This window comes from Lolium rigidum, chromosome 3, assembly GCF_022539505.1.
Source record: "Lolium rigidum isolate FL_2022 chromosome 3, APGP_CSIRO_Lrig_0.1, whole genome shotgun sequence".
Taxonomy (NCBI): domain Eukaryota; kingdom Viridiplantae; phylum Streptophyta; class Magnoliopsida; order Poales; family Poaceae; genus Lolium; species Lolium rigidum.
In genome coordinates, this window is record NC_061510.1 from 302,047,975 (window position 1) to 302,120,063 (window position 72,089).

The window sequence follows — 72,089 nt, forward strand, 5'->3', positions numbered from 1 at the left end:
TGCTGTATCTCCTTAAGTTTCGTCAGCTTTCTCATTGTCACAATAGCTTGTATTTTCTCGGGGTTTGTCCCAATTCCTCTGGCTGACACCAAGTATCCAAGGAACTCTCCCACAGGAACACCAAAGGAACACTTCGTCGGGTTTAGCTTGATACGAAACTTGTCTAGGTTGTCGAAGGTTTCCTTGAGATCATCGATCAAAGATAACCCCCGCTTTGTTGTAATGACGACATCGTCGATGTATACTTGAACATTCTTGCCAATCTGTGTGGCGAGGCACTTTTGCATCATCCTTTGATAAGTAGCTCCCACATTTTTCAACCCGAAGGGCATCGTTCTGTAGCAGAGAACACCATAAGGGGTTATAAAAGTTGTTTTGACCTCATCTTCTTCTTTTAGGCGGATCTGGTTGTAACCAGAATGTGCATCCAGGAAGGAAAGACGTTCGCATCCCGCTGTGGAGTCGAAAATTTGATCGATCCTCAGGAGGGAAAAGTGATCCTTTGGACAATATTTATTGAGACACGTGAAGTTGACGCACATGCGAAGGACGTCAGTGTTTTTCTTCGGGACCAGAACTGGGTTAGCGACCCATGTGGCCTCTGTGTGCAGCTCCTTGATGAAATTTGCTTCTCGAAGTCGATTAATTTCTGAAAGCATAGCTTTGCGGTTTGGTTCCGGAAAACGCCGCAAAGGTTGTCGAATTGGCCTAGCCCTTGGATCCAAATTAAGAGGTTGCTTGGAAAGTTCCCTGGGTACTCCTGGCATGTCAGCTGGACACCATGCGAAGATTTCCCAGTGCTCACGGAGGAACTCGACGAGCGTGCTTTCCTATGCGCTATCCATATTTGTTGCGATAGTTGTCATCTTCCTAGGATCTGTCGGGTGAATCTATACTTCCTTTGAATTCTTGGTGGTGTCAAAGGTTTGCTCCTTTAGCGGCCTCCCTCCGTCAGGCAACACATCATAATCAATTGTTAACCTTGACGCCATATATTCTGCCTGCAGCCCGAAAGTTTCGGACAACCGATGGTAATCCTTGTCGCACTTATCTGCCAGAGCAAAACTCCCCTTTACTGTGATTGGGCCCTTAGGTCCAGGAAGCCTCCACAACAAGTATGTGTAATGTGGTACCGCCATGAATCTGGCATAAGCAGTTCGTCCTAGTAGAGCATGATACTGCGACAGAAAATCCACGACTTCGAACTCCAGCTTCTCTCTCCTATAATTTTCTCGGGTTCCAAACTGAACGTCGAGATTGATCTTTCCCAATGGATAACTTGGCTTCTCGGGGGTGATACCGTGTAAGCGCGTGTCAGTTGGTGTTAGATTCGCCAAGGATATGTTCATCTTCCTCAATGTCTCTGCATATACATAAGGTTTAAGCTGCTCCCTCCATCTATGAACACACGTGAAACGTCGAATCCTGCAGTCACCGCTGGCAGGATCAGAGCGTGGAACTTGCTGCGGATGGTCCGCTATGGTGAAACCGATGTCCTGCCCCAACCAATTCAAGTACTCAATCGTTGGTGGAGGCATCTTCTCTGCCATGTAAACTTGTCGCGAAATCACCTTTTGAGTCCTATTCGAAGGTCTGCCCTTCTGAATCATTGAAACTGCTCCGTTGGTGTTGATATAAGGACCGTTGGTTGGAGCTGCCGCCAATTGCAACTGATGTCGATTTTCGTCTGTAATTGCGGGTGGAGGTGGAAGGTGAATCTCACTCCTTGGCCCCTAGGGGTTCCTGTTTGCTGCCTGTGCATTAGTATGTCCTGTGTATCTATGCAATACTAGGAAAGTTCGGCAGTCCTTCTGCAGGTGACACGACTGCCTCTTCCCATTATTATCGAGAAAGAAGTGCATTTGGCATGGTCCGTTCAAAAGATCCTCGGGTGATACATATGGCCTTTGGAACCTCTGCCCACTATTTTGCCTGCTGGAACGGGGAGCATCCCTATAGTCGCTGCGCTGCTCATTACTCCTTTGATAATCATCCCGATTATTACTTTCGCTATTTCCTCGGAAACCAGCCGCTATTTGGCCAGGGCCATCGTAGTCTGTGAACTGTCGAGAAAAGCGTCGCCTATTTTGATTGTTTCTATTGCGGTCATCGTCAGGTGACCTATGCCGTTTATTTTGAACAACATCTTCTACATCTGCCCAGCGATTCGCTATTTCCATGAGCACTGCTATTATTTTCGGGTTAGTTCTTCCCAAGTCCTCGATTAGGTCCTTTCTTCGGATCCCAGCAACAAACACATATATTTCTCTTTCGTCAGATATGTTTGCTACTGAATTTTTGATGATGTTCCACCTCTGGATGTATGTCCTCATTGGCTCATCAAACTTCTGCCTGCAGGCCCTTAACTGCTCTATTGATGCGGGTTTCTTGCACGTGGATAGAATTTTTTTCACAAACATGTCCTCGAAAGTTTCCCAGCTGTCGATGGATCCTGCTGGTAGCTTTTTTATCCATGATCTTGCGGCTCCGCTCAGGTGAACCTGGATGCTCTGCATGTCAGTTGCTTTAGTTCCACCTGTCAACTTCACTGTTTCCAGATAGTCGACTAACCAATCCTCAGGATATTGCAAACCATAGAACTTCTTGTAGTTGTCGGGTAATTTGAACCTAGATGGGATCCGAGTTTTACGAACTCGTCGAGTAAAGCAAGGGAGCCCACACATATCCTCCTCATCTACTTCTGGTGAATGCCGACGTTCTCTCCTTTCTTGTCGTGCTCTATCGACTCGCGCTTGCGTCGTTGTATCTCTCGCATCACCTGTCCTTGGAGGATCTTGGGTTACTACGGAGGGTCGAGGACTATTTCGCCTTGGGGAACCTTCGGGTTGTGCGCTTGTACTTGCGAACGCTGTTCCCATGGCTCCAACTCCTGCCATAGCCATGTTGTACAACGCCTCTCTTGGATCTCTAGGAGGTGGCCTGGATGCTAATATGTAAGCCTGAGTCGCCATGTATCTAGCTTCCGGTGTTTTGGGGATAATGTTTCCTCTTGTATCTATCGACATAAAAGATATGTCGAGGTTTTGGATCAGATGCTCCCTCTCGCCCTCAGGTATGTGCTGCAGCAGAGATCTTCCTCTATCACGAGCTGCTCTATGGTTATCTCCCGAAGTTCCTGATTGTCGACTCTGCTCACCTCTTCGCCTACTTGACGCGGAAGCTGCAGCTTTTCTCTGCTGGAGTATCACCCTCTCCTTCTCCAGCTCTCGGCCAGCACGCGCGAGTCTATATTGGTATGCTTACAACTCCTCCACCGTAGCAGTGTTGGTCATCGGATCTGTGTTGTTGATGGCTCTTGATGCTCTGTCCCAAGCTGCTTGTGAAAGCTGCAACCTCTGGCGAGGTGTAGGCCCAACATACTTGCTGCCCAAACCTCGTATGAGATCAGCGGGATCGACGTATGGATTTCCCAAATCACCGAAAGCCTCTGATGTTTCGTCCTCTTGGCGACTTGGCTCACCAATCACACAAACTTGATGGTATGTTGGCATTGTGTGTTGATCTTCGGGGTCAGTGACGCCGTCGTAGCGATCGGCGAAGACCTCCCGAATAGAGGTAGATTTGTCGACGAAGTTGAAGCTGTCGACGCTTTCCGAGTCGCTCTCTAGATCGGAGTCCGTGAACGACCCGAAAGGCATCCCGCCAAACAGATTTGCGAGATCTCCGCCGGTGGCGGGCTTGATGCATCTTGTCGACGAGATTTCCTCATCGCTTGACTTGGTTGACGATGATGATCCCGAGAAATCAAAACCAACCGCTAACGGTCCCGAACGGATCGGTGCCGCTAAACGATGTGATCCTTCTCTCCCGACGCAGAAGTGGAAGCCCCCGAACTTCATCTCCATTGGCTCTTCCAGATAGGCATATGCATCCAAACGGCCGGGAGGGTGAGGAACAAAATCAACAAGACCAGTTTTGATTTGTTTACCTCCGTCCATCGCGTTGCTTGCCACCGAAGATGTCGACGATATTGGATGTGCCATCGAGATTAGCTCCTTGTCGCCTCTAATTCCCACAGACGGCGTCAATTGAATAGGTATCGACTTTTCAATGCCTACAAGTTGTAGACTAGGGTTTCATGGAAAGTAGAGGGCAAGTAGATCTCGAAGGTTTCAGCCGAAAATGTACTCGACTGCTAGAAAACTAGGGTTGTGTTGACAATGAAATCGATGCTTTCTTTCTCCCTCGACTCCCCCTTATATAAGAGGCGGAGCTGAGGGCTTCGTGATGTACAAGATAAAAACATCGGGATACTCTTTGAGTTTGTCCCGTATAGTTACAAGTCTTTATTCCTAATATATCTCTATCTTCCATATCGACACCTTATTGGGCTTCCGAGCTTTACATTCTTCGAGTCTTGGGGCTTCAGTAAATCCAGGGTACCTTCTTTGGCAGGCCCATTGGGTATGTCTATGTCAGTTGGGGAGGGCGGTGGTGCCGGACTTGGCCACGGATGGCAGGCGCAACGGAAGTGGCGTCTCGCTCGCTCGAGGCGGCGTTTTCGAGTTGGACAGGGTCGCGGCGATGGGATGCAGGGCGGCGGGTACTGGGTGGCGTGGCGGAGTAATCGCGTCGGGTAGGGCGGCGATGTCATCGCATCAGGCATGAACGCATTGTAATCGCGTGCATGATTTTTGGGCTTGGGCCCATTTGGGTGCTAGCGATGGAGGACGAAACGCGACGAAACGACGACGTACCACAAAGAGTGGTTGACGTTCTCCTTTTTCAAGTATATATAGTAGATATAAGTAAGTAGAGAAAGATAATAAGACAGCAGCAGATACCGATTTGATTGCACGCAAATACTTCCATATAATAACATGGCAATAAGGGATATGATTTAATTGCATGCAAGTATTATTAGGAAAGAAAAAAATCTCTTACATGTTGGTAGTATTAACTCATTTTTATTTCCACAATGACAAGGCAACAAGGATACTGATTTGATTGCATGCAAGGAGACGAATTACTAAGAAAGCCATCGGACGGATACAGTCATGATTCTTCTGATCTTTGACATCAAATATTTTTGATGATGTACGGACTGCAATATAATACTAAAGATGGATTCCACGGACAACGGAACTTTTCAACGCGGCCGATGCAATTGATGCAACGGACATCACGGACGTGTCCGCCTACATCCTAATTATCTCGGTTAATGGTTCCTACAATCAAGCCCACATACATTAAAAGTATGGTGTAATGTATATAAATTGTATTTATACTAAACATTTGTAATTGTTTATAACATATTTCCATCAAACCATTATATTGGCCAGTATACTTTTTTGGTTACTTAATTAGTTAGGATTATTTAGCACATCAATGCTTCTAAATTTATTATAGAGATTTTGTTATACAATTATGACGTCCAGTGTTGACAAAAGACACTTGCATGGTGCTGAACTTAAACAATGTTCTTCTAAGAAAAAGTTTACTTTTTTATTTTCCGTACATTTCCACTTTAAAATATCTATACCCAAAGTTCACTAAGAATATGCTTTGAAAAAAGAGAATTAGATATCTTTGCGGACTATTGTGTAACACTTTCATGAATGTAGTTTCAAAATTGTTTGCGGGTTAGGGTACGTCTATTTTGATATATATTTATTTATTCTAAATACATAGGAGAGGTCTGTAGCGGCATAGTTTGATGGTGGTTTCTAGTGTATGGTTCGTAATAAGAAAATATAAATTATAGACTATATAAGGTGTTTATAAGGAACTTATCACTGTATTGTTGACATGCATCCTAGAGAGGACGTTGAAGTCTTAGAACACCCAAGTTGTATCACTAGGCTTAGTGTTGATGGTGCCATCGACGAGATGGTGGGCGCTAGACTTGCCGAGGAAGATGAGGAAGAAGGGTCTCAATGCTGAGTGGAGTAAGTTGACGAAGCCGGGGACCACTGAGATGTTTGTACAATTGTTATGTTGGAGGTGAAGCAACAGCAATATCGGAAGGGGTTGTGGCCATGGTAGCGTCGGAAGTGAGATTGGCTAGCTCTTTAGGTTGATATAACCGGAAATAGAGAGATTACGGTTCAAAAAGCGCCTTACAGAAACTTCATTCACAGAAATAGAATACCAACTACTATGTTGTTAGGCGAAATCCCTCCCTCACGATCGACCGCTCTGGCGGTTAGATTCTAACACGCGCTGCCGCTATCTTATTTTTGTCGTATTCTACCGTGGTTCTGCCCGTGCTGGTTTTGTCGTATTCTACCGTGGTGCAGGAGCTGGAAAAAATAATAGCGTCTCCCACGATTCGAACAAGAGACCTCTTACACACGCGCGGGTGAACTAACCACATGAGCTACTAACATTTCGTGACGAGAAGAGAGACAGATAAATTTTGTACTATAGACTGTACAAGTTATAAAGGTAAAAATATGAACTTTTTTTTTTGCAAATTTCCTTTAGTGCTATTTTCCATTTTTATCAGTTAGTTTTGATTGCATAATTTTATTAAAATTTCAACCTAGTTGTGCAAGTTTTTTTACAATTCTCTTTGTACAATTCCCTTTTTCAAATTCAGTTTCATTTTTTTCTCTAGGATCAAATTTTATAATTCCCTTGCTACTTAAATGTTATTTCGTACGGTAATTCATGTTATTTTGGATCAAATTTATAATTCCCTTTTTCGGGCCAATGGGTATTATGGGGGAAATAACGGGTGGACAAACCACTTGCAACTTAAATAAACTACCACTTGCAACTTAAATGAACTACTACTTTCCACTCAAATAAACTACTACTTTTGGGGTTGATAATTTTTGATATTTACCATTGATAAATAGCGGGTAGAGGGGTTCATAAATTTGAGAGCTAAAATAGCCAAAACAATTTCTAAATATAATTAGATTTTCGGGTTGATAAATTTTCATATTTACCGTTGATAAATAACTGACAAAGAGTTTGATAAATTGTGAGGTAAAAATATCCGAGAAGTATTTTAAATAAGATTAGATTTTTGGGTCGATAACTTTTCATATTTACCATTGATAAATGACGGGCGAGGGGTTGATAAATTGTGTGCTAAAATGTTTCTAAACTATTCTAAATGAAACTAACTTTTCGGGTTGATAACTCTTCACATTTACTATTGTTAAATAACGACAGAGGGGTTGATAAATTGTGAGCTAATAATGTTCCCAAAAATATTCTAAATTAAATTAGCATTTTGGGTCGATAATTTTTCATATTTATCGTTAATAAATAATAGGTAGAGGGGCTGATGAATTGTGAGCTAAAAATGTTCCCAAAATATTTGAGTTGACATTTAGCTTCTCGGGTCGATAACTTTTCACATTTACCGTTGATAAATAACGACAAGAGGGGTTGATAAATTAAAAAAGTTCGATAAATATCTAAATGAAATTAGCTTTTTGGGTCCATTACTTTTCACATTTACCGTTGATAAATAATAGGCAGAGGGTTGATAAAATGTGAGATAAAAATGTTTCCAAAATATTTAAATAAATTAGCTTTTTTGGGTCGATAACTTTTTGACATTTACTGTTGATAACTAACGGATATATGGATTGATAAGTTGTAAGCTAAAAAAGTTCATAAAACATTGTAAATAAAATTAGATTTTTGTGTCGATAATTTTTTACATTTACCATTGATAGATAATAGGTAGAGGGGTTGATAATTTTTTACCTTTACACTAGATTTCTCTTTTCAAATTTTCGCTGCACTAATTTTATCGACCAGACCAGTGACCATCGAGTGGCTTTAGGAGTTGTACGGTTCACTAATACGTTTGCTGGGTTTTTTTAGTGTATGAGAAGTTCCTTTTTTACTTTTAACAGGTAGATTGTATAGAACAAAACATATTCGTATCTCCGTTTGACATGATTCGATAGCAGCCGGCCTGGTCAGCTCGCTGGGGCTACCGAATTATTTTTTCCTGTTTGCGCGGTGCGGAAAGTGCCTGAAAGGGAATAGAGAGCCATGTACGGAAAGGGTAATTAATATGATCGGAAATCGACCGCTGAGTAGCTGCTGCGCGGTTGACCGCCAGCTAGGGGGCCCCGTTGTTAGGGTATATTACAATAGTAACCACAGTTAGGTATACAAGACATGCATGGTTAGCCGATGCTAATACCGCATTACCAATTTTACATGGTACTGCACTCTAATAATCGTTTCGTGCTTTGGACTTACTCCACATTGGGCATCTTTTTTAAGATATTATAGCAGACCATTACACTTGAAGATAAATGGGTTCAATTTTTTTTCTTACAAAGAGTCGCCTTTTTCTGGCAAATCCAGATGAAACACTACTATTCTTCTCTCTGCCATTTGAGCCAATTTCAGTTTTGACCATTTGGAATTAAAAGTTTCATCCTTATAAGTTCAGTGAAAACAATAAAATTTCTGTAGGCTGCGAAAAATACAAAATAAACTCCATAGAATTTGGAAATATTCATGGATCAATGATGTTGTATTTATAGAAAATAATTTAATTATTGTGATATTGTTGATTTCTTCTTAAGGATTAACCAAATTTTGTATCAGCAATTTTTGGATTTCATTTGGATTTTAGTAGGGAGATTTAAAATCCTACCCATGGACACCGTGCAATAGAGCTTACCCGTACAAGTGGAAGTTCTTTTTTAAAGGTGAAAGTAGATGTTCTTTTTAGGCAAACTAGAAATGCCACATATTGAAAAATTCACAAGAAATAGGTATTAACATTTACTCTAAATGTATCATCCAAATTCCAACCCAATATTAGAGGATAAAAATAATTTGTGTGCCAGGTTTTGATGATGATATGCTTTTTTTCCAAAATAATATACTAATATCGTTTGTTTTCTATCATTGCTAATGCTGCAGTGCAGTTTAAAAAGGTTAAGGAGCAATATACTACGAAGAAAAGATAGATTAAACATAACCTCACAATCTTCTATCACTCTGTTTGTCTTATAAGCTACATTTACTTAGTGATTTTGTGGTTTCTCACAAGCCAAGAACACAATAATGTTCAACTGTGAAACATAGCAGCAACCCGAGACAAAATCATGATGACCGATAATCTGGCCTTCAATTGTTGATAGGCAGCCCATTCTCCTTTCGAGTGCCATGGAAGCCCATAAAGAGCATGATGCTAGCCATGGTGCACGAGTTTGGATGATATTTCGAATTCATAAGGTGGTTTTGCTCTTTACAAAAATAGAGAGGTGGTTTGCTCCCAGCTGATGCATATTCGTTTGTGCTAGTGCTATGAGTCTGTACTTTAAAAAATTCAGCAAGCTAATGAAATTATTTCTAAACAATTTAATATCGTGCTATGCTGCCTTTGTGCCTGCCCAGACAACAAGACACCTAACCGAGCATAAGTAATTTGGCAGTAGGAAAACCAGTGCTGACGAGAGCGATAACCCACTTTCTCAACTCTCCAGCCTCCACACAACACGACTAGCCGACCACTACAAATACACACACCGGATTAAACCACGCAGCAAGAACTCGAGAGAGAGACCGACGACGGCACGAGTACGACAATGGTCATTTCGAAAGCCTTTCAAAATTTTGGGGGCGGCTTCCCCAGGAAGCTGGGGGGAGGGCATCTTCTCGGAGAAGTCGCCAAAAAAACTGAGCCGTGGATTTGACCATCTTTAGCATATGTTGGCTAAAAATTACATGTTATTCAAGACAGTTGAAGAAAAACAAGGTTGGACGGTCTAAGAAACAGTCACACATATATTTTATGTTATTGTGAAAGAAAAGTTGCGGAAAAGTATCACCCATGAAGGTTTTTTCTAGAACAAGTACATCTGTAGAAATTAGCTTGGATTTTATTCGATGATGACTGAACACCTAATGATCATATGTATACTTCTTTTTTTTGACATGATGATCAAATGTAGATACTTACCACATCTACGTGTGGGGCATCCTCAACACAAAAAGTACTCACTCCGATTCGGTTGGAAATTCTTCCTTTTTTTGCGGGCAGAAATAAACTCATCTTTTGCTCCGCTGCTTCTATCTCCGATTTTACCTTGGTGTCGGATTGCTTTACGACGCGCACGTCCGGGCAGTATAATCTATTGATTCCATAACGTAGTTGTTATATTTCCTGATTCCAGACCGTTTCGGATTGCTCTACGTGCAAGTTCAGCGTCCAGGGCTATATATAGTGCGTGGTGACCAGCGTCAGCAGCATCAAAAATTCGAACCCATCATCGGTTGACTAGCAGACCTAATACGCCGGAAGCTCTTCTTCCATGTCGTCGCGGAAACGTTTCTCGCTGCCGGTGCTGCTCGTATTCCTCCTCGCGTTATTGTTCCTCGCCGGCGCAACCGACACGCTTCATCGGAAGGACCATAATAGCCTGTCAGCAGCATCCGGCGCGATCTCGCGTAAACTGTTACGCGTAGTCCATGGAGCGAAACAAGCCAAGAAGCAGCCATCGGACGGCGAAGCTTTGCCGAGGGGCATCGTGCACGGCACGTCCAACCTCGAGATGGTATCCATGGTCGGCGACCCTGAGCAGAAGCACGGCGGCGGGAAGAGCCTCCTGGCGATCCCGGTGGGCATCAAGAACAAGGCCGCCGTCGACAAGCTCGTCTCCAAGTTCCCGGCCGACAGATTCACGCTGATGGTCTTCCACTACGACGGCGCCGGGGAGGAGCAGTGGGATGACCTCGAGTGGTCGCGCCGCGCGGTGCACGTGTCGGCGCGCGGCCAGACCAAGTGGTGGTTCGCCAAGCGGTTCCTGCACCCCGACATTGTTGCCGAGTACGACTACGTCTTCCTGTGGGACGAGGACGTCGAGGTGGACGCCTTCGACCCTGTCCGGTACCTCGACATCGTCAAGAGAGAAGGGCTTGAGGTATCTCAGCCGGCACTCGACCGCCGGTCCGAGATCCACCATGGCATCACGGCGCGTGCACTGCTGAGGCCCGGCGTCCAAGGAGGAGGCGACGTGCACCGGAGGTTCTATAAGGCGGCTTCGGCCTTGGGAAGAGGAGGGTGCGACGACAGCAGCACGGGGCCGCCGTGTGCCGGGTGGGTGGAGATGATGGTGCCGGTCTTCTCCCGGGCGGCGTGGCGCTGCAGCTGGGGCATGGTCCAGAACGACCTCGTGCACGCCTGGGGCCTCGACTACAAGCTCGGCTACTGCGCGCAGGGCGACAGGACGCTCAAGGTCGGCGTCGTCGACAGCGAGTACGTCCTACACAGGGGAGTCCCTATGCTCGGCGGGACCGAGGGCAAGGCCGCGGCTTTCCGGGCCGCGGTGAGGAGGCGATCGCATGCTGAGATGCAGATTTTCGACAGGAGATGGAAGGAAGCTGCAGCCAACGACGCGTCATGGACAGACCCTTACCAGTAGCCAACGACGACAGCTTGTAATCAGTTGCTTCGAACTAGATAGATGATAGGTGTAATGACTTAGTAGTAAGTATATATATTTTTACTGATCTGGATAGTCGTAGGGCCTGTATATGATGGCATGAGATCTTCACATGTTCATGTTCAACATCACAAATTTGTGCTATATGAGGTCTTTACATTCTCTTCGCCTTTTTCAACAAAAATGGTTCACATAATAATGCAAAGGATGTGTACTGAAATGATCTCAAGTACATTAAAACACAAGGAACTATCTGCAGGAAACAATGGACTAGAGACCTAGATTATGCTTGCTCAATCAATTCTCTAATGTCTCCAAGCAACGCGCCTCAGCTCTGCAGTTTGGCGAGGGATTACAGATCAAAATGTTTGTATAGCAAATTAACAATATAAGAAGCAAAAATTGACAAGATCAATTTTCTGAAATTTGCATTCCCATCGGCGGTTCTGCTCAGTAACCAACTTTGAGTTCTACCAAGTTACTTTATCGAAAAGGCCGCAATGTTGAATCACCGCCAGATAGTAGCAGGCAAGAGTTTGCGACCAAAGATGAGAACTGGTTTTTTTCTTTCTTTTGAATTTAGCAACTGTATATTTTTACTGATCCAGATAGGTGTAGTGCTTAATGTATATGATAGCATGAGATCTTCACATGGTCTTGTGCAGCATCACAAATTTATTTCATGTATAATCTCTTTGCATTCTCTTCGCTTTTGTCAACAAAATGGGAATGTGTACTGAAATGCTGTCAAGTACATTAAAATTTTAAAATAGAAGCGACTATCTGCAAGAAACTATGCACTAGAAACCTAGAATAGACTTGCTCAATCAACTCTGTAATGTTTGCAAGTAACGCGTCTCAGCTCTGCAGTTTGGCGGTGGATTACAGATCAAATTAAATGTTTGTATAACAATATTAATTGGCAAGATCGATTTTCTGAAATTTGCATCCCCATTGACGGTTCTGTGTCAAAAAGGCCGCAATGTTGCATCACCAGAGAGCACCGGAAAGAGTTTGCAAGACAACATGACAACTGGTTTTCTCGAATTTAGCAACTGTTTTCCACAACCAAGACAGCAAAAGTCATTTCACAGACTCAAAGATAAAGAGTGCTGAAATGCTGTCCCTTTGTGAGACAACAGTAGTCTGGTTGTCTTAGTGAAATGCTGTCAAGACTCAAGTGTACCGCTGAATAATGTTTCAGAGTTGCACTATCTAGGCACCTTAGCGCTGCATCCAAGGGGCTACAAATCCAAATTGATCAGGTCAATTTGCTGCTTTTGGTTATTCTTCTCAATAAGCTACTTCGAGACCAAGTTATTCTGTGGAAAAGGCCACATTCGTGCATCACTAAAGAGCATCAGGCGGGCCTGAATTGGTTATGGATTGAATAGTTTCTTTGGAGCAAGAAACTACTGAATACAGTCAGAGAGGAGAGGGTGGTAGAGAGGCTGTATCTTGGAAGTCTGGTAATCTGAAAGCTAAAGTTTATGAAGCCAATTTAGAGGAAGAATTACTGGATGATGAACCTAGAAATTGTACTCCTGAAGATGAGGTGTTTGATTCAGGCTATAGGAGAGAGGGTATGGAGGATGACAATGATAATTCTGTGGAGGATGATTCTCATGGGTGATCAATGGATTGTCTTTGAAAGGAAAGGGAGTAAGCGTAGCAAAACTGTTCTTACTCAGAATGCTAGGAAGCGTATGTAATATTTCTATCTTAAAATGAAGCCTATGTAATATTTCTATCACAAAACAAATTTGTTTTGTGGTTTGAGGGTTTCTTATTGGGGTCGTCGGTGTGTGCAACCATTTTCCAAATTAGGAGTATTAGAAATCTAATACCGGTACATATACGATATGGTGTAGTACACCAATTGTATACGTATCTCTCATGTATTGCCACGCCAAGGGCTCTTCCTGGCCTATATTAACACGTAGCCGGTGACTCGAAAGGGTTACACCGTTCCACCCAAACATCTACCGAAATTTATATGGTATCAGGCCTTCCTCTTCCACCTCTCTAGCCGCCGCCATTGGCTCTCCGCCAGGCTCCTCCCACGACCTCGACAAACAAAAACAACCAGGACCTTCTTCCCCACCCCTAGAAGAATTCCCTAGATTAGTTGATCCTAAAACCCTCCACAAAACACCCACCCCACAATCCCACATCGCATCTTCAGGACCTGTTTTTTTCTTTCGACGCTACAACGATCTTCTGATTGACAGGACCAGGAACCATCGCCTTTTTCGGTGTCCACGACTTTGATCTACAGGACCAATGGCTTCTTCCTCGACGACCTCGGCCCCGGCCACCATCGGCGTGCCGCCTGCCACAAACTAACGTGTGACAACTTTATGTACTAGTAGGCACAGGCGCTGCCCACACTTCGAGATGCATGGGTTACGGTCTCTTTGAGGGATCCGACCTTTGTCCGCATGAATTCCTTGATGTTGAAGATGAAAACAAGTAAAAGATCTCTGTTCCCAATCCGGCATATGATACATGGGTCACGCGGGATCAACAGGTTATCAGTTTTCTCGTCAACTCCCTTGCCGTGGATGTTCTCGCTCATGTCTTTGGGCTCACCACTGCTGCTGCTGGCGTGCTCCCAATGAGATGTACTCTTCTCAGTCCAAGTCAAGGGTGTCCACTATTCGTGGTGCTCTCACCAACACAAAGAAACTCGATATGACGGTGCAACAGTAAATCACAAAGATGAAAGAATTTTCTTTTGAACTTGTTGTTGCTGGAAACCGGTGGATGATGATGAACTCAAGGACTATATTATGAATGGCCACGACAGTTCGTTCAGTAATATGGTTGTTGCTATCAATGTTGTCCCCTCCACACCGCTCAATGACATGTGCTCCCAGCTTCTATCGTGCGAGACCCGTGATCACATGCTCCAGAACTTGGGATAGGCTACTGGCTTCTTCACTTCATTGGTCAATGTGGTTGTGCAGCATCAAAAACCGTATCCTGGGTTAGGATTTGCTCGCCCACCACCTCTTCCTTCGGCCTATGGATTCCAACAGCACCAGACGCCCTATGCAGAGCCTCCTCCGGCGTATGCTCCTCCACAACCGCCGCCATATGCTCTTCATGCATCACCACCTTTTACCCCGCTCTACATGCAGCAACAATACCCTCATGCTTATCCTCGGTACCAGCAGCCGGCGATGCCATACCATCCTCCAACATATGCTCAGCCACCGCCGACCGTTCTCCACGTTCCTTCCAGCAGCAGCCGCCTCAATAGCAGCAACGCCAGAAAGGAGGTAAAAAGGGAAGTGTTGCGTCACCGTGGCCGGAAGGCGTCTATTGTCATATTTGCAAGGAGGGACATTCTGCTGGTGGCGCTATGGTGATGATGAAGATCCACTAGAGGAGATCAAAGGTGCCTATGGTGTAGACACAAATTGGTACATTGACACAGGCGCCACACATCATATCACTGGACAACTCAACAAGCTCAATGTTCATTAAAATTATCAAGGATGGTGATCAAGTCCACAATGTTGGCGGACAAGGTATGCATATTGCTCATATTGGTCATTCTGTTTTGCACACCCGAGATAAATCCATACAACTTCGTAATATTTTATATGTTCCAGATATTTCTAAAAGTTTACTTTCTACTCACCAACTTACCCTAAACAATTATACTTTTATGGAAATTCACCCATTCTTTTCTTGATTAAGGATCAGGTAACGAAGCAAATCGTGTTTAAAGGTCCTTGTCATGGTGGCTTGTATCCTCTTGTTCCTGTTTTGGAATCCTCCAAGCACGCTCTTGCCACCATCAAGCCTTCATCCTCTACATGGCATCGTCGTCTAGGGCATCCATCATGTTTTATAGTGCAGCGGATTCTTATGAAAAATAATATTTCATATTCCCTAGAAATAAATCCTTACATATGTGATCCATGCCAACATGCCAAGAGTCATCAGTTACCCTATCTTGTTTCTAGTAGTGTTTCCACTGTTCCTTTGGAACAAGTTTTTTTTATGTATGAGGTCCTCTCTCTGTAGGCAGACATGCATATTATGTAAGATTTATTGATGTTTTAGCAAATTTACTTGGATATATTTGCTTAAGAAACGCACCAGGTGTTCGTCAATTTGGTAGAAAGATTCCTACTATGCAAACTAACTGGGATGGTGAATATGAAAAATTAAATACCTTTTTTCAAAGAGTTGGCATTGTTCATCATGTTTCATGCCCTCATGCTCATCAGCAAAATGGTTCAGCTGAACGCAAACATCGTCATATTGTTCAAGTTGGCCTTGCTTTACTTGCCAATGCTTCCATGCCACTCAAGTTTTGGGATGATGCTTTTATTACAGCCAATTTTCTTATCAGTTTGCTTCCTACCAAGGTTCTCAACCTTGAGACTCCCACTGAAAAACTCCTTCAAGTTAAACCCAATTATGTGTCTCTACGTGTTTTTGGTCGTGCTTGTTGGCACAACCTTCATCCTTACAACAAACATAAACTCTCTTTCGCTCTAAATAGGGTGTGTTTTTTGGATATAGCCCTCGTCATAAAGGAGTCAAATGTCTAGATGTTGATACTGGTCATGTCAATATCTCTCGTGATGTGGTATTTGATGAAAACATTTTTTCCTTTGCTTCCCTCAATCCTAACGTTGGTCGTCGTCTTCGTGAATAAATTCTTCTTCTTCCTTCAGATAGTCTCTCCTCGGATCATATGATAGGGGTGTGCACACTAATGATCATTATTTGCCAATTTTTCCTTTTGCTCACCCTCAACAGGTTACTGCCGAAGAGCATGTCATGGACTCGTTACAAAATTCTCGGCAAAATAGTGAAGGCATTGGTGAAAACAACACCTCAAATAATAGCATAAAGGCAGAAAATGGTACAGCCGCCGACCAACCCGATTCCGAGGCAGATCCCCTAACGAAATCTGCCTCGGATCCTGATCCTGACGCTCCTAATAGCGAATCTCCCGCGCGTTCTTCCCCGCGCCAACAGTCTCATGGCATGTCGCACAGTCGCGCCTTGTCCTCTGCTTCTGGGTCGCTGTCGCCCGCGCCGCGCCAGCCCGGAGCAGCCACGTCGCAATTGACCCCAGCGACCCCCACGCGTCTTTGGCGGTCTCCATCACATGACGCTAGTGCCTGGTCCCCCCGGTCGTTGTCGCCCACCTCCGCACCTGCGTCACCTGCGCGGTTCTAGGAGACATCGTCCACACCCGGCATCGGCAGTTGCTCCCCGACAGCCGACAACAGCCCCCCAACTGATTCTCTGCAGAGCTACCACCGCTGCATGTAGCAGCACCAGGAGCTTCTGTGCATCCCTAGGCTGCACCACTTCATGTTTTTGGTGTTCAAACACGTCTACAGAAAGGTATTCGAAATCCAAAAAATACACCGATAGATGTTAGATATGCTCTACTTACATGTACAGGAGAACCAAAGAATATTTCAGAGGCTCATTTAAATGCAAAATGGAAGCATGCTATGCAAGATGAGTATGATGCACTCCTTGCTAATAACACCTGGCATCTTGTTCCTCCAAGTTCAAAGAGGTATGCCATTGATTGCAAATTGGTATATCGTATCAAAAAATATGCTGATGGTACTATTGACAGGTATAAAGCATGGCTTGTTGCTAAAGATTTCAAACAACGGTATGATATAGATTATGAAGATACCTTCAGTCATGTTGTCAAAATTTCTACTATTAGGCTTGTTCTTTCTATGTTTGTCTCTCGAGGCTGGAGTTTACGACAACTATATAATAAGAACGTGTTCCTTCATGGTGCTCTGGAAGAGGAGGTTTACATGAAGCAACCAACTGAATTTTAGTCTTCCGGTACTCCTAACTAGGTATTTAAGCTTGATAAACTTTCTATGGTCTGAAACAGACTCCTCGAGCATGGTACTCTCGTCTCAACACCAAGCTCCACACTCTTAGGTTCATTACCCCCAAGGCCGACACCTCACTTTTTCTCTTTGATAAGTCAGGTATCACCATGTATATTCTCATTTATGTCGATGACATCATAGTGACAAGCTCTTCAGATCAGGCCATTACAGCTCTCCTTCAACACTTAATCTCCGAGTTTGCTCTTAAGGATCTTGGAGATCTTCACTATTTTTTTTAGGAATTGAAGTTCATAAACAGTCCAATGACTTGCTTTTAAATCAGAAAAAATATGCAACAGATTTATTAGACCGAGTTGGTATGAGCTCTTGCACCTCCTATCCGATGCCACTCTCCACTACAGACTCCTTGGAGTTGGCAGATGTCTCCCCTCTTGGCTTTCAGGACATCACTCATTACATGAGTATTGTAGGTGCTCTTCAGCATTTGACTATGACAAGACTTCATCTTTCCTTTTCAGTTAACAAGGTCTGTCAGTATCTTCATGCACGCAAAACAACACATTGAACACCTGTCAAACAAATTCTCATGTACATTCATGGTACACGCACAATCGGACTTACTTTTCAGAAGTCCTCCTCTACTCGTATTAGTCTTTTTTCAGATGCGAACTTGGCAGGTGATTTAGATGCTCCTTGGGGCGCGCTAGTAGTTGTGCCTATAGTTTTGAATTGGGGTGCGCTATCGGCGCACCTGCCGGCGCCTATTTAGGGCGCGCAGGTGGAGATGCTCTAAGAAAGATGTGGGTGGTGAATTGGGGTGGAGGTAGGAGGAGGTTCTAGAGGTCAAGGGGCTTAGGTTTTTTTATTTTTGACATAGGCTTATGGTTAGGTATGCATGTATTTTAGAGGTTGAGGATTTAGGCAATGTTGAGATGGTGGAATGTAATAAGATATTCACGATTGCTTGAAGTGAAACCTATCATAGATGTCAGAAATATTTCGTACCATTTCAGAAAAAAAATGACTATATCGCTGACATTTTTTACCATAAACCGCAAAGGGTGTATAGTTCTTCCTGCTAGTTTAAGAAAACAGTTCACTACGGGAAAACAGTTTATTGTCGAGTATCAATAATAATCTGTTAAAGCCCAAAAATATTCGGCAAACCATTGCCGAGTGTTGCACCCCTCAACGATGGCTCGGCTTATACCGCCGGCAATCCGGTGTTTGCCGAGTATCATCTGTCGGGCACTCGGCAACCCAATGTAGTGGTCACGCATATGTTTTTTTTTTCTTTTTTTTTTTGTGAAGGAACAGTTGCGGACGAATCACAGGCGCTGCCATTGTGTTTCAGAATATAGGCTTTGTATGACCCCTGCTGTTCTAGCAACAATGCTACACCTATGGAAAAATATTATGGGATAGTTTAACGGACAGGTTGTGGCATCGCTCAATTGGCCCTAGCTGAAACAGTTGTTCCGCAAATTCAGGACACAGGATGAAGCAGAATCACCCTCGTCCGTCAGTAAGCAAATTTCCGTAAGAAGTTGTCTGTAAACATAGCATTATTGTTCTTCTAGTTGAGTGAACGCAATCAGCTACTCCCTCGGTTTTTATTTAATTTGCGTTCTAGGTTTAGTCAAAGTTAAACTTTGTAAAGTGTGACAAAAACATACACGAAAAAACATCAACAATCATAATATCATCAAATGCATATAATATAAAAATAGTTTATCGTGTTTCTAATAATATAAATTATACATTGTAGATGTTAACACTTTTTCCTGAATATTTAGTTAAACATTATCAACATTGACTTTGACTAAACCTAGAATGCATTCTAATTGTGCATGGAGGTAGTATGATTGTATTTGGTGATAAAAGAACACCAAATTAAATGTGTATAATTAAGGTATGTCCAGAAGTAGTACTGTAGTAGTATAGCATTACTTGGAAAGCTCGTGCGCCGCCTTGATTAAGCAACTCCGACTCTATTGCAAACTCAAAGATAAACTCTGATTCCACTTCCACCTTGATCTTGGAGTGAACGTCCGGGCTGTATACGTAGTGGGTCATACTTCCAAACGCCGACTCGGATCGGATGGCAGTGGTTATATAAAGCACGTCGTGACCTACAACAGCATCACAAACTCGAACCCGTGATCGATCGCTTGGCTGGGCAGATCGACATGTCGTCGCGGAAGCATTTCTCGCTGCCGGTGCTGCTCGCCTTCTTCCTCGTGCTGCTCTTCCTTGCCGGCGCAGGCTTCACGCTTCCAGATGGCCGTGACGAGGAGATGGTTCGCAGAGATGCAGATATTCGACAGGAGATCGACAGGCCCTTAACCGTGAAGACCACTAGTCAACAGTAGCTTCAAACTAGATACGATAGGTGTAGCACATGATTTTTTACTGGTGTAGCTCAGATCTCGGATTGTATGTGATGGCATGAGATCTTCACATGTTCTTGTACGCATCACAAGTATCACATATAAGCTCTTGGAATTTATCTTTCTTTGTTCTTTCGACAGAAGTGGTTGCCACAATAACCAAAGGGATGTGTACTGAAATGCTGCCGAGTACATTGAATAAAAACAACTATCTGCAAGAAATAATGACCTAGAATCCTAGGATAAACCATCTAATGTTTCCTAGCAACGCACCTCAACTCTGCAGGTTGGCCAGGACACATTGAAATTTCCGTATATTTACCAATAAAAGAAGCATAGATTGACATGATCGATTTTCTGATATTTTGCATTCCTATTCACGGTTCTGCTCAGTAACCAACTTAGCTCTGCCAAGCTACTGTGTCAAAAAGGCCACCATCTTGCACCAACAAGTAAGATACTAAATTTGGGTCCGTGATGATTTGAAACCAGGCGTTGGTTGTACATCCACGTCCCAACCAATTAAGTTAGGCTCACTTCCTGGTGCCAAACCCCCGCATTGCTCCTAGGAGGGCCGGCTCGAGCAGAAACCCTAGCCACCGCCTCTCCAGGCCCTCCCCTCCACCCCCGTCCCCCGTCCCCCCACCCCCTCCCCCTACGTCGCCGCTGGATGATGCCGTAGGTCAAAGGCTGCACGACAAATGGTGGTGGTGGGCTCACTCCCGAGCACGACTGGAAGTGGCGGGGGTTTCTTCCTTCTCGCGTGGCGGATCTCCTGCCGAAGATTCGCGGAGGCCCTGGATGATGCGGCTCGTCTGGCAGAGATGGACGTCGGGGTGGTGACCCTGGACTTCTTCTGCGACCTTGGCGACAGTTCTGGCCGCAAGGGTGGCACGGCGCCTGGTTCGAGGCACTTGGCGCGGCTAAGCCCCTCGTCTCCGTGTGGTGCGGGTGGTGGCGGTGGTACGATTTCAGGAACGTGAGACACGAAACTTCGCCGTCTGTTGCCATCATGGGACATGTTTCGAGTCCCATTGTGAAGCCAGTGATGAAGAATGTCATGACGGATGTGGTTCTGAGGTCTAGTAATGGTGGATCGAACCTTCGGTGCAATGATGAACTTGCTTGGTGATTCGTGACTCGTAGCAGCGGCATCGGCAAGTGGAGGCGGTAGCACAGGAGGAGTACAAAGTTTTATCTTTCAGGGTAAAAATCCAAGGTCTGGCCATAATTAGTTGTGTCTGGAAATGACCTTGTTGAATTAAGCTTATGATGCATACTATGAAGCTTTGGGAGAGTTGATTGACCATCGCTTGAGAAGAGTGACGAGTGTCACTAAAAATCAATTGGCTTTATGCCTGGGAGATCAACTATGGAGGCAATTTAGTTGATTTGCTAGCTTATGGAGAGATATAGGGTGCAAAAGAAGAACCTACATCTGGTTTTCATTGACTTGGAAAAGGCATATGACAATATGCCAAGGATGGTCATGTGGTGGGCACTAGAGAAACACAAGTCCCGAGAAAGTACATTTCCTTCATCAAGGATATGTACACATGTTGTGACAAGTGTTCCTGAAGGAGATGGTGAGACTGATACCTTTCCAATAAATATAGGACTACATCAAGATCAAGGTTCAGCTTTGAGCACATACATTTTTGACTTGGTGATTGATGAGATCACTAAGGACATACAAGGAGTTATTCCTTGGTGTATGTTTTTTGTCGATGATGTGGTACTAGTAGATGAGAGTAGGGTGGGTGTCAATAGGAAACTTGAGTTGTGGAGATAGACCTTGGAATCCAAGGAGCTTAGACTTATTAGGACGAAGAGAGAGTATATGCGGTGCGACTTCAGCAACATTAGATGCGTGGAAGAAGGGGTTAATCTAGGAGGGCAAGTACTGCCTAAGAGGGACACCTTCAGATACTTGGGATCAATGCTGCAAAGCAATGTCGATATCGATGAAGATGTTAGCCACAGGATTGTGGCAGGGTGGATGAAGTGGTGGCAAGCATCTGGAATCCTGTGAGACAAGAATGTCCCACAAAAACTAAAAGGTAAGTCTTATAGGATGGCAATCAGACCTGCCATATTTTATGGAGCAAAATGTTGGCACACTAAGAGGTGTATGCTAAGGTGGATATCGAGTTGCAACCTTGGCAATGTCCATAGATATGGACTTAGGGTTTCGGGGATAAGTCAGACAAACAAGGCTTATCCCAATGTCCATGGATATGGATTTAGGGTTTCGTTGGTGGTTTCGTCGATTGGTCTGACAAACAAGGCTTATGCGACATATTAATTATGAGGCTAAAGCGTCGTAAGCTCGAACAAGCTAGGGTTTAAAACAAATAATTGATGATCTCCCGCTGGCTCCTCCTAGCCTTTATATATTACATATGCAACTTGCCTAACTAGAAATATGTCAGCTCCGTAGAGGGTCTTTCCTTATTCAGCAAGCTTCATCTTGTGGACTTCGGCTCCCATCATCACGGGCTTCTTTCAGGGTGACACAAACCATAGGTCCAATTAGACATACCCATGTCAGTGGATGTGTGGCCACACAACAAAAGACCGGATTAAGAATGAAGTGATACGTGATAGGGTTGGGTGGTACCAATTGAAGAGAAGCTTGTCAAACATTTATAGATTAAGGTGGTATGGGCATGTCCAATGGAGGCCGCCAGGAATTCTAAGGGGTATCGATAATGCAAAGAGGGGTAGAGGACGACTGGAATGTACTTAGAGGCTTGGCTCATGATAGGGATGCATGGAAATCAGCAATCCATGTGCCCACTGGTTTCTGCTTGACTTCATTATTCACTACTTTCTGGTCTACTTTGCCATTTCCACTATTTTCAGTTTGGCTTTCATATCTAGCCTACCTAACTTATTTGAAACAAAATACTTGGTTATTGGTTGATTGGACTTTCTTTAGGGTGAAAACCTAAGATCTATGACCGGGCAACGATGGAGCTTGCGCACTGTATCTTTTTTGGAGGCGTTGTCTTTGAAGAATTTGGATTCCGGGTGTTGTCTTGGTGGTAGATGTACTACAGCGACAAGGGATAGATCACTGTAGCTGAGTTTTCTTCTTCTTCTTCTTTTTGTTTTAAGGGTGTGTGCATCCATAATATCTTTAGGGTGTTGCATTGTTGCAAATATTGAAGGTAATTGGTATCTTCGTGATATTATCATATTTCCTTTTGTTAAAAAAAATGAGTATAATTAACACATGTCCACAAGTATAGCATTACTTAAACTCAGCTGCTTCCAACTCCGATTCCACCTTGATGTTGCAGTGCTCACGTGAACGTCCGGTCTGTGTACGTAATTGTCATCCAACGCCGACTCGGATTGCTCTACATGCGAATCCATCGTTATATAAACTTCGTCGCAACCAGCTACAGCAGCATCGCACTTCGTCGCAATCAGCCAACCAGCTACAGCAGCACCGCAAAACTCGAACCCGAGATCGATCGCTTGGCCGGGCAGACATGTCGTCACGGAAACGCTTCTCGCTGCCGGTGTTGCTCGTCTTCCTCCTCGTGCTACTCTCCCTCGCTGGCGCAGCCTTCACGTTTCCGGGGGATGCAAATAATCGACAAGAGATGGAAGGAAGCTGCTGCCAAGGACGCGTCCTGGATAGACCTTTACCCATAGCCAGCGACGAGTCGACGACCACTAGTCAGCAGTAGCTTCAAACTAGATTAGATAGTTGTAACTTCCTACTTAGCACATGTATATTTACTGCTGTAGGTCAGAGCTCGGATTGTGTGTGATGGCATGAGATCCTCACATGTTCTTGTACAGCATCATAAATTTCATATATAAGCTCTTGATTGGAATTCTCTTTCTTTGTTTTTTTTCAACAGAAGTGGTTGCCACAATAACCAAAGGGATGCGTACTGAAATGCTGTCGAGTACATTAAAATACAAACAACTATCTGCAAGAAACAAAACACTAGAAACCTAGAATAAGCTTGCTCAATAAACTATCTAATGTTTCCCAGCAACCCACCTCAGCTCTGCAGTTTGGCGAGGGATTACATATTGAAATTTTTGTATAACAATAAAAGAACCACAGATTGACAAGATCGATTTTATGATATTTGCATTCCTATTGACGGTCCTGCTCAGCAACCAAAACTTAGCTCTGCCAAGTTACTGTGTCAAAATGGCCACGGTCTTGCATCAGCAGAGTGCATCAGGCAAAGATTAGAGGTTGCAAACACAACCTAATATTACCGATTGGTTGTCTTGCAATCTCTTGAGTTTCGCAACTGTCTTCCATAGCGCAGACAACGGTAGTCATTTCGGAAATTCCAAGATTAAGATGGCTTCAAACGAGTCTGTCGTTTTGCCTGAAATGCAAAGAGATATCACATGACATTTGTGAGGTGTGGGACACACCAAAAGAAATGGCTACATATCGATTATGATCTTACCTTTCCTCTTTTTGATTTTTCAGTTTTCCAGCAGGGGAAGAGGCCATGACAACCAGGTGCTCCAGACTCGGAGACACTACAAAAATATACATATATTTAAATCTCTTAAAAAGCTAAGAATATGCATTATTATAATTAGAAACTGAGTATCTACTAGATGTAGCCAAGTTTGGACAATGCAGGAGAACCACCAAATTAAAGTCAGGATAACAAACTAACAATCCTTAGTCTAAACTGACTGCAGTGTTGATTTCTAAAGTTGCATCAGCTGATGTGATGAAAAAACAAGAACTTCATTTGCAAGCAAGCATTTATTTCTTGTTACTGGTAAAGTCTTTCCGTTCTTAGGACAATATAAATGCCTAATTCATGTAAAAACCATATCAAAAAGTTAGTTTATTACTTACACACTCTCGTTGTCACAATTTGCCAAATCATTATTGCTGTGCAAGAGGCTTGGTGAAATAACGAATCCGTTCTCCCTTCCTACATTTCGGTCCTTCTGGGGACCATGACTGTCACTGATCTTTAAAGCTCTCAATCCATTACTCAAATCCTTGTCAATATTCCTTGAGGGCACAACAGTCGCCATTGAGGATTTCCTCTGGTACTGACCATCACCAGTTTGTGGCACAACTTGATTTTTCTCAGGTCTCGCACCGGGTGTGTGTTTTTCAACAGCTTGGAGCCATGCACTCTCTAACCTTTGCTCCTCAACAGTTGCTGTTTTTGACCGTTCGGTGGGGACTTCTTGCCCTCTAGTTCTATGCATTCCTGTATTTCCTTGAGTGATATCTGGTTGCACTCCTCCACCAGCAGCTGAAGCATTGCTGTATTTCTCCAGCTTTTTATCGATTTCTTCCGAATAACCTAAACTTCTAGGCGGGTTCAGAATTCCCTTTAGTCGGTCACTGCTTGTTGAGCAACTGAAGACATCAGACTCAACTCTTTCTTCCAGGTCGTTCTCAAGCTTGAGTTGTCCAGCAAGAAATTCTGACATTAAACCGACTTTGACTTCCACGTTGCATCTCAGTACTGTCTCCATTGAGTTTCTGATGCTGCTCACAAATCTTTGAGCTCGAGACTTTATTTTGCTGTCCTCAAATGATATGAAAGCAACTAAATAGCCTGTAATGGAAGTTCATCAATTCATCTTTATGCATAAGAACAGCATATATTTTTTGTATTAGTCATGTGCTAGTTACACATAAAATAAAGAAAAGGAAACCTTTCTTTTCGTCTTGTCAACATTCATGGTATTTCAGTTTTAAACCAAATTGTTTAAATCCTTTGAAGTGCTCAAATTACATGTTTAGTTCAAATTTAGTATGAAATATGCTGAACCTGTTAGGTCACAGGGTGACTATAGTAGGTCTAATTTGGATTAACCCAAAAGGTGGCATCATTTGATGAAGGTCCAAAATTCCATAATGATGTAAGCACAAGAAAGAAAACATTACATATATCGATACCAATATAAGAGGTACGAGTTAGGCTCTGACGAAAATCATCTTAGCCATCCAACCTAATCTAATGGCTAAAAAAGTTAAATTGGATATAGGAAAATTGTATCCTAATTGCAATTAATCTTTCAGTAACACCTTACTAGTTACTCTTTACAACCCCTCTTTTCAAATTATGATTGATTGCACAACCTATTTCACATTTCTTAGTTGTGAAACTACGATTAGTTACATTATTTGCCTCTCCATGTGATGTATTGTTACAAAAAAATTATAGCTGTCATATTTTTTGTCTAAATTGCTTCAAATTGTGCAACAATAACGGATTTAAAAAAACTGAGAAATTTCCAAAACTTTGACATTATCTTTATACTGGAGAACATGGGCACTGCACGTGTATGTCTGCTAATACATTGTATATACCTACCTTCATATTCTTTGATGGATGCTAGTTTCCCATGATCACAGAGTAGCTGCCGCAATGTCTTAGAGTGACAGTTTTCTATACATGCTCTCCAAATTTGAACAAGGCTGTCTGAGCTTCCATTAATTATAGGCCCCTGCTCAGTAGAATTTCTTGTTTGAGCAGAATCCAGTAAAACTCTATCAACAGATCTACATTGCCCATAAATTAGGTTGTCACTGGGCCTCATCCGGGAAGATAACGAAGCAAGACCATGAGGACTTGAGTGCCCACTCGCTGTTCTGTGGTCCATTGCATTCCTTGAACCACGAATAGTGAACAATGGATGAGAGGCACTCCTGCTTGCAGAGGATTCTCTTACTGCGTCCAACATGGTCTCACTAGCTGCTTTACCGCTTTGCTTACTGCTGCTTCTAGAATGAGTTTCTGAATCACGGCCTGAACCAAGCTGGAGCAAAGCTGCAGTGAACCATGTCGAACGCTCACTGGATAGTCTTAACTGCTTTTCAGCATCAGATAGAATCTTCAATGCTTGTTGCAATCTTTCTAACTCGGCATCAGTTACTACAGAAGGCAAAAGTGCTAAAACATTAGATAGAGCAACAAAATAAATGATGAGGTGGTGGCACACACTAATGTTTACTACTTATCCGTTTAGATGAATAAGAAAATAGCCTTGCAGGGAAGTGGTTGTATTAATTTGTAATATGTTTGTTAGCACCAGGGAAATTTGCACAAAAGTGATCAAATGCTTCTATTGGTAGTTGCAATGATACTAGTAACTGCATGCACAACCAAAGCCATTAACTTTTATGCAAAAAATATATGACCAATTTTTTCTGTAGGAGTATATTACATCATAAGAAAACACCATCCATTTTGTTCTTCTCGTAGTTATTCAGAAGAAATACAGCTCACTGAGTAATACACTTACCATTCTACTGTTTCTGACCAGTGACCAAGTCTTGTCATATGCTTAACGGTAAAGAACATATGACAGTGGGATATGCACATTTTGAAGTCATTACAAGTCAATGTCAGACAAAACACAAAAATGTCAGACTATAAATAAGGAAAAATGATATCCATCGAATAAGATCCAAGTAGATCATGCCATAGTGGTATGTTCCCACGAGTAGCTAGAGTCATCTCATTAGCAAGAAATTAAGTACTCCTTCCGGTCTCTTTTAATTGACTCGGATTTAGTACAACTTTGTACTAAATCCGAGTCAATTAAAAAGGACCGGAGGGAGTACTTCCCTAGGGATGGTTTGGTTAACATACAAATTAGTTTATCCCATGTATAGATGTTAAAACTTTAAGATATCACGCATGAGGTCAGAAGCATTACTATTGCAACCAGAATGCAAGATAAGACTCAAGTATTAGTAGACTTTAGCTGACAAAATCATTTACTTGTGTTCAGCAATTCGAAAAGACCAACAAAACTGATAACACGTGGGCATAAAATCATCAGTTCAATGAGTCCCAGTATATAAAAATGAGAGATCAAACTAGTTCACTCAGTCAGCTGACACTGAATGATTCTTGCAAAGTACGATATGAAGTTAAGCATAAATGATAATAAATCAAAAGATTATGAATTGAAAGAATTGCACCCATAAGTTGAAATACTCACTATTTCGACCACCGTTTCCTTCACCGCTCGTAGGGTCAGCTAATCTATAGGTCCCAGCAATGATGTCCATTATGAGTCCAGCTAACTGAGACATTAATGCCATCGGATCAACACCAGAATCCATCAGTTCTCTGGACCTTTTGACTGTTTCAGCAGTGTCTGATGACATGGCTATCTCTAGAAGATCAAGCAAATTCTCCTCTGAAACAACCCCAACCTACAAAATGCAATTCCAATTTAAGTGTGACTAATTTGGATAGGATAAGTACTGATATTTAGCAAAAGTGCAAGCAAAAGAAGTAGTTTTCATGTTGGATTCGTTTAACAGATCAAGTTCAGTTGATTTTAGTATAAGCTAGCTACTGGATGGTTTTGTTGCTGGGGTTGTCATTCCGGATTTCATTTTGCTACAGAAAATCTCTGATTCGGCATTCCACCACAGTGCATATCCGAGAGGTTGCTCCAACCTCTGAAGGTAATCTTGATCATCATTATATGGTAATCTCTACAGAATTTTGTTTGGATAAGCAAAAGTTGGAATACGGCTCGATAAAACATACTCCAAGAAAGGCCTCATGCATGGGGAAGTAAAAAAATCAGTACACTATTTGGCAAAAATGAATCCACTTTTAAATAGTCCGAAAGAGTAAATTGTTAATGTTTATTCCAGACAGAACATAAAGCTAACACTCATAAACTGTAGGGAAGAGTGTGAATCTAAACAAGATACTTGGGCAGACATATACATGCTGTATGGTACTACTGTTCCAATAAATAAGCATATAAATTTTGTCAAAAGTCAAACCTTACTAAGTTTGACCAAATATATCGAAGAAAATATCAACACTTACAATATAAAATAAATACAAATTCATTTTATGGTGAATCTATTAATATTGATTTGCCATCATAAATGATCATATTTTTGTCTAAAACATTGGTCGAACTTAGATGTCGTTGACTTTTGACTAAATTTACACGCCTTATTCATTGGAACAGAGAGAGTAATAATGTCATAATCCTATTAGCGCATACATGATCTATTAATCAAACCCAAACATAGCAACTTCGTAGATTAAAGTCTCCATTTAGACATGTGCAAGCCACAACAAAGAAACCCTCAAAGAAGCAAACAGTACTACTAACAAAGCACATGAAAATTCAAAAAGTTAGTGCATGACCTAAAAATGACTTACCAGATCATTTACAAGTGAAGGTGTTATCTTCTTCCCCAGTAAACTCAACTGATCTAACATTGTCTCTGCATCTCTTAGCGATCCATCTGAATTTAGCGCTATTAAATCTAAAGCTGCCAATTCAATATCAAGATTTTCCTTGACAGCGATTTTCCTCAACCGGCATACTATGTCAATGTCTTTGATCTTTGAAAACATGTATTTCTGACAACGTGATATGACAGCCCGAGGGAGGTTTTCAGGGTCTATTGTTATGAATATAAAGACAACACGAGGTAATGGTTCATCAAGAAATTTCATGAATGCTGACCAGACTTTAGAAGATACCATATGGCATTCATCAACAACAAACACCTTGTATTGCGAAGAAGTTGCTGATGCTGGTATATTTTCAATCAAGTGCCTAATTCTGTTTATACCTTTTCTATTGCTAGCATCAACTTCAATTAGATTAATTCCATTTCCGGCGAAGAAGTCAGTACACTCCACACAAGTCCCACAGGGCTTATTCTCTCCATTAGCAATGCAGCTTAAAGCTGCGGACAATATTCTCGCGGCAGAAGTCTTTCCTGTCCCACGAGGCCCATGAAACAGATATGCTGGGGCTATTCTCTCCCTTATGATAGCATTACTAAGTGACTGTACTACAAAGTTTTGACCAACTATTTCATGATATGACCTTGGCCGGTACTTCTGGCTCAAGCTTCTCTGGTCTGAAACTGCATGATCAGCCCCACTCACAGGCAGAGCAATTCCATCCTGACTTTTACAGCTTGACCACCTTCTGCCATCTAATCGGCTTAAAGCTTCTAAATCTAGTTCTCCAAATATGGTTGAAACTCCCTCGCTTGCTGAATCAAATGATGAATACGAAAAATGGCAACTGTCCCCCAAGAGTGGCTCACCTTGGGAAGATTTTTTAAGATATCCACATTTATTGGAGCCAGATGATCTCTTCCTTCTGTGCATTGTCCGACTTCCACACAACAGACTGCTTCCTTTTCTTCTAAGTGTATCAGATAATGAAGGAGAACAACTTCTTTCAGATCCTTTATGTTTACTCCTCTTTGACCAATATGGAATGGCACACCTTTGACTTCTCAGCCCATCTTCATCAAGTGAAGCAGCAGTTGTTGCATCCCATGAACCGACAGTGCTGGGATTCCTGCCTCTGTACCTGTAGTAAGAACTAGTAGAGACCGGAGTGCAAGAAAAGGAAGACCCTTCTCTTCTTGCCATTTTCAACAGCTTAGAGGGATTCGATGAGCTGAGACATCCAGAAGCAGGAAACAGCGGTGATGTAGAGCGAGAAAAGTAGCCTGCCTTCTGAAGCAGCTCGTGATTCTCCGAGTTATAAGTCTCTGTATCCTCAGATTGCTCACCAGAGTTAACATGGAGGTCTAGCAACTTTGAAACTGTTGAATTTCTCATTGCTCCCTTCTTTGAGAATGAACTCCTCCTCACCCTCCTAACAGTTCTTTTAACAGGAGTGCCTGAGTTTGAGCCTTGGACACTGTATATGCTAACAGGAACATCCAGACATGTGTCACTCCTAGAGTCCATAACATTAGAAATGCACGGGCTTTCCAGGCTCATATTGTCCTCGTCAAACTTTATCCCACTTTCACTGGATTTGTTAGAGTGATGCCTCCAATTGTATAGATAAACATTTTTCCTTTTCTTTTCACTTTTTGGAGGCACGATGGCTGGCTCTGTGTTCTTTTGTGTTAAATTACCAAAAATCTCATGGTGATTCATAATGCTAGAATTTGTCATGCATGACCTAGAACTCATTGGGCCTCTCCAGGATGAGCATGTTTCAGGATCACGCAAGAACCGTGCCTTTCGCAGGGCAGTAAGTTCTTTCTTTAGGTGAAGCTCACTGGGACCAACACACCCTTCAACCGTGGATGTCATAATTGAAGAATCAGATATGCTGTGACAGATTAAAAGGAAGTACCTGCAGTAATCAATCCAAAATATTGAAGTCTGAATGTCTGATATAACTAAATAACACTAAATGTATACCTGAGAAATAATATGAACAGATGATGGAGAAATAGATGCATGAAGTGGGAAGTGGACGTAAAGTGCAATCCAATGTCAATGAGTAGAATACGAAACTCATGGACTAAAGTACAGATAAAACTAGGTACTCTCTCTGGCTCTAAATACTTGTCGATACTTGTCGCAGATTCAATGAATTTTAGTGTAAATCTGAGAAAGTATTTAGGGCCAGAGGGAGTAGATCTTCAATATTAATATGTGAATGATAATGCCTCTTTTCACAAAAATAGAAACTTTGGCATGGCAGGTCATTACATATACTAATCTAGGGATGTTTCCTGATAGTGATGTTAATATGGCGTATAAAATATGAACACGGATAGAAAATAGGTAGCCTGTTTCTGTCAAATATCTTTTTTCGAGAAAACGCAAAAGACCTTTATGCTTCATTTCATTGAAAAGTGAGAGAGTTTATTAATATGAATTCTCATTCAAGAATCTATAGCATAGAAAAAGTATACAGAGCCAACCAGCACTAAAAAGGGACTGCGAAATTTTACATGTAGAAATGATATGACTGCAGTCTGCCTAATTTGGGACAATATTTTGCTATCATAACAAATAACACGATAGATAGAAGGTTATCAACTAAAGCATCTGGTTTGCTCCAAACAAATAGGTTCTAACAATCCAATATCGCATATCAGAATGGGTGAGCTGCCAAGTGCCAACAATTAAAAATTGACTAAGTACTTTTACTGCCTCTTAAGTCATAAATGTACCTTCTAAAATATAAAAAACTTCAAGAAAGCCAGCAGATTATTTATGTTTACTGAACTGATGGAACCTTTAAACATATAACTGGGACAAGTGATAAATAATTAACAATGAACATTGGGTTCAACGGATCCAAAACTCAGCACTGCAGATACAATCAGTAGAAAGAAGAATCTGGAAAATTGAGAACTCAGGAAGAACATGTGTTTACATAAATAATGGTCTTTTTACTATATAACAAACTGGCTCAACACAATGATGATTGTTTTTAGGAGACATAATGAGACAATTGGAAGCCTCATTCAGATTATTTTTTTGCATCTATTAGCTGGAGCAAGCATTGATTGCCATTTTCTAACTTCGCAGATAGTATTATCTTAAGATGCTACCGAAGAATAGGAAGTCTCTATTTTCTATTATATGCTTTAGTAATTTCTTTGTGCATTCTCTTCTCTGAAATTCTATCTCCCGGTCTTTCTAAATGGAGCATCAAGAACATTTCTTGTTTGCCAGAAAATAAAATAAACGAAATGTGCATGAAACAATGTACAAAACATGCACTTTGAATTGTCCCTTCTAAGCAATCACGCAAATGCAACAAATTATATCACCCACTTGCCCACAACAAATTAAATTCGAACAGCATGCTAATTCAAAGTTTAGCCACCAAGTGTTCCCTGGAATAACTAAAAAAGGTGCCAAGTATAAGCAGGTTGAGATAAGTTTCAGGTGACGGCCATGACGCTGACAGACAGGTTCACATAACTAAGTGAAGCGAAGACAGTAAGGAAATATCTCACCGTCTGGGATTTCCTCTCAAGGGAAGTCGACGACCGGCATTCTCTGGGGCAGGTCACGTTTGGCAGATCAGCGCCGCGCCGCCAAGGGTTGAGCTGAGATGAACAAGGGGGGAGGTGAGGTGGCTGAGGCGAGGAAATTTTACGAAACAACCAGATCAATTTGCGGAAACAAAATCGCAGCTTGGCGCTGGGGGCGAATCAGGAGCACTAGCATTGTAAAGAAAAGCCACATTCCATTTTGTATGCGCAAATCTCGGAACAAATCAAGAAGCCTAGAACAGTACCACCATTTCCTCCCTAGTCCCACCCGCTACTGACTACTTACCGGAAGGGGAAGCCGCAGCGGCACCAAACCGGATCGAACGGCACGAATCTGCACCTACGGAGAAGCAATAGACAGGTCGGTCCTACAATGGTATGAACAGATCAGCAAATTTCAAAAAAGGCGGCGCCTTTAGGGCCCGGAACCTACCGGAACCCGGCGGGCGCGCGGGGCAGCGAAGGCGCGGAGTGCGAGCAATGCGGCGAGTCTCCGGGGAGAGAGATTTCAGGATCTCCCTCTCGCCACTGCGCCCACAGTGTGGTGGAGGCCGGGCTGGGCAGCACTCTTCTCCTCCCTTTCTCTGCTCGCTCGTGCCCTGCGAGACTGGCTTAGTTTTAGTTTAATCTGCGTGCTTACTGAGTAGGATTTTTTAATTGGGGATTGAGCTGGACACACATGATGGATGAGGCCCCAATGGGAGTGAGTTTGGACAAGGTGGTGGTGGGGCTTGGGAGCCAGAAGATTTGCCCTAAAAAAATCGAAGGCTTTGGTCCAAGAAGACTGCCCTGATTTCAGGCCCACGCGCCGGAGCCCCTCTCTCTCCTCCACCACCGCACCATTATTATGTTCCAATTATCGTGCCATGATGCTCATCACTTACAGAAATCACGGGGTGGTGCTGATCGGTTTTGGTACTCGTGGCTCGCGTCTCATCACTTGATCCGTCTCTCATGTTAATAACTACTATATTAAAGCTGAACAAACTTCTTTTTTCACAGAGTTTTGAATCCTGTTGTTCTTTTTCCGTGTACACGTTTGGTGGTCTGTAGAAATTTTGCATGGTCTCTTTTCTTTATTCTGTAGTGGGCCTTTTTTTAGCCTGGGTGGATGTAGCAGTTTCGTTTCTATGCCCCCCTGTGATATTAATTGGCCTAGCCACGTAATGTAGTTGTTAAGCGGTTGGAGAAAGTTTGACAGCCACGTATTGTCTCTCCTGAAATTTCTCATCTTTCCTTCTTCTCTCTACCTTATCTCCTCACCGAGTATTACCAGGTTGGTCTCCACCTCCACCGTATTCCAATCTCCTGAACTCCTCCATGCACATGACCGACGTCGGTGTCGTCGACCTCACCGCCGGCCTCGCCCGCATCCACCATCGCTACTCATGCCTCGCTGCCGGCCACAGCCCGCCCGGACGACCCGCCGCACGCCGTCACCGTGCTCTCCGTGCTCGGGGCGACCTCTCCGGCGACGATCTTCCCTCCCTCCCGTCCCACGCCCGCGATGCGCCGCCTCCAGGCGCGCGAGGCCACGCTTGATGGCTAGGCGGGCACGTGCGCGCTCGACGCCAAGGGACCTCGACACCCTCGGCCTCTCCCTTCTCCGCCCGAACTTCATCGTTTGCAACTTCTTCAACGTGTTCGGCGAGAAACCCTCGGTATTCGCGGGCCTCTTCGTGAAGAAAGCTAGCCTCGGCTTGCTGGAACGCTCCGCCATCGCGCGCAGCATCGTCATCGTGGACATCGTCTCGGCTCGACGGTGGTCGCTCTGCGACAAATACTGCACCGACTTCGACAGCTCGCTCACCTCCCCCAAGTTCGTAGAGTCGCTGCCGCAAACGGCGGTTCTCCGGCCCGCTCAACGCGTCCGTCACCGGTCGCACGACTAACGCGACTGAGACGGCGGCATGCCAGAGATTTGCGAGGTGGACAGCACGGCATCTGAAGATGAAGAGGAGATCATTCTGGAGGTGGAGTGCACGGGCTGGACCACGCGGACGCTCTGGGCCCGATTGCGATCGGCAACTGGCTATGGTGCATAGGTGGCTGCTGGTGGCGAACTGGTGCGATGCAGAGGCTGCGGCACCCGCACCCGGAGCACGGCCGCAAGCAGCAGCTGGTGTGACTGTACGGGCCGTGCGTCAAGTTCAAGTGAGGGACCTCAACGGCATTCAACGTGTACGACTGGAAGGGGGAGAGGGTGGCGCCACTGCTGCAAGTCTACAACTGCGGTGTCTCCCTTCGTGCAGCGCACGAGGAGGAGAGGGCGCGGAATAGGGGTACTAGGCCATGCCTGCACTCCTATTGCTTCTTTTGAAAGACTAAGATTTATTCTATTTGACGAGTTTGGTGGTTGCAAATTGTCTCATGCAAGGAACATCGATCCGGACGCGGTTCCGAGATGCACATTGCAGGACTAGATAAGCACCGTCGCTTCAGCCTTCAGGTAATTATACTCGACCGTAGTGATTGTGCTTAAGTGACTCATGGTTGGGTTTGCAGTTCTGCACAGGAGCGTTCAAGCGATGTAAATCATAGTATTGTATTTTCAGTGATAATAGCTGGGTCACTTGAAGTGTACCAGAGCAGATAATTTAGTCCCTGAGCCCGTTCAAAAAAAAAGTCGGTGAGCCAGACAGCCACATCTCTCAGACTCTCACTAGATAATGGTAGCAGCATCGGGTTGCCCATAAGAACAATAGTACAAATGTCAGGCACAGTCAAACTTTAGGAGGTTTTGGCAAGAAAGCAGTTAACTTTATATTGCAACGGCTTTGCAGCTATTGAAGCAGGGTATCTGAAACTGCTTTCACTTTCTCTACAGGAGAGTATAATTTCTTGGTGGTACTCATCCATAAATAGTTATACTCCTCCAGATAAATGTTAAGACATTTGACATCATCAGACTAATCATTATGAGGTCGTAGGCAGGATTGACAAGCAAATCTAAGGAGGCACACACAATAAATAATTGCCTTTGTTATTGCCAGCATTCCTGCACTGCCATTTCTTTTAGCACTTGTTGGATTTTTTGTCAAAAGTAGGCAGTGTCAAGTATACAGTAAAATTAACACATGAGTAACTTCATATTCCATCAAGTGTATGTACTAACGTACCTGAACAAAAATGGTAAACTGTTACCTATAAATGTTATTTTGACTTGCATGACTACAGGATCCCTAAGATCTTTGATCGGGCGACGACGGTGTTAGAGCACTGTTCCCTTCTTGAAGGCGTCGTTTTTGGAGAGTCTGTATTTCAGGTGTTGTCTTGGCGGTGGATGTATTGCTGTTGTTAGGCCCGAGATACTGTAGCGAGACTTTTGTTTCTTAGTTTTCTTTTCTTTTTTTGGCTGTGTGCATCCGTAGTGCCATTAGGGTGGTGCGTTGTTGCAGAGGCTGGGTGTAATTGGTATCCTTCGATATTAATATATTCCCTTTATCAAAAAAAATGACTACAGGATCCCAGAGTGGGGGTTCACGCAGCAACCCCTGCCGCTGCATTGCTCGGTACTGGGCAGTGCCAAAGCTGTTTCCTCTATTTGCTAAATAATATTCAGAATTTTAGCTTCCACATGACAAGTGATATACTCCATTGAAACATCTCAGATAACTGGATCATGCTTTCTTGATTTGCCAAATGTTTGATCCGGTCCATAAGTTGTGACTATCTTCCAATGCATGGTGCACCATATTGTGCGTGGTCCTCCTCGGGGCGACATAGAGAGGATTCTCCAACCAGTTGAGCAGCACCTTCATCGATCTGTGCAATTCTACAGTTGAGATAGAATTGTTGGTACGTCTCATTGCCTCCTTCCATCTCGAAAATCCTACACGTTAGAAATATCTACTATTGTTATATATGTTGCCCTGCATCACTTCTTTTGGTATTCCAGATGTCGAAGTTTACTAAGCTAAGCTTTGAGATGGGAAAAATGGTATTTGGAATAACCTCAATATTACCTTCTGGTCTATTGGATCAATATAATCGACAAGTCTCACAAAATATATCATCAACTATATGCGAGACAAGGCGAGTGTTGCTGCTCCGTGTTGTAGTTCGAATAACCTCATTAGTATCTTCTGAGCTATTGGATCAATATCATCGACGAGAGTCTCTCAGGAAAAATATCATCAACAAGAAGCAAGGCAAACTGTTGTTGCTCCGTGCTACTCGGTTCTCTGAGGTATCCACAAATTTTTGATGACAAAATAATTAGAAATCGTTGTCTGCCGAGAAAAGAGGAGGTGAATACTACATATGATTAATTTAGGATTAATTATTAGGTATGTTTTATTTCCTTTCCTTGCAATATCGAACGAGCCTGGTATATATTTTTCCTAAGCCCTCGAATGATATTTACCAAGGGCCGATTGTTTCAGCACGTGACATTTATTTACTTTACCAACATGGAGAATATTTCTACTTCATAGAGTGCTGCTTTTATTTCATTAAGAAAAAAATGCATGTGGGGGAACCTTATTTTTTCATTGTGATTTGCAATGAAGCACTACATGTTTAGATATTCCTTGGTACTTTAGTTAGGGCCTTAATGCTACAAGGTGATCAATTGTCACTTGAAATTATGAAGCGATGTCCATATAATAGAGAAAGATAGATTTACACCTTAGGGACTTCCCGTACGGTGAAGTGCTAAAAAATACAAAAATATGTACATCTACACATGATAAGAGAGTTATTCGTTTTCTAACCAGTTCTTAATTTAAGCTGCAGGTTTATTTGGGAACTGTATTGTCTTTTAGATTATTTAAAATGATGACAACTTGTTTCTTTTTTTCTCTATCTCTTTCATAAGTACATGTCTTTGGTAGATCAAAATTCCAGTTGCTATTTTTTCTTCATCACTTCCGCCAGTACCCGACTTTATTTTGTTCTCCCTGGAATTCAAACAAAAAGTTTATTTCATACAGTAAACTTCAAAGAAAATTGGATCGTCAAAGTATATCACATACAATGATGGATAATTGTGGATTAATACACAATATATCTTTCGTTCTGCTTTTGTTGTTTTTCCCTTCATTTATGCACTTGTGAGCACTCCTTTCTTGCATGTTGCAAGAGTTGTTGTGTACAGTTGCAAGCGGGAGCTCATTCAAAAATATTGTGCTTTTGTTAAAAAATGGTCTGCTCCCCATCTCTTATTTCTCTATGCGTAGTGATTTTCTCTGTTCTTCATCGAATTGTCATGGTTTTGGTATGTTTGCAGGACGGTTTCCTGATTGTCAATTCCCTTTGTTTATCATTTGTTCATTCGTGACCTTGGTTTTAGGATTACTGATCTTTCTCGGGCATCTTCGTTTCAGCTGGACATCTTTTTATAGTTGTTTTGTTGTTGTGTGGGGTTACAAAAGGCCAAATAGTATTTGACTGATAATGGCGATATGTGGCAGACAGTATATCTATCGAGCTTGGACATTAGGTGATGCATGCCAACTGATGACCCCTGAATATTGTATATGAACTGGCGATTTTTCCATTTTCAATATAAGGTGATACATGCCAAGAGTTAATATTTGGAATACCTGATATTTTCTTTAAATTTGTGGTGTGGTTTCTCGGGAGATTGGTCATCTCCTCCATACGGTAATCCTACTCCTAAGTGTGTGTTCAGTTGCATGTTTATGATATAGAAACTAAGTTGGATCATAGAATGAATATATTCAATAGACATGATGATAAAGAGAGGAGGAGGCGGCTGACATGAATGGGCAGTGTTGTTGCCATGGAGTCACCCTTGGCAGAGACAGAGGAGCCGGATCCTCTTGAATGTGAAGTTGACAGGGAGGAATCAGATCCTGCAACAGTAGAATCTCTATATATGTGGCTAGGTCATCATTTTGCTGTGTATAATTTTGTACAGATAAAATTGTGTGGTCTAGGTGATCCTTCTGCTGTGTATTTGTGGCTAATACTAGATCTTTTTGTGACAAAGATAGCTGGTCTATGGTTTATCTTTGCAGCTAGCTCAAGCTCAGATATAGTGTATATATATTCATCAGTAAAGCTCACATATAGTATGTACTCAACATTGTATGTACAAATGTTGAACTATATAATGAGTTTATGTTGTTTGATCATCCATTGCCGAAAGCCCGAAAGCGTGGTAGCATCACACTATGAGTGAGTTCATGTCGCTTGATCACTTGCAGCTGAATGTGCGATATAGGTATTTGGTTAATTATCCGTTCTATGGGATTTATCGCTTTTTGATTTGCCTTGCCAGATTTGTGTTATATCCAACCCAACTTCTAACTATAGGTTTCTAAGCTGACATGACTCCGTGTTGCTTTTCCTAAAACAAGCTAGAGTCGACACCCAATGCAAACTAGCACATTGTTACATGACAATAATGTGACACAGTCCTTCCAAGCATTGATCACCTTACGGGCGCGGCGTGCCGCCACGCCATACCTTGCTAGTTAACTAATCCATGGGTCTTTTCTTTTAGCCTTTTCTTTCGAAAGTTTTTTCTATTAGTCACACAAGTAGTCTAATTAGTTGCCAACATGCTGGTAATTACAACCGAGAGATAATGTCGTCTACTGAATTATCCACTCTGCAGTATGAACATTGAAAAGGACAAAACTTACATTTAGAGCAACCCTTAGGTTTAAAAAAGACTTGTATAGGAGTGGGATCTTTTGCTTCGACAATGCGCAATAAATAGGTGATAAATACACTATCATGTTTGGTTGTGAAAAGGCTCACTTCCATTCGCCTATCTCGGAATTCTAACTCAGTTACATCCTCTCTATAACTTGAATTGGCAGGAAGCATTTTGCAAAAGAACAAAGTAGCTGGAATGGCAAGCAATTATATCATGGTTTTATCGGTACTTAGTAGTTTCTCAACGAACATGCTCTTCTTTTTGTGTCCCTAAAGAGGTGTTAACACGACAAACTCTTCAGCTCTAGATTGACAAACAAAAAATAAAATATTGACAAGACAAGTGGAGTACTATGTTATCTTGGGCCAAAGATCAAGGGGCTAGGCGTCCATGGCTTTGGAACAAAACAGAAACATACTATCAAAATGATTGTTCAAACTAGCTAATGATGATGCAATGTGACATGAACTTATCCGTGATAAATACTTAGGTTCCAAGACTTTTACTCAAATTGAGAGCAAACGAGTGTAAAATGGAGTTTTTACGGTCCGAAACATGCAACTTCAAACATGGATCTCAACCGAGAATCTGGGACAATATTTGGACTGGGGTTAGCCAATAATATCCGAGTTTATACAACTCGGTAAGGATCGAAAACACCTTTACATCAAGCATGGATCCCAATGGGCAGAACTTAACTTTACACTTTATTTTGATTCACCAAAAATTAACCACATGTATTGACTTATATGACCGTCATAGGAATATTCAGCTGCAAGACGAAGGAGGTGCCTTTAGATGAATCTTGCACCAAAATGTTCAGTATTTTCTCAAATGTATGTCATTGTTATAAGGGGTGTGCTCCGTGTCCCCCCCCCTCCGGCGAACGACGTTCAGGTGGGATACCCGTTCGAGAAGGTGGGGCCGTATTAGTGGCGTATAATTATACTCCACGTCATTTTCCACATAGATGATCGGTTGCCACGTAGATATGGTACGTATCCTTGGTGATGACGGTTTCCGCAGGCCCCACGGCATTACAATCAGAGTTCGACCCGAAAACTACGTCGATCACGTGGATTTGATGCCGGCGATAGGCGGTGGTTACGGGGAAATTATTTGAAACCTTGCGTGTGCGCCATTGCTGGTCCTCCTTAGGGTTTGGAAGGTTCTGTCGATCGGGAGGGAGACGGCAGGGACGACGACGTTGGGACGGCAAGGCGTAGCGCAGGGCGGTTTCGTTCTGAGAGTTGAGCTGGGTATCGTGGAGGCGGGAGGCGGATCCGGCGACGAGGAGGCTGGGCAAGGTCGGACGCGGAAGAGGATCGCACGCGGGTTGTTCCTGCTGGTACAGGCGGCGTTAGGGCTTGGCGGCTCCTTGTTGGTTCTGGGAGGTAATTGATTCTAAAAACTAATTGCATGTTCATGATTTGGTTGACGTTAGGGTTGGGGTTTGGAGCTCCTCTTTTGAGATGTACTTATTTGGTTGTTACTTTGGACAGGCGATGGACGTTTCAGATTTGAGTGCAAGTTCAATGGAGTACGACAGCGGAAATACAGATGAAGAGGAATTCAATATTTCGTCTGCCAACGAGAATGCACCTCCTGGAGATGAACACACTTCTGGAGACGATGATGTCGACGAAAGTGTGAGTGAAACGGAACTACTAGTTTTATTTAGTACTTGCATGTAAGTAGTTAAATACTGATTGTGCTTATTTTTGCTAATAGATGGATGCAGATGGTATTGATCTAGAAGATGATAATGTAGAGCAAGAAGAAGATGTTGACACTGATAATGTGAGTTTGTAGTAATAAATGTCTGATTGCATAAAAATATGGAATTGATGTTTACATGGTTTAAAATGCATTAGATTCAGAGTGATGTTGTGGATGAGCCAAATGATGATGAGAGATTGGACTCTGGTTTTGTTGACGAGGTATGCATTTTAATTTTAGTAGGTCATATGTATGTTTAATTTATATTTAATAACTGAACAATGCATTTTATGTCGTCGTGACATGACCTTAATCTTTCTTGTTTGCTCAGGTATTAGTTGGCGATAATTCTTCTTACGACTATTACGGTGATTCAGACTTGGAGACTATAGAAGATCCTGTTAGAAGAAGACATGTAAGTTTTTTGAATTTATTCGTTGTATGACTCGCGGACATGGCGTTCAAAAATATTTATGTTTTCAATGTTATCAAATTGTGCATGCAGGTGAAATCAGTTGGTAAGAAAAAGAATGGATCAGAGGATGAAGATGAGAGTGATGCAGAAGACAAGAGAAAGTTTTACTGGGAGGTAATGGAGAAGACATTTGTGTCTGAGGCAGCTGCTTATACTTTTTATAATGGATATGCTCGACAAGAGGGATTCAGTGTAAGAAAGTTCAAGTTCAAAGAGACTAAGGGTGCTAACAAAATAGTTCGCAGAAGGCGTTTTGTGTGTTCACGGGAAGGAAAACGTAACAGCAAGTTTCTGACTATGGACAACCGCACCCGTAGGTTGAGACCTTTGTCAGGTTGCAATTGTAGAGCGGAGTTGGATGTACAAAAAAAAAGAACCAAAACATTGAAGGTCATGTACCTCTAAAATTGCGACATTGCCTTTCGGCCACTGCCTAACATATATTCCTCTCCGGCAAGTGCTGATCTGTTCGATGACATATGCAAGCGTGAATTGGTTCCAATTCAAGTTGTGTAACTTGTACATTGTTTCCACAAATGCATAGAACGGCTTATAAACTGTATACGTCGAAGTAGGAGCCAGAACTGTCTCTATAAGAATTAAGACAGCCCTTCGCAGAAAGTCGTCATCTGTGGCTTTAGAAGTAATGATTTGCTCAATCAAATCTTTCATGACTAAATTGCCAGTTTTTTTACTAAGAAATCTAGTAGGTATGTTTGTTTTCCATTCTTCTCCTTCCTCTTCCAAAATATCAGCTGATGACAAGCCTTGATCTTCTAATCCTAGCAAGCATTCCACATCCTCATTTGTTGCCGATATTTCACCCACCCTAGGTTCAATGATGAACCTACCCTTTTCCGCGTCATAAACCTGCATCATGTATTTGACCAATAGTGGTTGTATCTTTCTGGATGGAATTTGGAGCATGCATCGGCCAACAGCACAAGTGCGTAATTTGTCTCGTTGCTCGTCGGTCATTGCTGCTACGACTTTCTGCCACCTAATTATGTCACAGAAAATCTCCCCATCCGGGTCTTCCATCATGTAGACCAATTGTGAACAACATGAAATTAATACGAGGTAGGAAATAAAATTTTACTACTGCATCACATGAAACTAATACACTATACCCTGGGGTTTAATTACGTCATAACAGATTTGAACTTCATGTCACAACAGATTCGAACTTCATGTGATAACAGATTTGAACTTCATGTCATATCAGATTTTAACTTCATGTCAAAACAGATCTGTACTTTGTCTGCTAACAGGTATGAACTTCATGTGATAACACATCTGTATTCCGTGTGCTAAGATTTTTGTACTGCGTGTTGTAACATATATGAACTGCATGTGATAATGTATCGCATGTGCAAGAGTAGGGCTTCTGAAGGAGGACCAGTGGACTATGTTTTCAGTAGCACCATGACAATTGTTCAAGTTACGGTACTCCTGCAATCAGTCCGGTTCCTAATACTTATGACCAGAAATCCATAAGAATTGTTCAAGGTTTTTCCCACAATGTAAATTGGCTACTGCTAGTTAACTAAAAAATGTAAAAAAAAAATGCTGAAATTCTTTGGTATTCACGTGAATACAGGGGAATACCCCCGGCGCCGCCAATGAGGAGCCTAGTGCGGCACAGATGGTGGTCGCGACAGATATAGCGGCACGGACGAGGAGCATACGGCGGCAGATATGGCGGCACGGAGGAGTTGGAGCATACATGTTTGTACAGCACGTGCTTATGTTTGTCTACCGCATGTGCTAAGGAAATTAGGGTTTAGGGAGGAGGAGGCTATCGTGACATAGAGTATGGTCGCGTCAGAGATGACGGTGGCCGCGGCATACCTGCGGTTGTCGAGGCAGAGACGACGGTGGCCGCCCTAGAGACGAGGATGGCCGCGGCAGAGACGATGATGGCCGCGGCAGAGACCGACGGTGGCCGCGGGAGAGATCTTGTTCTGGAGGCACAGACGACGGTGGCCGCGGCAGAGATGTGCGTCGGACGGTGGGTGATGTACGGGGTGGCGGACGGTGGTTCAGGTCGGCGGCGGCGGATGGTGGTTCAGGTCGGCGGCGGCGGACGGTGGTTTAGGTGGGGGGCGGCGGAGGTGCGAAGATGGAGGTTGAGAACTAGGTCAACGTGTCCACGACCTGCAGAATTTCTAACCGATGACGCCGCCCTAGTCGCACGTAATGTAGCAGTCAACGCATCGGTTAAACATTAAATGGGCCGAAAGCCCATTAAGTTGTCCCAACACATAATAATGCAATTAACGTCCCATATTTGTAACTATTTTTTTCAATGCAAAGTTTCATACTGCAAAGTGGTTTATACAAATTATAATTTCCGAATTGTACTTCATGCACATTACATCTATTTATGTGAACTAAGATCTATCATTTATGATGAAAGTTACAATTTTATTGATTCATACAAAATTTGAAAAACAATATTAAACAAAATTTTGATGCATCCCTAAAATTTTGTGCAAACAATAGTTCACATCACAAGGTTTCACATCACAATGTGGTCCAGTGTGCCAAATCATGCCCCAGTCCATGGTGGTTTGGTTCAATTTTTGGCATTCCCCCCTCTTTTCCACTGAAAACCCCTCTTTCGACACATCTCTACCATGGGGCCACCATGTCACCAACTCCAAAATATGAAAAACCATAGCAACCAAGGTGTGATATCACAAGGTGCACAAGGGTGCCAAATCTTGGCCCAATCCATGGTGGTTTGCTCAGTTTTTGGCCATTCCCCCCTCTTTTCCACCGAAAATCCCTCTTTCGACACATCTCTACCATGGGGCCACCATGCCACCAACTCCAAAATATGAAAAACCATATAAACCAAGGTATGGTATCACAAGGTGCTCAAGTGTGCCAAATCATGCCCCAATCCATGGTGGTTTGCTCAATTTTTGGCCATTCCCTCCTCTTTTCCACCGAAAACCCCTCTTTCGACACATCTCTACCATGGGTGACGAGGGATCACCTCGCCAATGCCTACGTATTGTAGACTTGGGTTTCGGGAGAGAGCGACGATGGAGATTCCGGGAGCGAGATTAGGCACACGACGTACCCAGCTTCGGGTCCCCTCGGTGGAGGATCCCTATGTGCTGCCAGCAATCCAGTATATGATCATAGATGTGTTTACAGGGTGCCGCCGTAGGCGGAGCTATGTTGTCTATATTCTGTCTATATGTTCTCCCGTTTATTTCGGGTGCCCTGGCTAGCTTTATATATGCAACCAGCCTAGGGTTTTACAAGAGTCCTAGTCGACTACTTCTTCGGGTTGCCTTGTTGGGCCTTCTCCATATTGGGTCTTCTCCATATTGGGCCGAGCCGGGTATACTAATAATGGGTACCCGAAGGGTATGCCCATGTCAGTAGCCCCCGAGTTTATAGGGAAGTCGAAGACTTGCGTAGAAACTCCAAGCATAACCATATCCGAAGTCGAAGAAGTACAAGGCGAGGTCCATGTCGTAGATCATGTGTAGCGTAGATGATGTCGACGATTCTTGAAATTATCGGGTGCGCGGCAGCGCTCCCGATGGGAGTAGCCCCCGAGTCTATGGGCAAGTGCTTGCACTTAGGCATAGACTCAAGTTGTACTACTCGATGAAGAACTTAACTATATTTCTGGAAGACTTGATGAAATCCATGTGCTCCCGATGGGAGTAGGCTCCACTCGAGTCGTAGAATCGAATTGAGTCTAGAAACCTTAATTGCCGTAGATGATGTCGAAGTTATCTTTCTATCGGGTGCGCAACCAGCACTCCCGATGGGAGTAGCCCCCGAGGCTACAGCCAAGTGTTTGCACTTGGGTGTAGGCTCAATTTGCTTTTAATCGACACCACAATTTTTCCTCTTTCTTGTATATTATCGGGAGGGTGAACAATACTCTCGATAAGAGTAGCCCCCGAGCCTATGGGCAGGTGCTTGCACCTAGGCATAGGCTCAAGTTGTACTACTCGATAAAGAACTTGACTATATTTCAGGCGCAGCCCCTCTTTTTATCGACTCCAGGCCGTTGCTATTTTTATTTGACATCCATATCTATATTGTACAGGGATAATGATAATTGGGGCTAGTTCATCTGACGGATCAGGTACTAGTTAACTGCTCTAGTGGCAATCCGCAAAAACCTACTTCAAGATCACGTCCCTGGACATGATCCCGGGATACTGGTGTTAACTCGACAGGTGCCGCTTAAGGTCTTACCATTCTGTCGAGTCCCGGTCATGTTTTATCGGGTACCTAACGCGTCCGTTAGGATTTTTCTTCGTATCTGTTGATACGGAAAAAAGTAGCAAACCGACGTCGGAGACGGTGCCACGCCGCTCGAACGGATCCGAGGTCTTACCTTCGCAGAGTTTTGCGGCATTCGGAGATTATTCGCGACTTTTAGCGCTGCGAGAATATATTGTCGAGTGCCTTGTTCGGCTGATGCAATGACCCATTTTACGGGCTCTTCTATATTTTTCTCGGGCGTGATGAGACAGCCGAATATATTGGATTCTTCTATATTGTCGGGTTCATCATCGATGCTCTTGCTCGAAAGAATATGACGAGTCAATGGACCCGAAGATTTGTCCATCTCTCTTTTTTTTTTGGTTCCTCCTTGATGAAAATTTCGTCGAGTTCTTTCTTGAAGAAAATTTCTTCGGGTCCTCCTTGAGGACAATTCTTCGGGTCCTCCTTGAGGATAATTCTTCGGGTCTTGTTCTTTGATGCGTGTAGTTGACACGTCCGTTGGGAACCCCAAGAGGAAGGTGTGATGCGCACAGCGGCAAGTTTCCCTCAGTAAGAAACCAAGGTTTAATCGAACCAGTAGGAGTCAAGAAGCACGTTGAAGGTTGATGGCGGCGGGATGTAGTGCGGCGCAACACCAGAGATTCCGGCGCCAACGTGGAACCTGCACAACACAACCAAAGTACTTTGCCCCAACGAAACAGTGGAGGTTGTCAATCTCACCGAGCTTGCTGTAACAAAGGATTAACCGTATTGTGTGGAAGATGATTGTTTGCAAGAAAACAGTAAAGAACAAGTATTGCAGCAGATTTGTATTTCAGTATTAAAAGAATGGACCGGGGTCCACAGTTCACTAGAGGTGTCTCTCCCATAAGATAAAAGCATGTTGGGTGAACAAATTACGATCGGGCAATTGACAAATAGAGAGGGCATAACAATGCACATACATGACATGATAAGTATAGTGAGATTTAATTGGGCATTACGACAAAGTACATAGACCGCCATCCAACTGAATCTATGCCTAAAAAGTCCACCTTCGAGGTTATCGTCCGAACCCCTCCGGTATTAAGTTGCTAACAACAGGACAATTGCATTAAGTATGGTGCGTAATGTAATCAATAACTACATCCTCGGACATAGCATCAATGTTTTATCCCTAGTGGCAACAAGCACAACACAACCTTAGAACTTTCTGTCACTCGTCCCGGGTGTCAATGCAGGCATGAACCCACTATCGAGCATAAATACTCCCTCTTGGAGTTAAAAGTAAAAACTTGGCCAGAGCCTCTACTAGTAACGGAGAGCATGCAAGATCATAAACAACACATATGTAATAACTTGATAATTAACATGACATGGTATTCTCTATCCATCGGATCCCGACAAACACAACATAGAGTATTACGAGATAGATGATCTTGATCATGTTAGGCAGCTCACAAGATCCAACAATGAAGCACAATGAGGAGAAGACAACCATCTAGCTACTGCTATGGACCCATAGTCCGGGGGTGAACTACTCACTCATCACTCCGGAGGCGACCATGGCGGTGTAGAGTCCTCCGGGAGATGAATCCCCTCTCCGGCGGGGTGCCGGAGGAGATCTCCGGAATCCCCGAGATGGGATCGGCGGCGGCGGCGTCTCAGTAAGGTTTTCCGTATCGTGGTTTTTCGCCTCAGGGGTTTCGCGACGGAGGCTTTAAGTAGGCGGAAGGGCAGAGTCGGGGGCCAGACGAGGGGCCCACACCATAGGGCGGCGCGGGCCCCCCCTTGGCCGTGCCGCCATGTGGTGTCGCCACCTTGTGGCCCCACTTCGTATGTTCTTCGGTCTTCTGGAAGCTCCGTGGAAAAATAGGCCCCTGGGTCTTTGTTTCGTCCAATTCCGAGAATATTTCGTTACTAGGATTTCGAAACCAAAAACAGCGAGAAAACGAGGAACCGGCACTTCGGCATCTTGTTAATAGGTTAGTTCCGGAAAATGCACGAATATGACATAAAGTGTGCATAAAACATGTAGGTATCATCAATAATATGGCATAGAACATAAGAAATTATCGATACGTCGGAGACGTATCAAGCATCCCCAAGCTTAGTTCTCGCTCGTCCCGAGCGGGTAAAACGATAACAAAGATAATTTCTGAAGTGATATGCCATCATAACCTTGATCATACTATTTGTAAACATATGTAGTGGATGCAGCGATCAAAAACAATGGTAATGATATGAGTAAACAAGTGAATCATAAAGCAAAGACTTTTCATGAATAGTACTTAAAGACAAGTATTAATAAGTCTTGCATAAGAGTTAACTCATAAAGCAATAAATCAAAGTAAAGGCATTGAAGCAACACAAAGGAAGATTAAGTTTCAGCGGTTGCTTTCAACTTGTAACATGTATATCTCATGGATAATTGTCAACATAGAGTAATATAACAAGTACAATATGCAAGTATGTAGGAATCAATGCACAGTTCACACAAGTGTTTGCTTCTTGAGGTGGAGAGATATAGGTGAACTGACTCAACATAAAAGTAAAGAGAATGGTCCTTCAAAGAGGAAAGCATCGATTGCTATATTTGTGCTAGAGCTTTTATTTTGAAAACATGAAACAATTTTGTCAACGGTAGTAATAAAGCATATGAGTTATGAAAATTATATCTTACAAGTTGCAAGTCTCATGCATAGTATACTAATAGTGCCCGCACCTTGTCCTAATTAACTTGGACTACCGGATCTTTGCAATGCACATGTTTTGACCAAGTGTCACAATGGGGTACCTCCATGCCGCTCTGTACAAAGGTCTAAGGAGAAAGCTCGCATTTTGGATTTCTCGCTTTTGATTATTCTCAACTTAGACATCCATACCGGGACAACATGGACAACAGATAATGGACTCCTCTTTAATGCATAAGCATGTGGCAACAATTATTATTCTCATATGAGATTGAGGATATATGTCCAAAGCTGAAACTTCCACCATGAATCATGGCTTTAGTTAGCGGCCCAAAGTTCTTCTCTAACAATATGCATGCTCCAACCATGAAGGTGGTAGATCTCTCTTGCTTCAGACAAGACGGACATGCATAGCAACTCACATGATATCCAACAAAGCATAGTTGATGGCGTCCCCAGAAACATGGTTATCGCACAACAAGCAACTTAATAAGAGATAAAGTGCATAAGTACATATTCAATACCACAATAGTTTTTAAGCTATTTGTCCCATGAGATATATATTGCAAAGGTGAATGATGGAATTTTAAAGGTAGCACTCAAGCAATTTACTTTGGAATGGCGGATAAATACCATGTAGTAGGTAGGTATGGTGGACACAAATGGCATAGTGGTTGGCTCAAGTATTTTGGATGCATGAGAAGTATTCCCTCTCGATACAAGGTTTAGGCTAGCAAGGTTATTTGAAACAAACACAAGGATGAACGGTACAGCAAAACTCACATAAAAGACATATGGTAAACATTATAAGACTCCATACCGTCTTCCTTGTTGTTCAAAACTCAATACTAGATATTATCTAGACTCTAGAGAAACCAAATATGCAAACCAAATTAGCAAGCTCTAAGTATTTCTTCATTAATGGGTGCAAAGTATATGATGCAAGAGCTTAAACATGAGCACAACAATTGCCAAGTATCACATTATCCAAGACATTATAGCAATTTACTACATGTATCATTTTCCAATTCCAACCATATAACAATTTAACGAAGAAGAAACTTCGCCATGAATACTATGAGTAGAGCCTAAGGACATATTTGTCCATATGCTACAGCGGAGCGTGTCTCTCTCCCATAAAGTGAATGCTAGGATCCATTTTATTCAAACAAAACAAAAAACAAAAACAAACCGACGCTCCAAGCAAAGTACATAAGATGTGACGGAATAAAAATATAGTTTCAGGGGAGGAACTCCGATAATGTTGTCGATGAAGAAGGGGATGCCTTGGGCATCCCCAAGCTTAGACGCTTGAGTCTTCTTATAATATGCAGGGGTGAACCACCGGGGCATCCCCAAGCTTAGAGCTTTCACTCTCCTTGATCATATTGCATCATACTCCTCTCTTGATCCTTGAAAACTTCCTCCACACCAAACTCGAAACAACTCATTAGAGGGTTAGTGCATAATAAAAATTCACATGTTCAGAGGTGACACAATCATTCTTAACACTTCTGGACATTGCATAAAGCTACTGGACATTAATGGATCAAAGTAATTCATCCAACATAGCAAAAGAGGCAATGCGAAATAAAAGACAGAATCTGTCAAAACAGAACAGTCCGTAAAGATGGATTTTATTAGGCCACCAGACTTGCTCAAACGAAAATGCTCAAATTGAATGAAAGTTGCGTACATATCTGAGGATCATGCTCGTAAATTGGCTTAATTTTCTGAGCTACCTACAGGGAGGTAGACCCAGATTCGTGACAGCAAAGAAATCTGGAACTGCGCAGTAATCCAAATCTAGTACTTACTTTTCTATCAAAGACTTTACTTGGCACAACAAAACATAAAACTAAGATAAGGAGAGGTTGCTACAGTAGTAAACAACTTCCAAGACACAAATATAAAACAAAAATACTGGAGTAAAAACATGGGTTGTCTCCCATAAGCGCTTTTCTTTAACGCCTTTCAGCTAGGCGCAGAAAGTGTATCTCAAGTAACATCGAAGGGTGGTGCACCTACAGCGGGGTTTGGAGTTGTCTCAACCATGCATAGTATATTGGATACATAAGTTTCAGCGTCTCCCTTCTCATTAGTCTTGGGCTTGCTACTCTCATCGAACAAATTTTCAGGAACAAGCCAAGCATAGTTATGTTCTAGTGCATCATTCATAGCTAGGAGTTTACATGGTATTGGTGCTTTGATCTCCCCACCATCATTAGCATTATTAGTGTACCTTATCCTATCCAGATCCATTTTTTCAAGGAGACCAACAAAATTAGTATGAGAACCAAGCATATTAAATTTAGCGAAGACCTTTCTAGCCTCTCTTGCTAGACCACCAAATTCTCTAAGAAGGGTTTCTAAAACAAAATCTTTCTTTTCCCCCTCTTCCGAATCACCAAGTGTAAGAAACATGTGTTGGATTATAGGATTGAGATTAACAAATTTAGTTTCCAACAAGCGAACTAAAGCAGCAGCAGCAATTTCGTAGGTAGGAGCAAGTTCTACCAAGTGTCTATCTTCAAAATCTTCAACGGTACTAACATGGGTAAAAAATTCTTCTATATTGTTCCTCCCAATTATAGACCCTTGTCCTACCGGTATGTTTTTTGTAGTAAAGTTAAAAGGAAACATGATGAATCAAGTAAAGTAAATGCAAGTAAACTAATTTTTTTTTTGTGTTTTTGATATAGCAAACAAGACAGTAAATAAAGTAAAACTAGCAACTAATTTTTTTGTGTTTTGATATAAGTGCAGCAAACAAAGTAGTAAATAAAATAAAGCAAGACAAAAACAAAGTAAAGAGATTGAGAAGTGGAGACTCCCTTGCAGCGTGTCTTGATCTCCCCGGCAACGGCGCCGTAAATTTGCTTGATGCGTGTAGTTGACACGTCCGTTGGGAACCCCAAGAGGAAGGTGTGATGCGCACAGCGGCAAGTTTCCCTCGATAAGAAACCAAGGTTTAATCGAACCAGTAGGAGTCAAGAAGCACGTTGAAGGTTGATGGCGGCGGGATGTAGTGCGGCGCAACACCGGAGATTCCGGCGCCAACGTGGAACCCGCACAACACAACCAAAGTACTTTGCCCCAACGAAACAGGTGAGGTTGTCAATCTCACCGGCTTGCTGTAACAAAGGATTAACCGTATTGTGTGGAAGATGATTGTTTGCAAGAAAACAGTAAAGAACAAGTATTGCAGCAGATTTGTATTTCAGTATTAAAAGAATGGACCGGGGTCCACAATTCACTAGAGGTGTCTCTCCCATAAGATAAAAGCATGTTGGATGAACAAATTACAGTCGGGCAATTGACAAATAGAGAGGGCATAACAATGCACATACATGACATGATAAGTATAGTGAGATTTAATTGGGCATTACGACAAAGTACATAGACCGCCATCCAACTGCATCTATGCCTAAAAAGTCCACCTTCGGGTTATCGTCCGAACCCCTCCAGTATTAAGTTGCTAACAACGGACAATTGCATTAAGTATGGTGCGTAATGTAATCAATAACTACATCCTCGGACATAGCATCAATGTTTTATCCCTAGTGGCAACAGACACAACACAACCTTAGAACTTTCATCACTCTGTCCCGGTGTCAATGCAGGCATGAACCCACTATCGAGCATAAATACTCCCTCTTGGAGTTAAAAGGAAAAACTTGGCCGGAGCCTCTACTAGTAACGGAGAGCATGCAAGATCATAAACAACACATATGTAATAACTTGATGATTAACATGACATGGTATTCTCTATCCATCGGATCCCGACAAACACAACATAGAGTATTACGGATAGATGATCTTGATCATGTTAGGCAGCTCACAAGATCCAACAATGAAGCACAATGAGGAGAAGACAACCATCTAGCTACTGCTATGGACCCATAGTCCAGGGGTGAACTACTCACTCATCACTCCGGAGGCGACCATGGTGGTGTAGAGTCCTCCGGGAGATGAATCCCCTCTCCGGCAGGGTGCCGGAGGAGATCTCCGAGAATCCCCCGAGATGGGATCGGCGGCGACGGCGTCTCGGTGAAGGTTTTCCGTATCGTGGTTTTTCGCCTCGGGGGTTTCGCGACGGAGGCTTTAAGTAGGCGGAAGGGCGAGTCGGGGGCCGGACGAGGGGCCCACACCATAGGGCGGCGCGGGCCCCCTTGGCCGCGTCGCCATGTGGTGTCGCCACCTCGTGGCCCCACTTCGTATGTTCTTCGGTCTTCTGGAAGCTCCGTGGAAAAATAGGCCCCTGGGTCTTTGTTTCGTCCAATTCCGAGAATATTTCGTTACTAGGATTTCTGAAACCAAAAACAGCAGAAAACGGGAACTGGCACTTCGGCATCTTGTTAATAGGTTAGTTCCAGAAAATGCACGAATATGACATAAAGTGTGCATAAAACATGTAGGTATCATCAATAATATGGCATATAACATAAGAAATTATCGATACGTCGGAGACGTATCATTCTTTCTTGAAGACAATTTCGTCGAGTTCTCTCTTTGGACAATTTCGTTGGGTTCTCTCTTGTAGACAATTTCGTCGGCTTTCTCTTGCATAAATAAACAAACTTTTTCTATCTTTCCCTTGACTCTCTTTTTCGCATGCGGTGTCAGATGCTCAAATTCGATGATATGTAAAGTGAATATATGCCGCGCAGCCCCCGAGCGTCGGGTGCGGCGAAAGTAAATGATAATCAACTTTATGTAAAATAAAGGAACACTTAGCTTTTTGGACACGACGAAGTCGATGCGCGATGAGGTCTTCGAGTGCAGCGAAAAAGTCGAGCCGAAGTAGAAACCATAAAATAATGAAAGTAGATGTCGCCAAATTATTGATGGAGAAATAGCCGAGCCCCCAAGCGCTACTGAGGTGATATCATGATTGTTGCTTAGATGTTGTGTCGCAGTTGCGACCCGAGGCGAAGTCATGGTCGAGCCCCCGAGTGTTTAGCCATGATGTCGAAAGAAGTTGACGGAGTTGCGACGTCATATAAGGTGACGCCATTTAAGATGAAGCCATAGACAATAATATATGAAGATGAATCTCAGATGAAATATTTGAGATGAATCCATATTGAAGATTACGCCATTAAATATAGAGCATATATTGAAGATAAATCCGTCGATATCATAGAGGACGAATCCATTATCCCGAAGAATCCAGTAATAATCATAGAAGATGAATCCGCTGATATCATAGAAGATGAATCCATTGATCCGAAGAAAGTAGTTCTAGTAATAACCATAGAAGATGAATCCATTGACCCGGAAGCGCATCGGGTAATATTGTATAAGTGAACCAATAATAACCCAAAGAAAACCAATCCAGTAATCCGGAGAGAATAAATCCACTGAGCCGAATAAGATAAATCCACTAAGTCGAAGAAAATAATTCCACTGAGCCGAAGAAAATAATTTCGCTGAGCCGAAGAAGATAATTCCATTGAACCGGAGAAGATATTTCCACTAAGCCGAAGAAAAAAAAATTCACCAAGTAACCGAATATATTTGTGATAATGAAGTAATGGCGCAGCCCCAAATGTCGGGTAAATTTGCTGTAATGATGCAATATTGCAGCCCCCGAATATTTGGGTGTGGAGAAACTAAATAATAGCTAACTTTTGAAAGAGGAACACTTAGCTTTATTATCAGGTGCGGTGAAGCCAACGTGAAAGCAGGTCGTGTGGCGGACGCGGTTGATAAAGTTGTGCGGTGTCTGACCGGAAGTAGTTGATGAAGAGGACGGGCGAGCACCCGAATATATCGGGTCCGCGATGTCGGGTCCATGGCCGGCGAACCCCCGAGTAGGACGAGTGCGCCATGGCGGGCACGGTCGACCGAGCAGAGCAGTCGAAACTTTGTTTCAATCTGCAGGTATGAATAATAGTACGGGCCGAAAAATATTTGGCCAAATATAATTTGCAAGTAGTAAGTAATTGAAAATATAACACCTTATGGTCCTGACATCGTGACCGACGACTGAGTTAAATTTTATTCGGCTAGCGGTCGAGTCGCTTTACTTTTGTGCTTTTCTCGACTGATTTGTATGATCCGCCAATGATACGAGAGTTTACGTGCAAATACTGAAGTAGTAATCATGGCTAGATAGCACTAGTGAACATGTAATTGAGCAAAACAATATGTATAGGATGTAGTAATACTTAACTTTGCTTTTACCGGAAGAGAAACGATCGGATCTTCAGTCTTAGAAAAGCATGCGCTTTCTATCCTTAGTACTTGTTGCCCGCGCAAGTCGACCATGACGAAGGAAACATTAATCGCATCCTGCATAAGGAAATTTTACGAATCTGATGAACCAGCTGCGTCACTGACCAATCCGCCGGCCAACAGCCTCGTACGTAGTAGCATACGTGCTTTCTCTACCGAACGGCTGGGTTTGCTATCAAAGAGATTTCTGCCGGCCGGACGTGCAGATCGTCACGCTACTAGCCTGCTATACGGGTATTCTGATTGATGTGCTATTTTTTGCTCCCAGCTGTTCTTGGCTCGGCCGGCGCTGCTTCCGATTTTTCTTTTTCTGAAATTTCGCTTGCACTTCTCCTCCGCTTCTGCTTGGAATATGTTATCCGCATAGGCTGATCTAAGACTCGATCGAATCCAGCTTCGAAAATAATCCGGCGAACTTGATGATTATTTCTTCGGATGCAATCTAAAAGTTGTTGATGATGAACTCGACAGATCCCGCCCGGATAACAAAATCCAGTCGTCGCGATTCCCACAGACGGCGCCAATTGACGAGGGATCACCTCGCCAATGCCTACGTATTGTAGACTTGGGTTTCGGGAGAGAGCGACGATGGAGATTCCGGGAGCGAGATTAGGCACACGACGTACCCAGCTTCGGGTCCCCTCGGTGGAGGATCCCTACGTGCTGCTAGCAATCCAGTATATGATCATAGATGTGTTTACAGGGTGCCGCCATAGGCGGAGCTATGTTGTCTATATTCTGTCTATCTGTTCTCCCCTTTATTTCGGGTGCCCTGGCTAGCTTTATATATGCAACCAGCCTAGGGTTTTACAAGAGTCCTAGTCGACTACTTCTTCGAGTTGCCTTGTTGGGCCTTCTCCATATTGGATCTTCTCCATATTGGGCCGAGCCAGGTATACTAATAATGGGTACCCGAAGGGTATGCCCATGTCAATGGGGCCACCATGCCACCAACTCCAAAATATGAAAAACCATAGCAACCAAGGTGTGATATCACAAGGTGCACAAGGGTGCCAAATCTTGGCCCAATCCATGGTGGTTTGCTCAGTTTTTGGCCATTCCCCCCTCTTTTCCACCGAAAACCCCTCTTTCGACACATCTTTACCATGGGGCCACCATGCCACCAACTCCAAAATATGAAAAACCGTAGCAACCAAGGTGTGATATCACAAGGTTCACAAGGGTGCCAAATCTTGGCCCAATCCATGGTGGTTTGCTCAATTTTTGGCCATTCCCCCCTCTTTTCCACCGACAACCCCTCTTTCGACACATCTCTACCATGGCCACCATGCCACCAACTCCAAAATATGAAAAACCATAGCAACCAAGGTGTGATATCACAAGGTGCACAAGCGTGCCAAATCTTGGCTCAATCCATGGTGGTTTGCTCAGTTTTTGGCCATTCCCCCCTCTTTTCCACCGAAAACCCCTCTTTCGACACATCTCTACCATGGGGCCACCATAACGACAACTCCAAAATATGAAAAACCATAGCAACCAAGGTGTGATATCACAAGGTGCAGAAGGGTGCCAAATATTGTCCCAATCCATGGTGGTTTGCTCAATTTCTGGCCATTCCCCCCTCTTTTCCACCGATAACCCCTCTTTCGACACATCTCTACCATGGGGCCACCATGCCACCAACTCCAAAATATGAAAAACCATAGCAACCAAGGTGTGGTATCACAAGGTGCTCAAGTGTGCCAAATCATGCCCCAATCGATGGTGGTTTGCTCAATTTTTGGCCATTCCCCCCTCTTTTCCACCGAAAACCCCTCTTTCGACACATCTCTACCATGGGGCCACCAACTCCAAAATATGAAAAACCATAGCAACCAAGGTGTGGTATCACAAGGTGCTCAAGTGTACCAAATCATGCCCCAATCCATCGTGGTTTGCTCAATTTTTGGCCATTCCTCTCTCTTTTCCACCGACAACCCCTCTTTCGACACATCTCTACCATGGCCACCATGCCACCAACTCCAAAATATGAAAAACCATAGCAACCAAGGTGTGATATCACAAAGTGCACAAGGGTGCCAAATCTTGGCCCAATCCATTGTGGTTTGCTCAATTTTTGGGCATTCCCCCCTCTTTTCCACCGACAACCCCTCTTTCGACACATCTCTACCATGGCCACCATGCCACCAACTCCAAAATATGAAAAACCATAGAAACCAAGGTGTGATATCACAAAGTGCACAAGGGTGCCAAATCTTGGCCCAATCCATGGTGGTTTGCTCAATTTTTGGCCATTCCCCCCTCTTTTCCACCGACAACCCCTCTTTCGACACATCTCTACCATGGCCACCATGCCACCAACTCCAAAATATGAAAAACCATAGAAACCAAGGTGTGATATCACAAAGTGCACAAGGGTGCCAAATCTTGGCCCAATCCATGGTGGTTTGCTCAATTTTTGGGCATTCCCCCCTCTTTTCCACCGACAACCCCTCTTTCGACACATCTCTACCATGGCCACCATGCCACCAACTCCAAAATATGAAAAACCATAGCAACCAAGGTGTGATATCACAAAGTGCACAAGGGTGCCAAATCTTGGCCCAATCCATGGTGGTTTGCTCAATTTTTGGCCATTCCCCCCTCTTTTCCACCGACAACCCCTCTTTCGACACATCTCTACCATGGGGCCACCATGCCACCAACTCCAAAATATGAAAAACCATAGAAACCAAGGTGTGGTATCACAAGGTGCTCAAGTGTGCCAAATCATGCCCCAATCCATGGTGGTTTGCTCAATTTTTGGCCATTCCCCCCTCTTTTCCACCGACAACCCCTCTTTCGACACATCTCTACCATGGCCACCATGCCACCAACTCCAAAATATGAAAAACCATAGCAACCAAGGTGTGATATCACAAAGTGCGCAAGGGTTCCAAATCGTGGCCCAATCCATGGTGGTTTGCTCAATTTTTGGGCATTCCCCCCTCTTTTCCACCGACAACCCCTCTTTCGACACATCTCTACCATGGCCACCATGCCACCAACTCCAAAATGTGAAAACCATAGAAACCAAGGTGTGATATCACAAAGTGCACAAGGGTGCCAAATCTTGGCCCAATCCATGGTGGTTTGCTCAATTTTTGGCCATTCCCCCCTCTTTTCCACCGAAAACCCCTCTTTCGACACCTCTCTACCATGGGGCCACCATGCCACCAACTCCAAAATATGAAAAACCATAGGAACCAAGGTGTGATATCACAAAGTTCTCAAGTGTGCCAAATCTTGGCCTAATCCATGGTGGTTTTGGTCAGTTTCTTGCCATTCACCCCTCTTTTCGTCCGAAAACCCCTCTGTCGACACACCCCTACCATGGGGCCACCATGCCACCAACTCCAAAATATGAAAAACCATAGCAACCAAGGTGTGATATCACAAGGTGCACAAGGGTGCCAAATCTTGGCCCAATCCATGGTGGTTTGCTCAATTTTTGGCCATTCCCACGTCTTTTCCACCGACAACCCCTCTTTCGACACATCTCTACCATGGGGCCACCATGCCACAAACTCCAAAATATGAAAAACCATAGCAACCAAGGTGTGATATCACAATGTGCACAAGGGTTCCAAATCTTGGCCCAATCCATGGTGGTTTGCTCAATTTTTGGCCATTCCCCCCTCTTTTCCACCGACAACCCCTCTTTCGACACATCTCTACCATGGGGCCACCATGCCACCAACTCTAAAATATGAAAAACCATAGCAACCAAGCTGTGGTATCACAAGGTGCTCAAGTGTGCCAAATCATGCCCAATCCATGGTGGTTTGCTCAATTTTTGGCCATTCCCCCCTCTTTTCCACCGAAAACCCCTCTTTCGACACATCTCTACCATGGGGCCACCATGCCACCAACTCCAAAATATGAAAAACCATAGCAACCAAGGTGTGATATCACAAAGTGCACAAGGGTGCAAAATCATGGCCCAATCCATGGTGGTTTGCTCAATTTTTGGCCATTCCCCCCTCTTTTCCACGACAACCCCTCTTTCGACACATCTCTACCATGGGGCCACCATGCCACCAACTCCAAAATATGAAAACATAGCAACCAAGGTGTGATATCACAAAGTGCACAAGTGTGCCAAATCATGGCCCAATCCATGGTGGTTTGCTCAATTTTTGGCCATTCCCCCCTCTTTTCCACCGACAACCCCTCTTTCGACACATCTCTACCATGGGGCCACCATGCCACCAACTCCAAAATATGAAAAACCATAGGAACGAAGGTGTGATATCACAAAGTGCTCAAGTGTGCCAAATCTTGGCTCAATCCATGGTGGTTTTGGTCAGTTTCTTGCCATTCCGCCCTCTTTTCGTCCGAAAACCCCTCTGTCGACACACCCCTACCATGGGGCCACCATGCCACCAACTCCAAAATATGAAAAACCATAGCAACCAAGGTGTGATATCACAAGGTGCACAAGTGTGCCAAATCTTGGCCCAATCCATGGTGGTTTGCTCAATTTTTGACCATTCCCACCTCTTTTGCACCGACAACCCCTCTTTCGACACATCTCTACCATGGGGCCACCATGCCACCAACTCCAAAATATGAAAAACCATAGCAACCAAGGTGTTATATCACAATGTGCACAAGGGTGCCAAATCTTGGCCCAATCCATGGTGGTTTGCTCAATTTTTGGCCATTCCCCCCTCTTTTCCACCGACAACCCCTCTTTCGACACATCTCTACCATGGGGCCACCATGCCACCAACTCCAAAATATGAAAAACCATAGCAACCAAGGTGTGGTATCACAAGGTGCTCAAGTGTGCCAAATCATGCCCCAATCCATGGTGTTTTGCTCAATTTTTGGCCATTCCCCCCTCTTTTCCACCGAAAACCCCTCGTTCGACACATCTCTACCATGGGGCCACCATGCCACCAACTCCAAAATATGAAAAACCATAGCAACCAAGGTGTGATATCACAAAGTGTACAAGGGTGCAAAATCATGGCCAATCCATGGTGGTTTGCTCAAATTTTGGCCATTCCCCCCTCTTTTCCACTTACAACCCCTCTTTCGACACATCTCTACCATGGGGCCACCGTGCCACCAACTCCAAAATATGAAAAACATAGCAACCAAGGTGTGATATCACAAAGTGAACAAGTGTGCCAAATCATGGCCCAATCCATGGTGGTTTGCTCAATTTTTGGCCATTCCCCCCTCTTTTCCACCGACAACCCCACTTTCAACACATCTCTACCATGGGGCCACCATGCCACCAACTCCAAAATATGAAAAACCATAGAAACCAAGGTGTGATATCACAAAGTGCACAAGGGTGCCAAATCTTGGCCCAATCCATGGTGGTTTGCTCAATTTTTGGCCATTCCCCCCTCTTTTCCACCGACAACCCCTCTTTCGACACATCTCTACCATGGGGCCACCATGCCACCAACTCATAAATGGGTAAATCAATAGTACCAAGGTGTCACATCACAAGGTGCACAAGTCTGCCAAATCTTGGCACAATCCATGGTGGTTTGGTCCGGTTTTGGCCATTCCCCCCTCTTTTCGTCCGAAAACCCCTGTCTCGACACACCCCAACCATGGGGCCACCATGGAACCAACTACTAAAATGCTAAACTAGTGGAAACCAAGGTGTCACATCACAAGGTGCTCAAGTGTGCCAAATCTTGGACCAATCCATGGTGGTTTTGGTCAGTTTCTTGCCATTCCCCCCTCTTTTCGTCCGAAACCCCTCTGTCGACACACCCCTACCATGGGGCCACCATGCCACCAACTCATAAATTGGTAAATCAATAGGAACCAAGGTGTCACATCACAAGGTGCACAAGTCTGCCAAATCTTGGCACAATCCATGGTGGTTTGGTCAGTTTTTGGCCATTCCCCCCTCTTTTCATCTGAAAACCCCTGTCTGGACACACCCCAACCATGGGGCCACCAAGGCACCAACTACTAAAATGCTAAACTAGTGGAAAGCAAGGTGTCACATCACAAGGTGCTCAAGTGTGCCAAATCTTGGCCCCATACATGGTGGTTTTGGTCAGTTTCTTGCCATTCCCCCCTCTTTTCGTCCGAAAACCCCTTTGTCGACACACCCCTACCATGTTAGCAACCACAAAATATCAAGCCCCATGCCATGTAATGTTGTCTTGTATTACAAACAATTATATCAATTCTTGTTCTTTCTATAATTATGATAGAAACAAAATTCTACAAATAATTAGTATAAACATACAAGTTTTCGTGTGTACGGCCACTTTCAGGCCCACTCAAGAACATGCCATCAAGCCCATGCCGACTAGTTTCCTATAATAGCTACCTAAATTATCAATGTGCTGCTTCTACTTTCGACTAACTAAAGTACATTTATTACAAAATTTCCAAGTTCAAACCCAAACAACAGAAGAACATGGTACATTTAACCAAACCATCTCATCTCAACCAAGCTCTCTTGCTACTAAGCTTGCACGTGCAATGCTTGTCTCCGCTAATGTGGACACAATAAATTGATAAATTTATTACTATCAAAGTTCTTTTCATAAATAGATCATGTAAATTATGATCTCCACCGTCGTAACATAGGCAATGAGAAAGATAAAGACATGAAGAAGTTGGATGTTTCCTGTAATTACAACCTACTGTCGAGATGACGGCAACCAACACCATGCAAAGTGCACATACATGCAACCACCATCATTCCAAATGAAAGACAGAACTAAGCATCATCACCTAGATAATAATTCATCACACAACATAGTTCCACACAGATTCACTAATTAAGACCATCATTATAATAGATGGTCTGACATCTCAGTTCAACACCAAACCAAACTTAGTTCAAGACACCTTACATCAATAGTTCAAACAGCATAAACCAAAAGCAAAGCTAGTAGATCTGTCCACAGGAACTAGGCTTCATCCTCCATAGCAAGCACCAGCAGCAGCCTTTGATGCTCTGCCCTTATCTGCTTCGAGGTGCCAGAATAGGCTAGCTCCTCGCAGTGCTGCCTCAGGTTCGCAAGCTTGCCACCCTTAGGCTTCACCGGGTGCCATGGGCAGAAGTACTTTCCCCTCCTCTTGAAAGGGAGGTTCCCAGCATCCAGCTTCTCCAGGAGCTTCCTCTTGAAGGAACCTATGTTCCTGCTTGACGAGGGATCACCTCGCCAATGCCTACGTATTGTAGACTTGGGTTTTGGGAGAGAGCGACGATGGAGATTCCGGGAGCGAGATTAGGCACACGACGTACCCAGCTTCGGGTCCCCTCGGTGGAGGATCCCTACGTGCTGCTAGCAATCCAGCATATGATCATAGATGTGTTTACAGGGTGCCGCCGTAGGCGGAGCTATGTTGTCTATATTCTGTCTATCTGTTCTCCCCTTTATTTCGGGTGCCCTGGCTAGCTTTATATATGCAACCAGCCTAGGGTTTTACAAGAGTCCTAGTCGACTACTTCTTCGGGTTGCCTTGTTGGGCCTTCTCCATATTGGGTCTTCTCCATATTGGGCCGAGCCAGGTATACTAATAATGGGTACCCGAAGGGTATGCCCATGTCACTGCTGTCCACCGACTCAGCTGAATCCTGGGAGTCGTACTGGACAACACCAAAGTGTACAAGTTATAAATTAAGATGCAAAGCAAACAGAATAAAATACATGGAAGGGTAGAGAACAAAATTATATAGCTCACCTCAAGGGAGCCATCTGATTGCTCCAACTCCTCGTATGGACCAGGCACAGGTGGAGCAGGAACAGCTGGAGCAGGCACAGGTGGAGCAGGCACTCGTGGAGCAGGCACTGCTGGAGCAGCCACAGCTGGAGCAGGCACAGGTTCTTCCTCCTCCTGGATTGGAGGAGGCACAGGTACTTCCTCCTCCTGGTTTGGAGGAGGGACAGGGTCTACATCCTCCTGGATTGGAGGAGGCACAGGCTCCACCTCCTCCCGCTTCCGCTTCCTGGACCCTTCCCCAGCCTGCATAGAAATAATATTAGTCCCCACAGTTATTATAGCAAATCTATTCTAAGTTAGATTTAACAACACATAACAGTATTTATCCATTCATTCTAACAATTAACCCATGACAAGTGGAAATATTTGTTTTCTTCAAACAAATTAAGGTGCATGCTTCACATACATTTTACATGTCATATCTGTCTGCCAACATTCTCCTAAGAAATTAACAAAATTAAAAGCATACTTATTGTTCACAAAATCTAGGGTTAATATTCATGCACCAACTATAAAACATGTTGGATCACATACACTTGCTACTATTATGCCGAATTGAACATATCATGCAAATGACCTCATGTCCCAACATACCAATGTGCTATCACATCAAAGTCAAGACCCTGATACCAAATTTTTTTTTGCAATGATGCAAGTCATTGGAGCATTTTTACTGAAATATAGTATCCACAAGCACAATAGCTAACGCATGTCCAATTGCAAACTTTCAGCAATACATAGCAGATCCAGTGAATTCCTAGAAATTTATAAATAGCATTTACCTTCAACATTAAACAATTACTAGGGGAATGTACACTAAAACATAGTAATACAATAAAAAGAGGTACATAATTGAACATTATGTCAGTGTTGCGGTCAGAAACCCACCGGCGGGCAGCGACGGGCAACACTGTAGAGCCGGGAGGCTCCCAGGACTGCGGCTGGCCCTGGTCCCTCCGAGCGACGGCCCGCAAAGCCTTCGGCACGCACGTCCGATGCTGATGCAAGGGCGTGCCACCTGACCTATACCTGGTCAGGAAGGTGTTGGATGTGCCTCGCTTAGTTTCCTGCGTGGCATACACGTAAACATTAAATACGAGCCTCGATCGGCTCTCAGGTTATCCTGTGAATCGGCTCAAGGAGCCGATCCACCCATGATGCATACGAGGTGTACGATCAGATGGTGGTCCTGCTTGATCAAGATAAAGCTAAAACGACCTACTACGATTTAGGGTTTTCACCGCATAATCGGAACATCCTACTCGTGATTGAGCTTGGCGGCCACGCACGGTGATCGTAAACCGACCCTAGACAAGGCCTAAAAACCAACACGAAGTTGATCCTCGGAACATCCTGTCTAGGGCTAGCAAACTACACCCTACGCGCCACTGGATCCTTCAACCCGTTTGTAAGGCCTAATTATGCAGATATTAAACTAATCCTTGAAGAAAAAGGAGCAATCATAACGGATCGGATCTAGTAAACGATGATCAAGCGGGGTGCCGCCCTTACACCCAAGATAGGTGTAAGGGCGGCTAGATGCCTAAGGGTCGCACGACGATAGCATGTGATACGATGAACAATGCTAACCCTAAGACATCTATGATAACTACGTTGCTCGCCATCAAAAAGGCTTCAGCACGAGCAACGCATGAACAACGAATAAACGTATACTGCCTAGATCGCAAGATGCGATCTAGGCAGCATGATGCTTAACCGGAAGAAACCCTCGAGACAAGGGAGTTGGCGATGCGCCTAGATTGGTTTGTGGTGAACGTGATTGTTGTTTATTTCATAAACCCTAGATACATATTTATAGTCCGTAGACTTTCTAACGTGGGAATAATCCCAACCGGGCACGAGCCCAAACCGTGTCTAATCGACACGTATCCTACTATATTACGGATACACGGGCAAACTAGCCCAAACTTTGCATATAAGGCCGATTCATGTATTTCTTCCATGTATATTCTTCAAGCCCATCTTCAATCGCGGCCCACCTCTCGATCCGGTCAAATTCCGGTGATAACACATGCCCCCTGGTTTTGGAAATGACAATTCCAAAATCACTCGTTTTTCCTTCGTCGGGTCATGTCGTGGCGAGCGGTAACCGCCGCGAGATCCTTCATCATGATGCCTTGCCTCCTCCACTTCTCCGCGTGACCTGGCAAATTTTTTTTTTCTGTTGGGCACCACTTCCTCGGAAATTGCTGTGGCATTGAATCTCCACTATATCCCTTTTATTTAACCGTTCCAAACAGTTTGCTTCTTCATCCTCTTCGCATTAGCACTCCAAAAGCCCTCCTGCGCCACCATGTCTTCTTCTTCCTCCGCCTCATCGGGTCTTTCCATCGAATCCTCCTCCTCCCGCGAGCCGACGCCAGAGTGGGACCCGAAGGAGGCCCACGCGGCCAACATCCGCCGCGCCATCGAAGCCGGGGATGAGCCCGGGCCACGACTTCTCCATCCGGTCGAAGGACGACAAGTCCTCGACCGACGGGGAAAGTGACCTCCGCTTCCTCGCCGACGGGGAGACGGAGGAGGAGAGCGATGACGATCGCTTCTCCTGTGATGACTTCACCCTCTCCGAGGAGGAGGAGGAGGAGGAAGAGGAGGAGGAGGAAGACGACACCTCCTCCGACGAACCGCCGGCCAAGCGCTTCTGCCCCTGGCCGGGGAACCTCAGCGACTTCGACAGCGACGACGACGACGCTGACGAGGAGGACGAGGACAACGAGGGTCCTGCCGGCGGCCGCTGCAGCAGCGACGACGAGCCCGCCGGGAGTAGCGCCGACAGTGGCGACGACGGCGACGACGAGGGCAGCGACGGCCCGTAGATAGGACCCTCAGCATAGGATCAGCAGTAGTAGATGGGGCAATGTATCCCCTTAGTACTTCCTTTTGAGAGCAATCAGCTCTTTATGTAAGAAATCTCGTTTATCAATGAAGAATTTCCCCAATTTGATTTTGCTGATTTCCTTTATGCCAATTTAGCCGATTTCCTCTCATACTGATTTTGCCGATCGTCCACTTAGCCAATGCTCAATGAACCGATGGCCACGCATCGGTCCCTCATAATCCGCTCTTCATCTCTTCGACTACAGAGTGATCGTAAACTTGGTCAATGCTCAATAAGCTGATGTCAACGCACCAATCCGTCATGATCTTTCCTTCATCTTTTCGCCCGATGCCTTTGAGCTCTGGTGGACAATGTAGAAGACCAATGCCTTCAAGAGAGTCCTAGAACCGCTGCTGAAACGACTCGACGCTGAAGCCGATACTTCTACAGAACAAACATCACCTGCTCGCAAATCTCCTCAGTGACACTTCATAATCCTGCTCTGTTCCTTTGCAGCAACCGGATAGCCCGTGAGCCAACTCCCTATCGGTGATGATGGATCCCTCTTTTGCAAGAACTCACCACCTTTGAAGAAGATTGCGACGCAGGACCAGCCGATGACACTCCAATCGGCTTCGAAAACAGACGCATCTACCGGGTCAGCCGCCCCCGAGCCTCAGTCAAGGCGAAAACAGAGATGAGGACACGCGATTCAGACAAATGGACCTGAGCTCGATCACTCCTGAAAAAGCTACCACGCAGAGCCAGCCAGAGCCGATCACCTTCCTTGTGTCTTGAACACGCAACTGGTAGATCCCATGAAATTTGTGCTAGAGTCGATGGCCGTGCATCGGCTTCGTTCATTCGCTCTAAAGTCGATGTCCGTGCATCGGCTGTATATCATGAGAATTTTTTTTTACTGGCCGATTTTTCTATCGGCCCCCAATATTTCACTGCACTGCACATGTATCGCACATGTTCATCTGATTAGGTGCCCCCCGAGCCGATTCGGCCAAGTATCTGCTGATATCGGCTCTGTGGTTAGCCAAGGCACTATATGTGAACGTCGGCTGTTAGGACCAGTGTGGACTTCTTCCAGCTCATCAGCCGACGTAAACCCATTGCCCATTAGATCGACGTTGAACCCAGGCAGAATGTATGGTGAGGATAATTTTGGCCGATTGCTGGAATCGGCCTCCATGTTGAATTGCTCAATGAAGGTTTTGCAATGTTCCTTCATAGATCTTTGGGGCCGATCTTCTTCGTCCAGGGTTCGCTGAATTTTAGCGGCCAGATCAGGCCGCGCCTTCCTCAACGTGTGCAGGTATAACCTTTTGGCTTCCTCCAACCCACGTAGTCGCTGAACCCTACGCTTTTGGGAACGGCTGAGCCCATCAGGGCACCACCTTGGCCGATGATACTTGTCTTCTTCATCATCGTCCTCTAGTTCCTCGAGATCTTCTACCCGAGTGGACTCAGCGTGCTTGTTCCGAGGCAGGAGAGGCCCTAGACGTTTGAACACGGACACGTTAGCTGCATCCTTCTTCTTTTGTCTACATTCTGGACAGTTGCCGATTGTAGGCAATCGGCTCATTCCCGAATCCCAGCGAGTGTCCGAAGAAGGGGCAGTCCCGGTGCCTATCCACGTCGTCTTGCTCTCTCGACTTTTCCTTGGCGTGGCGCTCATATCTCTCCTCGTCGCGATCATGCCGACGGTGCCTCCCGGCGTCCCTAGCCGCACGATCTCTTTCATCATCGTCGTTGTATCGCCGGCGTTGGTCATATTGACCCACATACTTGTTGAGGAGGTGATCGGAGAGAGGTCGCTGATATCTTACGTTCCTCACTTCTCCCTCTGTGATGTAGCGCTTGCCATCGTGACGGAGCCGATCGCGTGGAGCGGCTTCCTCTGTGTCCTTGCTATGAGAGCAGCTGCCCTCATTTCCGTCCTTACCAGAGTGGTGTCCAGGTCCGACCATGTTGATGTTGCACGAGAATCCTGGCTGGCACCCTCCATGGTAAGTGCACTCCACCATGTTAACGGCGGGGAAGGGGTGTGTGTTGACCTTCATGGCGTATTGGCTGAAAATTAGACGCCCCTGTTCTATCGCCATTTGGACCTGCTGACGCCACACCCTGCAGTCGTTGGTGGCGTGGGTGAACGTGTTATGCCACTTGCAGCATGGCTTTCCGTTCAGCTCCTGCGCCGTGGGGATCTTGTGGCCTTCGGGTAACTTTAGCTGCTTCTCCTTGAGTAAGAGGTCGAAAATCTGCTCAGCTTTGGTCACGTTGAAGTCAAACCCTTTTGGAGGACCTTGTGGCTTAACCCATTTACAGGACACGGGGCTTGCCCCCCGAGTCCATTCAGCCACTCGCTACCTCTTGATCTCCCGCAGCACCTTCATCTTCATCCGCCTCAACCAGGACCACCGCACGCTTGAATTTATCCCGGTATACATCTCGGTGGCGCTGTTCATATGCCGACAGCCTTCTGCACCATGTGCGCCAGTGAAGGGTAGTCTGCTTGGGAGGCCACGTCCTTGATCGATGATGAGAGACCCACCACCGCCAACTCGACTGCTTCTTTTTGAGTCACATGAACCGAATAGCATCGGTTCCTAACGGTCCTGAAGCGCTGGACGTGTTCTCACACTGTTTCCCCGCGCTTCTGTCGTACTTGTGCTAGATCGGCAATGCCAGCCTCGGAAGCCTCTGAGTGATACTGTACGTGGAACTGCTCTTCCAACTGCTTCCAAGTCCGGATTGAGTCTGGTGGCAGCGATGTGTACCACCCGAAAGCCGATCCTGTGAGGGACTGTGCGAAGAACCTCACGCGCAGCTCGTCTGATGCTGAGATCGTGCCCAGCTGTGCCAAATATCGGCTCACATGCTCGATGGAGCTGGAACCATCTGATCCATTAAACTTAGTGAAATCAGGGAGCCGATATTTGGGTGGTAGCGGGATCAACTCGTACTCGTTGGGGTACGGCTTGGAATAGCCGATTGTCCTCCTTTTCGGCATCATGCCGAACCGGTCTTTCAGGATTGTACAGATCTGATCCGCGGTGATGGCTGCAGGCGTCGAACTCTGAAGATTCGCCGGGGTGGCATACTTAGCCAGCCATGCTTGCTTTTCCAGCTCCGAGCCAACTGCAGGAGCTGAGCTCTGGAGGTTTGTCGGAGTGGCATACTTAGCTAGCCACGTCTGCTTCTCAAGATCAGTTCCCGAAGTTCCTCCTGCTGTTCCGGAAGTCCCTGCTGTTGCAGCCTGGTTCGAGAGTGCCCAGTTACTGCAGTTTGGCACATATGTGCACGTGTATCCGTGAGGGATCTCCTTAGGCGCCTCATGCAAGAATTGGTAGTCACTAGGGTCACCACCGATCTTGTAGACGACGTATGCCGGTGAATTCGGCACTTCTGGTGCTGCCAACGCGAACGGCAGCGGTGGACGGGACTGGAGTGGCATCTCTCCTTGGTGAGTCCCGAGAGCTGGTCCTGGCGGAGAGTACTGATGGCTCATGATTTCCTGGATCACGCGCAGAGCGACACGCTCCAAAGTGTTCACCAGGTTCTCAGAATGGCGGTGCAGCGAATGAGCCACCATGAAGTTAATCTCCTGACGCAGCGACCTGGTGCGTTCTTCTGATGGGGTGGACAGGTCCACTCCATCGAGCGCGCCTTTAGGTGAGAACCCTTTCCACCTGATGCCATGTGAGCGGGTTCTGTGAAAAGAGCCGATGAGGTCGGCTTCGAGGACTGCCTTGATCTCGTCATGCTTCTTCTTGAGCTCCTCGGTCAGATCCTCGTACTTGACTGGAGTGCCTTCCGCCATCTCAGATGTAGATGGCGATGCGGTTGATGACGAAGATTGTCCCACCGGGCGTGCCAGAATGTGTTGCGGTCAGAAACCCACCGGCGGGCAGCGACGGGCAACACTGTAGAGCAGGGAGGCTCCCAGGACTGCGGCTGGCCCTGGTCCCTCCGAGCGACGGCCCGCAAAGCCTTCGGCACGCACGTCCGATGCCGATGCAAGGGCGTGCCACCCGACCTATACCTGGTCAGGAAGGTGTTGGATGTGCCTCGCTTAGTTTCTCGCGTGGCATACACGTAAACATTAAATACGAGCCTCGATCGGCTCTCAGGTTATCCTGTGAATCGGCTCAAGGAGCCGATCCACCCATGATGCGTACGAGGTGTACGATCGGATGGTGGTCCTCGCTTGATCAAGATAAAGCTAAAACAACCTACTACGATTTAGGGTTTTCACCGCATAATCGGAACATCCTACTCGTGATTGAGCCTGGCGGCCACGCACGGTGATCGTAAACCGACCTTAGACAAGGCCTAAAAACCAACACGAAGTTGATCCTCGGAACATCCTGTCTAGGGCTAGCAAACTACACCCTACGCGCCACTGGATCCTTCAACCCGTTTGTAAGGCCTAATTATGCAGATATTAAACTAATCCTTGAAGAACAAGGAGCAATCATAACGGATCGGATCTACTAAACGATGATCAAGCGGGGTGCCGCCCTTACACCCAAGATAGGTGTAAGGGCGGCTAGATGCCTAAGGGTCGCACGACGATAGCATGTGATACGATGAACAATGCTAACCCTAAGACATCTATGATAACTACGTTGCTCGCCATCAAAAAGGCTTCAGCACGAGCAACGCATGAACAACGAATAAACGTATACTCGCCTAGATCGCAAGATGCGATCTAGGCAGCATGATGCTTACCCGGAAGAAACCCTCGAGACAAGGGAGTTGGCGATGCGCCTAGATTGGTTTGTGGTGAACGTGATTGTTGTTTATTACATAAACCCTAGATACATATTTATAGTCCGTAGACTTTCTAACGTGGGAATAATCCCAACCGGGCACGAGCCCAAACTCTGTCTAATCGACACGTATCCTACTATATTACAGATACACGGGCAAACTAGCCCAAACTTTGCATATAAGGCCGATTCATGTATTTCTTCCATGTATATTCTTCAAGCCCATCTTCAATCGCGGCCCACCTCTGATCCGGTCAAATTCTGGTGATAACAGTCAGTGCAACCTTTACACGTCAATTGGTTGTTATGATGCTATAATTGGCAACCATTCTAGTGTGAAATACAACAGGTAAGGATAGGATGATCGGACAATGTAATTAGCTCTTCTACGATCTAGATAATTTGCTATCTCCAATCAACTAGAAGTGAGAAAGAATATGATAACAACTACCAAAACAAACTTCTACTTTTGAATAATAACTTCACTCTTTGCAAGGCACTTAAGCAGTAATGAGATATTACAAGGCACTTAAGCAGTAATGAGATGGAAGAACACAAAAATAATTATATAAAACAACAGTGTGAAATACTACAACATATTAGGATGGATTATCCGAGCATGTGATTACCTCTTCTACCATCAACATTACGTCTTATCTCTAACCAACTACAAGTTCGAAAAACTGTTAATCAAATGCTAAAATAATGGGAAGCGCACTTACCTCCATCTGCATGTCGCCCTTCACCTCGCAGACCTCGCCGGACGCCGCCGCACCGAACAGATCCGCCACCGCCTTCAAGGCCGCGGACGATGAAGATTCCTCCACCAGATCCGCCGACACCATGACGGCGGAGGCAGCATCAGCACCTGGGACGCTACTGATGGCGAGTATTTCACACGTTCGTTGGGCAACCCCAAGAGGAAGGTATGATGCGCACAGCAGCAAGTTTTCCCTCAGAAAGAAACCAAGGTTTATCGAACCAGGAGGAGCCAAGAAGCACGTTGAAGGTTGATGGCGGCGGGATGTAGTGCGGCGCAACACCGGAGATTCCGGCGCCAACGTGGAACCTGCACAACACAACCAAAGTACTTTGCCCCAACGAAACAGCTGAGGTTGTCAATCTCACCGGCTTGTCGTAACAAAGGATTAACCGTATTGTGTGGAAGATGATTGTTTGCAGAGAAAACAAGTAAAAACAAGTATTGCAGCAGATTTGTATTTCAGTATTAAAAGAATGGACCGGGGTCCACAGCTCACTAGAGGTGTCTCTCCCATAAGATAAAAGCATGTTGGGTGAACAAATTACAGTCGGGCAATTGACAAATAGAGAGGGCATAACAATGCACATACATGACATGATAAGTATAGTGAGATTTAATTGGGCATTACGACAAAGTACATAGACCGCCATCCAACTCGCATCTATGCCTAAAAAGTCCACCTTCGAGGTTATCATCCGAACCCCTTCCAGTATTAAGTTGCAAAGCAACAGACAATTGCATTAAGTATGGTGCGTAATGTAATCAACAACTACATCCTCGGACATAGCGCCAATGTTTTATCCCTAGTGGCAACAAGACAACACAACCTTAGAACTTTCGTCACATCGTCCCGTGTGTCAATGCGGCATGAACCCACTATCGAGCATAAATACTCCCTCTTGGAGTTAAAAGCAAAAACTTGGCCAGAGCCTCTACTAGTAACAGAGAGCATGCAAGATCATAAACAACACATATGTAATAACTTGATAATTAACATGACATGGTATTCTCTATCCATCGGATCCCGACAAACACAACATATAGAATTACAGATAGATGATCTTGATCATGTTAGGCAGCTCACAAGATCCAACAATGAAACACAATGAGGAGAAGACAACCATCTAGCTACCGCTATGGACCCATAGTCCAGGGGTGAACTACTCACTCATCACTCCGGAGGCGACCATGGCGGTGTAGAGTCCTCCGGGAGATGAATCCCCTCTCCGGCAGGGTGCCGGAGGAGATCTCCAGAATCCCCCGAGATGGGATCGGCGGCGGCGGCGTCTCGCAAGGTTTTCCGTATCGTGGTTTTTCGCATCGGGGTTTCGCGACGGAGGCTTTAAGTAGGCGGAAGGGCGGAGTCGGGGGCCGTACGAGGGGGCCACACCATAGGGCGGCGCGGGCCCCCCGGGCCGCGCCGCCTTGTGGTGTCGCCACCTCGTGGCCCCACTTCGTGTGTTCTTCGGTCTTCCGGAAGCTCCGTGGAAAAATAGGCCCCCGGGTCTTCGTTTCGTCCAATTCCGAGAATATTTCGT

The 72,089-nt window shown here is 44.4% G+C and overlaps 2 protein-coding genes and 2 long non-coding RNA genes across 4 annotated transcripts; 3 read left to right on the forward strand and 1 right to left on the reverse strand.

Moving 5' to 3' along the window:
* The first annotated feature begins 10,265 nt into the window (after positions 1-10,265).
* LOC124696768 lies at positions 10,266-11,375 on the forward strand. Its single transcript, XM_047229444.1, has one exon. It carries the CDS (start codon positions 10,266-10,268, stop codon positions 11,373-11,375), a length of 1,110 nt encoding a protein of 369 aa, XP_047085400.1.
* Positions 11,376-23,528: 12,153 nt separating this feature from the next.
* LOC124703636 (protein STICHEL-like 1) lies at positions 23,529-32,502 on the reverse strand. Its single transcript, XM_047235861.1, has 7 exons — positions 32,405-32,502; positions 28,821-30,780; positions 27,625-27,841; positions 25,989-26,549; positions 24,506-25,226; positions 24,099-24,174; positions 23,529-24,014 (listed from the first exon to the last, which is right to left on the reverse strand). The coding sequence occupies exons 2-7, from the start codon at positions 30,735-30,737 to the stop codon at positions 23,982-23,984; spliced, it is 3,525 nt and encodes a 1,174-aa protein (XP_047091817.1). The 5' UTR covers positions 30,738-30,780; positions 32,405-32,502; the 3' UTR covers positions 23,529-23,981.
* Positions 32,503-36,037: 3,535 nt separating this feature from the next.
* On the forward strand, positions 36,038-36,804 carry LOC124699760. The gene is made up of 2 exons (XR_007001507.1): positions 36,038-36,241; positions 36,342-36,804. It is a non-coding gene; the product is annotated as an uncharacterized LOC124699760 (long non-coding RNA).
* Positions 36,805-40,683: 3,879 nt separating this feature from the next.
* LOC124701272 lies at positions 40,684-41,184 on the forward strand. Its single transcript, XR_007001965.1, has 4 exons — positions 40,684-40,723; positions 40,806-40,874; positions 40,949-41,014; positions 41,125-41,184. It is a non-coding gene; the product is annotated as an uncharacterized LOC124701272 (long non-coding RNA).
* The last annotated feature ends 30,905 nt before the right edge of the window (positions 41,185-72,089 follow it).

Bases quoted from the DNA above. Each gene is read 5' to 3' on its own strand.
- LOC124696768 (XM_047229444.1), top strand. From the start codon at position 10,266: ATGTCGTCGCGGAAACGTTTCTCGCTGCCGGTGCTGCTCGTATTCCTC.
- LOC124703636 (XM_047235861.1), bottom strand. From the start codon at position 30,737: ATGACATCCACGGTTGAAGGGTGTGTTGGTCCCAGTGAGCTTCACCTA. The intron at 24,175-24,505 runs GTAAGTAATAAA...ATATTTTTGTAG, and splicing joins AATTGTGACAACGAGAGTGT to TGTCTCCGAGTCTGGAGCAC. The intron at 24,015-24,098 runs GTAAGATCATAA...TTTGCATTTCAG, and splicing joins AAAAATCAAAAAGAGGAAAG to GCAAAACGACAGACTCGTTT.